The sequence below is a fragment of the Crinia signifera genome, chromosome 9, assembly GCF_055691185.1.
Source record: "Crinia signifera chromosome 9, ASM5569118v1, whole genome shotgun sequence".
Taxonomy (NCBI): domain Eukaryota; kingdom Metazoa; phylum Chordata; class Amphibia; order Anura; family Myobatrachidae; genus Crinia; species Crinia signifera.
In genome coordinates, this window is record NC_139225.1 from 109,867,462 (window position 1) to 109,939,550 (window position 72,089).

Consider the following 72,089-nt stretch of genomic DNA (forward strand, 5'->3'; position numbering starts at 1 on the left):
CAGCACTGACAGTTATATATATGAAAAATAACCCCTGCACCCCCAAAAAGTTGCTGGGGGTGCACAAAAGGGGGGCAGCAGACACAAAATATAGCAGTCTCTATCACTCTCTGTCACTATCTCTCTATCTCTCTATCTCTCACTATCTATCACTCTATGACACTGCAGCAGCAGCAGCACTGACAGGTATATATATATATATAAAAAAAACCCTGCGCCCCCAAAAAGTTGCTGATCAGTTAATTTATACTGATCAGCACAAAAGGGGGGGCAGCAGTCAGTTATATAAAAAATATATAGCACAATCTGTCACTATCTCTCTATCTCTCTCTATCTCTCTCTCTCTATCTCTCTCTATCTCTCTCTATCTCTCTATCTATAACTCTATTACACTGCAGCAGCACAAAATATAGCACTCTCTGCCACTAGGCCTCTCTATCTCTCTCTATCTCTCTCTCTCTATCTCTCTATCTAATAACTCGCAGCAGCACAACACAGCACAACACAGCACAGGATGTCACAAGAAGAAGCAAGATCCAGGCAGTGATCAGGTAAGTATATAGCAAGGTTCTGGTCAGTATATGGCGGCAGCTGGGCACGGTGACCGCACTGCACGCAATTCCAGACCGGAATGGCGTCTGCAGTGCAGTCACCGTTAGTTTAAACCCCCCTCCATGGCTGTGATTGGTCCGTCGGTCCGACGAACCAATCACGGCCTTTGGGGGCGGGCGGGGTGAGGTGGGGTGACACCAGTGTCACCCTTACACCCCGCGGTGATTGGTGCTGTACTTTACAGCACCAATCACCTCCGATCCCGTGTCACCGGCGAACGTTATTCGCCGGTGACACAGAAAACGCTGTGAATGGCTGTTCACACTGAACAGCCAATCACAGCGATCGCTGACGGGGGGGGCGGCATCGCAGCCCCCCCTGGGCATTCAGGGACATGTCTGCTGTCAGGGACAGCAGACATCGTCCCTCTGTCACTGCGTCTCTAGACGCAGTGACAGTTTGAAGTCATGACGTACATTTACGCCATGTGTCGGGAAGTACTTCCCGACCATGACGTAAATGTACGTCAAATGTCGGGAAGGGGTTAATGACAGGAACCAACTATCAGCTGTGAGTAGGTCCCCGCTACTGATACTCTGACCTATTTAAAGCTTGCATCATTATTATATTTTGTTAAACTGTTCTCTTTTTACTTTGTGTAGAATTGTTGTTATCCGTATACATTTTTTTCAGTTGTGATCTTCCCTCTCTTGAATAGAACAGAAGCTGTAGAACACAATGACAAAAAGTATTTCCGTTGTTTGCAAAATCTTTACTTTCTCTCCTTTGATCTTTAAATCAAGCTGGTGCTGCTTTTTCTTAGCAGGTTACAATGTTATAGTTATACATTCTACAGGCAAATGACATTGCCGCACGTCCTTTCCGAAACTATCTGTGGGTTGTACAAAGCTGAATATTAGATCTGATCTGAAATAAAATCAGCCACTGAGTGTAAAGTCTGCATTTGTTCTAACATAAATAGCAATGAATTTAATTAAATAAGGCAACTTTGAGAGTTTATATTAATTTGGCCTATGTATGTGAATGTATGTATATGTATGTATGTATGTGAATGTATGTATATGTATGTATGTATGTATGTGAATGTATGTATGTATATGTATGCATGTATGCAGTGGTCGAAGTGGGGCGGTATACGGGGGTATGGCATACCCCCACTTTAATCTGAAGATAAAAGAAAAAAGTTTTTTTTCCCCCTCAGGATGCTCTCTGATCACTCAACAGCACATATTGTGCTTTTGTAATACCCCTGTACAATAGGGCAGTCTGGCAGGGGACGTTGATGGACAGGGGGGTGTCCGAAGGTGCGCACTATATTCACTCTTTACTTTTCCATACCCCCACTTCAAAATTTCCATACCCCCACTTCAAAATTTCCACTTCGACCACTGCATGTATGTATGTATGTATGTATGTATGTATATGTATGTATATATGTGAATGTATGTATGTATGTATGTATGTATGTATGTATGTATGGGATTTAGGTATTGTGCAGTAAATGTTTGTTCCCCCCAGAAATTATACTAAGATAAAGAGAATAACTGTTAAATTGGGTACGCCCTGGCTGATAAATCAGCTGTATAAAGCTAATATATTGTGACCCCCATCAGCGGTTGTTTACCCCATATATGTCGATGAAAGAAATTGTTTACAGGCATATTGCATCCACTGTGCAGCAACACCAGTGGCTGATATAACTGTAGATATACTTGGCCTTCTGACTGAGGTTAGTCAGACCTGTGCAAAATTGCAGTGGCCTGTGATCAGTTATCTGCCGCCCGGCCAGAGTGAAATCCCGCCCCATGCAAGTCTGCCAATGGCTTGGGAAAATCTCGCTAATAGTCATCCAGCTGCAAATCCATTTGCACATCTCTCACCATCAAATGATTTTCCCGGTCTGTGTAAGAGTGCATAACGCTGACCCTTCCACAACTCTCGTACAGAGACAAGCTGATGTGACATATCCTCCCTGAAGGGGATGCAGTTATAATCCCGGCGGTCGGAATCCCGGCGTTCAAAATCCTGACACCGGAATCCCAACACTTTCTCCCTCCGTGGGTGTCCACGACACCCATAGAGGGAGAATAAATTAGTGTGCCGAGCGTAGCGAGGCACCGGGCCTGCTGCGTGGCGGGTGCAGCGAGCCCTCAAGGGGAGGCGTTCAACGTCCCCCCTTGTCGGGATTTCATATGTATTCCCCCTGAAGACACTTAGGCACTCTTGCGGTTTTCCAGACACTCCCTAAATGGCAGGTATGACACATGGGATGGATAATTAGTGTGTATACGTTTTTCCAATCATCAGATGGGTTGGCGGATGATGATCAGCCATGAACCAGGTGTGTACCTAGCATTAGCGATACATTTTTGTGCAGTTACATTTGCTGACTGTATTGTATACCACTGAACCACATATGCAATTGTTCTTTGCTACAGTGTATGTCCAAGGAATATATTAACATTATAATTCAACAAATTATATTACTTGGATATACACTGCTTCTAATGGAAACTCCACGTGTGGTTACTATACACAGAAATAATAGTCATCTCCCCATACAAAGATTCTCTGCATATCTGCTAGTAAAAGTCTTTGCCAATATGATATATTCTTTTATGCTTATGAAAATTGATGTTCACAGGGAGTTGTGTTATTTTATAACCTTATATATTAAATATACCATATATTGAATGTGAACAGTGGTTTATTTTATTTTTGGCCGATTTGCAGCCCTGATGATTATCGGACAACCGTGCATGCTCATGTTATGCTGTGCGCATGTGCAAGCCATCTGTATGAATAGAACTAATGAAGCCTAGTCTCCGTTGTCCGTACACAAATTGATTGACACCCTGCGACCATTTGAGGGCGGCATACCTACGTTTTCTGGGAGTGACGGGCCATTGGGAGGGAGGGCCGCTGATGACTAGATGTTCACTGCGCTTACGAACGGGGGAGGGGGGGGGGTAATCCATTTGATGGGGAGTTCCAAATGGAATTTCCACTGTGTGCACGGCTGTGAATACATTCCCAGCCATGCACATGGGCTGGATTTCACTCATGCGGGGCAGCGTAGGGTGGTGTTTACCAAGCAGGGCTGAATCGTCATACCAGACATTGTCCATCATACCAGACTTTGTATATGACGAATTACAAAACCGCAAAATTCTAACTGCAAAGATTTTACCACATCTGCCATAACTTGCCAGAGGAAATCTCAGTAGGTTTAAGTAGAGGTGTGCAAAGACTTCCATGATTTGTTTTTGGGTCTAATTAATCCCTGTGCTTTGGTAAAACCACCCTCACTTGTTTTGGTTTGGATTGAGTTTTTGGTTCGGTTTTGGATTTCTTTCAAAATAATTAAAAAAATATAATTGATAAACATTGAAAAAAATAATCAAGGTTGTGGCAACAGACCTGAGCATGGATCAGTTCTACTCGGAACCCCAAACAGGAACTGGGACTCAATTCAACTTGGAACCCCTAAATTCAGGTTTGTTCAGATTTCAGGAAAACAAACTACATATCTCTACTTTTAGGTCAAGATGCTTAAAGTACATTCAAAACAGCACCTACGATCTGGTCAATCTATTATTAACACCATACATAGATATTGAGTTAAGGGAATGGTTTGTATTTACATGGAGGGAGAACGCTATGTCAGCTAAAAACACACAATGGAACATTTATTATTGATTTCTGCACTGGATTTTGTGGAGTCAAATTAAAATGACCTCTTAATTTATTTCATGAAACCAGTGAATGAGTGAAAAAATGCTGTCATCTGTCCCAACTATTACAGTCATATAGTGTTGTAGGATAGCTATCAATACTATATGCTTAGAGCTACGAGAAGGGGGCATGTGAACTCTGACACGCTTTCCAAAACTGTAGTATCAGTCTGACAAGAATAACAACAATGGATGTTCTTATATCAATAAACAGAATGATGTCACTATGATATAGAATTGAGCTAAAACATAGCTGCAGCAAATCCATACTTATTAAACTTCTATGAGCAACATAAAGAATGCATTTGTCATTTTGTAAAAATTAACACGCGTTTCATTATTTTTACTTTCTGTTTATAGCTTCTGTTTCCTGCTACCCTGGGCTTTCTGGCTCGTGGGCTTTCTGGCTGATTTTTTGGGTTGCCGCGCCCTTTACCTAGATATAGTGCTAGGGACCCCCAATACACAGAGAATCCTTGACGAGTGCTTGGGGGCTTATTCATACATTTGTGCAAACATATGTAACTGATATCTCTGAATTTTATTATCATGTATTGGTACTAATGCCATTCGGTGTGCTGAAAGTAAACCATGTATTATTTTTTCTTACCCAGGATCACCTCTTTCATGCTTTTGAGTGCTATTACTAAACTAATTGAGCATCTGCCAGTATATATGTACGCACAGGGCAGTGTCATGCCAGAGTATGATGCTGCTGCGCCTGCTCCCAAGAATATGGACACACCCATTGCCTGTTCCACCGATGGAACACGGGTTCAACCCGGGTAACTCTGCAGTGTAAAGAGGTAACCCAGGTTACTTCCGGTCGGGGCCGGGGATGGTCGCACACATGCAAGCTCCCATCCACCGGAGCTTACATCCCCGGCCCCCAGAGAAACGGCACCCCATGGAGACGCAGATGGGGGAGGACGGAGGGGGAGATGGAAGGGAGGACCTGGCGGCAGCTACCGGCAGCTACCGGCTTCTGACGGCACGGTGACCACCCACCCGGCCGGGACGAGCGCACCACCATGGCCCGGCATGAGGACCACCTCCGTGCAGGAGGGCGCCTGGAGGAGCCGGAGGGGAATGAGGCACTGGACCCGGCCGCCGACGAAGACACCCGCGGTACGGAGCTCGGCCCCCGGGACGACACCGGAGCCTCAGGAGGGAGGACCTGGCGGCATGACCTCTGAGACGGCTGCAACCCCCCTCATCGGCACCCGGCTGACCCACCAAGGAGAAGTGACCAGGTCGCAGGCCCCAGCTGCTGATCCCCAGCACCAGAAGTTGCAGGAGCTTTTTATGTCTCTGGCGTCACCCCCCCACCCCACCAGGGAGGAGGTATGACCAGACCATTGAGACTCAGGCCAGGGAGGGCCCAACTCCAGCCCTAGGCCCCATTGACTCCCTCAGGCCTCAGTGACTCTTTCTCCCCCTCTCCCCCCCCCCATGCTGGCTCTTCACGCTGGTTCTTCTACAGGAAGCTGGCGCCGCAAATGGCTGCCTAGGATCTGTGCACTCAGCCATATGTAACCCCCTGTGTCCCCTGTGTTTCCCCAGTGTGATAACTGTACTGTCTCTGCTATAACTGCAGTATCTTTGCTCATACTGTTACCACCCGCCTGCTGCAGCGACCAGTGGCGCCGCTGATGGCTGCCTAGGCGCTGTGCAGCTTGGCGGGCATAGGTGTGCGCACATTGAGTGTTAGGGGTGCACAGGCACCCCCTAATGCTGTGCCCCACCCTTATGAACAACTCTGCCGCTAACAATACCAGCAATACCCTTAACAAAAGACTTGCTTTTTAGAACTGTATTCCATTTAATGAAGCGCCCATCAATCAATAATGTGTGTTTGCATTGTTAATTGTACTAGACCATTGTCATATCACTACATACCTGCATCATCCATATATGTTTATGACTGTATTTGCATGTACTGTTACACAGAGTAATTAGAAGATTAAAACTGAAATAGGCAGGAGATTTTGGTGTGGCTGAGAGACTTTATATTGTAGTGAGTGCCAATAGATGATGGAAGACACGCCTGATTGGTGGTGTTAGACACGCCCAATAGGTGGAGCTATGCACACTCCTTTGACGGTGCACCCAGGGCCGGATTTGTCACTAGGCCCGTGAGGCACGGGCCTAGGGGCGGCACCTACTATGGGGCGGCAGCTGCTGGACCCGGCTGTACACCCCACTTTGCTGAATCTTGCAGCGCCATGGACCGATGCGGGGTTCAGGATTCAGGCAGCTGTGTGCGCTTCAGTAGCGGGCATCGACGGTAGTGGGCAATGGCAGCAGCTCCTGTTCCTGGTGATAGGCCTGCCCCTCCCACCTTCAATCGGTGCTGCTCCGTGCGCATCTGGTCTGGTCCCCCCCCCCCCCCCCCCCCAATCTGCAGGCACTGTTCGTACCCGACTATGCTAGCCGCCGGCGCCAGGGATGGATACAGGGGGTGGGGGCGAGCGAGGGCTATCAAAAAGTACCTTTGCGGCGTGTCAGTAGAGCAGCCTGGGACTGTGCTTCCCATACTCTTCGCCAGACACCCAGGGCCAGGGATCAAAGCAGAATCAGAGGAGACCCAGGGTCTGGCTTCCTCACTGCTCCCTCCCCGGCCAACGCGGTGCGCACAGTCTCACTCACTCACAGCAGCCGCTGTAGTATGGCCTGAGCGGCTCCGGCTCCCAGCACGGGGAGGACTTGCGTGCCGTTCGCAGGGCACCTGTGATGCATGTGTGGCATCAGAACAGGGGGGCAGCACAGTCGGGCACCCTGAGTTCTTTACTGGGAAGATGCAGCGCGGCTGTCCCTGTCTGGTCATCGGCAGCGTGTCCTCCGGTTCCTGGCTCCTGCATTTCTCTACTGACAGTCTGTCTCTGTGACAGCAACAAAAGTAAGAGCCTTAATTAGGCTTACTTTCTTTAAAACAAGTACATGTAAAGTGTGTGTGTACACACACACACACCCCCAAGCAGAAGTTTGGCAAAACAAGTACATGTAAAATGTATATGTATGTGTGTGTGTGTGTGTGTGTGTGTGTGTGTTATTGGAGGTATATTGTTCCAATACACACCCATCTGAAAACGACTCTGGCGTGGCATTATGTGCTTTATATTTATATTATATAATGTGTCCATGTGTGGCCAGCACTCCATTTAATGCAGAAGTCCTGGGTGCCCTCCCGGGAATGGCAATGAAGCATCCTGATGTAGAGAGGATGGATGGTGGGATTACCAATAATAGAATAATGACACATACCAAGCACTTGTAAACCAATATTTTCAAATGTATTTCACATTAGTACAGGTACACCCTTGTGAAAATTTTTAAATACATTTGAAAAGTTGGTTTACAAGCGCTTGGTACGTGTCATTATTCTATTATTGGGAGTTCTGCCATCCATCCTCTCTCTCTCTCTCTCTCTCTCTCTCTCATGGAGGTGCAGCACTCAAAACTTACTAAATATACTACAAAAATTACCATATATGGGGGGCGGCCAAAAATGTCGTGCCTAGGGGCGGCCTGACCCGTAAATCCGCCCCTGGGTGCACCCCCTAATAAAATGTGCTGGGCACGCCTATGTTGGCGGGTATATGTTCTCTGTGTGATACTGTACTGTCCCTGCTTATATTGTCACCTACCTGGCTGCTGCAGCGACCAGTGGCGCCGCTGATGGCTGCCTAGGCACTGTGCAGCTTGGCGGGTATATGTTCTCTGTGTGATACTGTATTGTCCCTGCTTATACAGCTGTGCTACTCGGCGAGCATGTGTTGCCAGCATGAAATGTGTCAATGTAACCTATGTAATGCCTCCCCCCTTCATCCCTGCTTGATGCTGCACTGTATATCCACAACAAATTCTGAGTGTGTGCAAGCACACCTGGCCAATAAAGTTGATTCTATTCTATTCCGACCCGGGTCCCATTCACTGCAATACAAAAGCCGGCACTGCTAGATGCTCTCATCTCCCAGAACCACCTCAGCCTCACCTCCTGATGCCGCCGCCTGCTAGGTACAAAATCCCAGGTGCAACCGGGATCGTAAATGGAAAAGGGGTATTTGTAAATTTACTTGATGTGTCTATTCTGCGTAGAACATGATCTGAAAGTAATTATGGAGATTGATGATTTTGCTGAAACATGTTATAGTGTTATGACATTCATTGTAGAGCTTTAATGTGTATAAGAACTGACCAGATAATTGATGGAGTATATTATAAGGTGGTGTTCCTTATATAAATAAGTAGAGTGACACCAAGCTGAAATTGTAGATGGCAAAGGTTACACAACTGGGCGATGTAATTGTAAGAGATTTAATTATCGTGCTATCGATTGGTGACTGGGACATCTAGATGAAAGTTTTCTAGCTTCTTTTAAGACAACTTCATTGATCAGTTAGTAGAAGCTCCAGTGAGGAAAGGTACGTAGCTGCATCTTGTAAACTTAAATAAATGATAGTTTATAACAAGTGTTTAAATAAATAATGAGAACCGGGGGGAATAAAGCTTATAGTGTAGTCCTTTGATTTAAGCTGGGAGAAAGACTAGCCTGTTGGCTTGACAAAAACACTTAACTTTAAGGAGTTTAATTCCCTAGTCCCGAGGTCATCTATCCATCTCAGACTTAGATGAGGTTTTGTAAAGAAGAAACTCATGACAGTAATAGATGTCTTTCCAAATGAGTTTAGATTAAAACATTTACCAATTTATTCCTGTGAAGTAAAGGAACAAAAGAAATAAAATGAAAACCAGTGTTTTCTTCAAATGTTAAAAAATAATGAGGCCATTTAAAATATACTATACAGTAAATGAAAAAAAAAAACTTTATTCATGACCTAGCAGGAGAGGTTAATCCGCACAGTCCCTAAATCCACTCGCTAGTTCTTACCTTTGTCAAGGATATATTCAAAATTCAAGGGAGGTGCTTATGTTTTTAATATTTCGCTTCTTTTTCATTTGATAAATAAAAATTAAGTTTTATTCAAAACATTTTTTGGGAGGCACTCAATGATCAATATACATTGGCAGAAGCCATTGCCATGCCATTTTTTCGCTAGTCCTGTGTGCCCCATACAGGAATTCCTTTTCTTCTCCTCTCTCCAGTTCTAGTGTGCTTCACACCGTTCTGGCCGTGGGTAATTAGTTACCCCTTTATTTACAGTGGCACGAACCTTTGCTATACACACTGTCACACAACAATGCCTGACAGCGTGGCCTCACTGACTGTGTATACTGGCTCCCGCAGTGTGTCCTGCTCCTCTGCTTCATTAAAAACCGGCCTCTGGCACTTCCCCCTGAAGGCATGTGTGCACAGCAAAAGCGTCATTACATCACCTGCGGTGCTTGACAGGGCCAGGGGATCCCAAGGACATCCGGCACTGTGACCCAACCAGGTCCACCGGAAAGGAGGAGGGCAGCGTCACTCAGAAGGACTGGGTGGGAGCTTCCATCCGGCTGCTGTGGGGAGTTTCTGTCCAGGCTGCTTGTCTGTCCAGGCTGCTTTGCAAGCTGTGCTGAGCGGGTAGCGCCGGCCCTGTACACATAAGCACACATTTGAGTAGAATCCAGAAATTGTGTTTTGCAATGCTATCATAGATAAGTGATTAAGTCCACACATGTACAGAAAAGAAGGTACACCCACTGGCGGGATGCAATATAACTTACACAGGTAAACTAGCTGTACAAGTCCAGATATTGAACACATTGATCTGAAAAGACTCAAGCACAGAATAACAAGACCATGGTGCAATATTGGGAAGTACTTCAGGTTGTTTTAATACATTCAGTACACTCACATAGATAGATCATAAATGTGCATGTCACAAGATCTTCCTCCCGGGTTCACTTGAACGTATAGGGCTTGTAAAAAACTGGATAGTGCAATAATGTATGGTATAAAAATATAACAATTTTATAAGTGCACTCACAATTGGTTAAAAGATAAAAGCATATCACCCGTTTTTGGGGTAAAATCCCGGAGTCCGGCTGGTCCAACCAACGGTGCAGGATAGGGTCTTCTAATGTCCCCACTGTGGCTAACACACGTCCGGTCCGTTCGATGTTGACAGAAAGCTTGAGCGCACTTTCGGGCTGATAGAGCCCTTCCTCAGAAGCATAATACCACCATCGAACAGGGCGGCTCTTAAATCCCCCGTTCGCAATCAACATTCATGCAGGGTAGCCGTTGTTTCCGGCCGCTCAATCCGGATGTGACGTCTCGCGATGTCAAAGACACAGAAGTTGTTATATTCAGTTCACCGCTCCTTTGCGCTTCACATCTACTTCCTCATTTGCGTTCCAGCAGCTATTAGCCACGATTTCTTCTTCCTCTTTCTTGGAACGCACAGACATTTTAGAATAATGTCCATGTTTTTAAGAGTCCATATACCCAAAAAACAATGTGAAATAAGAAGCGTATCAAAAAATAAATAATTAAAATGACATGATAAAAATTATTACATGTAAAAATATATATATAGCACTACCGCTTGTTTTTAACTATAATTTCAATAAAGGGACAAAGTGACAAGAATATAAAGAAAAAAGTCAAAGGAACCATTTTAATTCAAAGTCACCATTCAGACCCGCCGGGACTATGGTTTTAAGTTTATAAATCCATTGCATTTCTGTTTTTGCAAGGCGTACTTCAATGTCATTACAACGCCATTTGGAATTTACTTGTTGTATACCCCAAAATGATTTTATTTGGCAAGGGTCCGAATGATGACTTTTCTTAAAATGGGCAGATAAAGTGTGGCTATCTAGCCCTTTCTTTTTATTGTAAACTTGTTCGGAGAGTCTGGTTTTTAGACTTCTTGTAGTTTTGCCTACATACAGTATACCAGACCACATTTACACTCTACAGCATAAACTACATTTCGTGTATTACACGTAATAAAATCCTTTATTGGATAATTTATACCCTTGACCTGAAATTCCTTAATTTTACTTGCACCTTTAGTGGACTTGCACATCTGGCAGAGGCCACAGTGGTAGAAACCCTGACTGCGAATGCTGCTCCTTTTGGGAACATCCATAGTGCTTCTGACTACAGTATCTTTGATAGTCTTAGAGTGTCTATATATAAAACAAGGGCCAGGGGGGAGTTGTGGACCTATAACAGGGTCCTTCAAGAGGATTTTCCAATTTTTCCTGAAGATGTTCTCCACTTTCCTGTGCTGGCAATGGTACTGACTAATAAATGACCATTGTGCATCCTCTTCTATATATTTTACTTTTTTCTCTTGATAGACCAGGGATTCCCTTGTAGTTTTGTCAACTCTCTCTTTCGCCTTATCTAAGATGTTCCGTGGGTATTCCTTTTCTAGGAATCGTGCCCCCATTTTTTCAGATTGTTCCCGATATACATCTAATTCCGTACAATTCCTTTTCACTCTGAGGAATTGGCCATAGGGGATTCCATCAAGCCAGTTTTCATGATGTTGGCTTGTTTTTTTCTATAAGGCTATTAGAATCGGTGGCTTTACGAAAAACCTTAGTGTTTAAGGTCCCCCCTTTTATGTAAAGACATAAATCGAGAAAGTGGAGTTCTTCCTCGCTCCTGGAGAAGGTCAGTTTTATATTCCGATCATTTGAATTCAATGAATTACAAAAGGATTCCAGAGGTTCAGGGCCCTTATCCCAGATAAACAAGACATTGTCGATATAATGACGCCAGAGCACCAGGCCTGCCCCCAGCTCCCCCCCATGCCATACGGTTTCTGACTCCCAGTATGACATGAAGAGGTTAGCATAGCTAGGGTCAAACCTGGTGCCCATAGCTGTACTGACCTTTTGTATATAATAATGGCCATTCAAAAATAAATAATTGTTTGTGGAGGATGAACCTAATTCCATCAACAATAAAATTCTTGAAGTCCTCGGAATAATCAGTCTTCTCCAGGTAAAATTTGACAGCCTCAATCCCCTTATCTTCCTGTATGATTGTGTACAGGGTTGACACATCTGCACTTGCCATAATGTAGCCCTCTCTCCACTGGACATCATTAAGTATATTTAAAATGTAATTTCAATCCTTTAAATAGGCTTTAGTTTGTTTAACCAGAGGCTGTGGGTCTCCCTGGGGGGGGGGGGGGTTTGAGGGGGTCCTTATGTATTTTCGAGAGGACATAAATTGTAGGTGTGGAAGGATGTTTTAAATTCAGATATTCAAATTCAGATTTTGTTATTACACCTTTCTCCAAGGCCTGTGTGGTAAACAGTGTTTTTGATATTTTCGGTAATAGATCGTTTTTCAACTTAGCATATGTATTACCTTTGTGTAATTGTTTATCAATTTCTTTATGTAATCCTCCACATCCATAAGAACAACCTCCCCCCCCCCTTATCCGCCGGTTTTATTATTACATCTTTCTGTTTTTATAGAGATTGTAAAGCATCCCACTCTCTTTTTGTTAGGTTACATTTTTTGTGTTTCTTTTTAAAGACTTCCTCTACTTCTTCCAAGACTAATTTATTAAAGCAGTCTATAAAAAAGGCTCCTCTTTGATAAGTAGGATAAAATGTGGACTTAGGACGGAACTGTGGACCAGATGGACATCTGGTTTCCTCAGTTTCTATGTCCTCTTTATTCAAAAATATTTTTTTGACTGTGAGTTTTCTTATATACCTTTGTAAATCCACAAAGAAATCAAAATCCTCTATTTTACTTGTGGGGCAATATTTTAAACCTCTTTTAAGTACATTTTCCTCATCCTTAGTTAAGATTTTTTTACTTAAGTTGAAGATTTTTGTACCATTATCTTTCGGGATTTCGGGCTGTGTCGAAATATTTTTATTTTTATTTCTAGTACGGTTTTTATTCCTGATGTTTTTTCCACCTCTTTTCCCACGCCTTTTTTTATTAATATTTTGTTGCGGTTCTATTGGAAACCTTTTAGTTTGGGACTTTTTATGGACTACCTTATCCATCTGGTCCTTGGGGTGAAGTCCAAAAAAGGAGACCTAATAGGTGTCCTTTGTTGTAGTGGTTCAAATCTATTTTTAGTATCCACTAATCCCCAATACTCCACTTGTTGTCTCTTACCCCACCAAGGTCTAGTATTACTATTCCATCTGGTTCTTTTTGAGGTATATGGTGTTACATTTTTGGCTGGTAATTGATTGTTTTTATTATTATTACTATTACGCCAATTTTTTGAATTGGTCCTATTTTGTTTGATCCAAGTTTTTTTTATAGATTTACTACAGTTGGATTTGTATTGGGATTTACTACTAGTGGCACAATTCCTTTAGTAGTGACAACACTTGGGGGTTGTGGGGTAGGATCTTTTGACACATTCAGGTCACGCACGTATTTCTTCCTTTTCTTTTCTTTCAGGTCCCTAGTTTATTTAGCCAATTTAGATATTATATCCTTCTCTACTGCCTTAAAGTCTTCAAGGTCTTTGAAGGGGTCTAATCGTTTTTGTAACTGACTAAGCTCCTCATTCATGGAAGAAAGGTGTTTCTTACGTTCCCGAATAATAAGTCCCATCAGTTTTGTAGAGCATTGGTTAAGAACCAGGTCCCAATCTTTTTTGAAGTCTTCACTAGCGTCCGCTAGAGAAGCAATTTTTTTTACTTTTAGTCCTTTCGGGACTAAGTCTTCGGATAAATACCGTTCTAAAGTGTTCACCTCCCACCAACAACGATTTTCTTTAAGGGTCAAAGACTCCAATTTCCTCATTGTTGATATTAAATCCCCCTCACAATTTTCAAAGGAAATTACATCTTTGGAAAAATGCCATTTATGAGCTCATTTCTGTTTTCTCTAAATGTCAACATTTCTATTGCTGCTAGGAAATAAAATGAAATTATTTGTTCTAATAAACCCATATATTTTACCTATCTACTCTGCAATCCTCTATTTTCTTCACAACACCATTCATATTATCAACACAAGCAGGATAGCGCTTTCCCACTCCAAACTTGTTGTACTAATTCTAAAAAAGGGACTGGGATACCCTTAAGGCAGTGGTTCCCAAACTTTTTTGAATCACGGCACCCTAGAGCATCAAAACCTTTTCAAGGCACCCCTAGGCCAAATGCTTTTTGTTGATAAATTCAGAAAAAAATATTAAATTAAGTGCATTGAATTTATATGTCACAGTTATCTGGTGAGGGACAGGATTTGCTTCTAATTGTGCACATATGTTATGATTGGCAGCCACCAGCACTGGTTTTGCCTGTTACATTGACCATTCATAATATAAATTGATCCTGGTCCACCAACCCAAGGCACCCTTCAAGTGTACTGAGGCACCTCAGGGTGCCTAGGCACACAGTTTGGGAACCACTGCCTTAAGGGATAAGCAGCATTTGTGATTAGTTCAGGAACACACACAGGCTGAGCGCAGTGTTTAAATCCTCACCTAGGAAGATAAGGGGATTGAGGCTGTCAAATTCTACCTGGAAACGACTGATTATTCCGAGGACTAATTCCATCAATTTTATTGTTGATGGAATTAGGTTCATGCAACAATTATTTCTTTTTTAATGGCTATTATTATATACAAAAGTTCGGTACAGCTATGGGCACCAGGTTTGACCCTAGCTATGCTAACCTCTTCATGTCATACTGGGAGTCAAAAACCGTATGGCATGGGGGGAGCTGGGGGCAGGCCTGGTGCTCTGGCTTCATTATATCAACGACATCTTGTTTATCTGGGATAAGGGCCCTGAACCTCTGGAATCCTTTTGTAATTCATTGAATTCAAATGATTGGAATATAAAACTGACCTTCTCCAGGAGCGAGGAAGAACTCCACTTAAATACTAAGGTTTTTCGTAAAGCCACAGATTGTAATAGCCTTATAGAAAAAAAAGCCAACATCATGAAAACTGGCTTGATGGAATCCCCTATGGACAATTCCTCAGAGTGAATAGGAATTATACGGAATTAGATGTATATCAGGAACAATCTGAAGAAATGGGGGCAGGATTCCTAGAGAAGGGATACCCACGGAACATCTTAGATAAGGCGAAAGAGAGAGTCGACAAAACTACAAGGGAATCCCTGATCTATCAAGAGAAAAAAGTAAAAGATAAAGAAGAGGACGCACAAAGGTCATTTATTAGTCAGTACCATTGCCAGCACAGGGAAGTAGAGAACATCTTCAGCAAAAATTGGAAAATCCTCTTGAAGGACCCTGTTATAGGTCCACAACTCCCCCCTGGCCCTCGTTTTATATATAGACACTCTAAGACTATCAAAGATACTGTAGTCAGAAGCGCTATGGATGTTCCCAAAAAGAGCAGCTTTCACAGTCAGGGTTTCTACCGCTGTGGCCTCTGCCAGATGTGTAAGTTCACTAAAGGTGCAAGTAAAATTAAGGAATTTCAGGTCAAGGGTATAAATTATCCAATAAAGGATTTTATTACGTGTAATACACGAAATGTAGTTTATGCTGTAGAGTGTAGATGTGGTCTGGTATATGTAGGCAAAACTACAAGAAGTCTAAAAACCAGACTATCCGAACAAGTTTACAATATAAAGAAAGGGCTAGATAGCCACACTTTATCTGCCCATTTTAAGAAAAGTCATCATTCGGACCCTTGCCAAATAAAATCATTTTGGTGTATACAACAGGTAAATTCCAACTGCCGTTGTAATGACATTGAAGTACGCCTTGCAAAAACAGAAATGCAATGGATTTATAAACTTAAAACCTTAGTCCCGGCGGGTCTGAATGGTGACTTTGAATTAAAATGGTTCCTTTGACTTTTTTCTTTATATTCTTGTCACTTTGTCACTTTATTGAAATTATACTTAAAAACAAGCGGTAATTTTATATATATTTTTACATGTAATAATTTTTATCATGTCGTTTTAATTATTTTTTTTGATACGCTTCTTATTTCACATTGTTTTTTGGGTATATTGACTCTTAAAAACATGGACATTATTCTAAAATGTCCGTGCGTTCCAAGAAAGAGGAAGAAGAAATCGTGGCTGGAACGCAAATGACGAAGTAGATGTGAAGCGCAAAGGAGCGGTGAACTGAATATAACAACTTCCGGGTCTTTGACATCGCGAGACGTCACATCTGGATTGAGCGGCCGGAAACAATGGCTGCCCTGCATGAATGTTGATTGCGAACGGGGGATTTAAGAGCCGCCCTGTTCGATGGTGGTATTATGCTTCTGAGGAAGGGCTCTATCAGCCTGAGAGCGCGCTCAAGCTTTCTGTCATCATCGAACGGACCGGACGTATGTTAGCCACAGTGGGGACATTAGGAGATCCTATCCTGCACCGTTGGTTGGACAAGCCGGACTCCGGGATTTTACCCCAAAAATGGGTGATATGCTTTTATCTTTTAACCAATTGTGAGTGCACTAATAAAATTGTTATACTTTTATACCATACATTATTGCACTATCCAGTTTTTTTACCAGCCCTATAGGTTCAAGTGAACCCGGGAGGAAGATCTTTAAAGACTTGTGACATGTGCATTTATGATCTATCTATGTGAGTGTGCTGATTGAATTAAAACAACCTGAAGTACTTCCCAATATTGCACCATGGTCTTGTTTTTCTGTGCTTGTCTTTTCAGATCAATGTGTTGAATATCTGGACTTGTACAGCTAGTTTACCTGTGTAAGTTATATTGCATCTCACCAGTGGATGTACCTTCTTTTCTGTATTTGTCTATTTTTTAAAGCTTTTGGTGGAAGCTTTTTGGTGTCACCATGGGCAGAAGTGCGTATTGCACTGTGGAAATCAGTTCTATTTTTTATCTAAGTCCACACACGTACTGGGCCACATATGTATGCAAATATAGTATATGGAAGTGACAGCATTGCATGGCACAATATTTGAAAACTCAAAAATGGCATTTAATTATTATGTGTAATGTTTATGAGAAATATTAGATGTATATGACAGATGACATAATGGGTACACAACTGTGGCAGTTATACAGATTGAAGGGGTGTTGATTAAACATTATATTGTAGTGGTGTCAATGCAGTATGTAGAATTCTGGGACACATGTACGCAGGTAGTTTGGAAAATGCCACATTCAAAAGAATACATAGAAATATCGCAAGTGTTAATGTAAAGTGCAATATGGTTGTAAAAGCATTTAATTGAAAGTAATAAAAACCATAGAGTTTGGATAATTGTTTAATTGGTTAGAAGCATGACTACCGTGCGGATTCGTGCTGTGCTGTGAAAATCTCCAACAGAGGGCGTTTGGTTGGCTGTCCGACCGCTTGGATGCTGAAATAGCTTGTGAACTTTGTGATTTCCGTCCGTACACGGTGGTCTTCATGCAGAACCATGCCACTCCCTCTTATGTGGTAATCCATCCGAGCGGATGTGGTGGCCTTGTAGGCGTGTCTGTGCTCACCGTGTGGTTGTGCGGTGAGTTCGGTCCTATACGACCGAACGCACATCCGACCGAGTGAACCAGAATAAGGCTGACTGTCAGGATACTCAGTGCGGGACTACAATCTACAAAACAAAAATAGATGCTTTGGTTATAAGTGACCACATAGTAGAAAGAGACTGATAATAGTTTACAGCTGCAGCAGGTACCGTATATTATTGCACAATAATAAAGTAGTATTTTAGCATATAATACTGATAATATTGTCATTTTTTATGTCATGTGAAAACGGTAACAGTATTGAATTATGTGATTGTTATGCAAATAAATTGTTAAACTTTTATATTGAAGAACTGAATTCTATGTGTCATATACCCACTGTAAGGACAGAAAAGTATCTGTAAAGACAGTATACTTACCTACTGATCCTAGTGATTATCACATCAGTACATGACCATGTTCATGTCACTGCACCGGAAACTGAATCATACAGCAGGTACCATAAGTGCCACTATGTCACCACTTCCCCCTCTGTGCCACTCCTACCCCTAAATGTATATAGATGTGTGTTGCTACCTGCATTGAGCCCATAAGCTCTTGGCTGCATCTGTTTGTACCAGTTACCAAGCTGACATCTATGAGCACTGTCGGTTCTGTCAATGGATCCTGGCAGTGGGATCACAGCCGCCTGAATGCCGGCAGCAGGGGAGTGCAAGGAGGCCCTTTCGGGCTCGCTATGCTGCTGGCACAGTGGCTCAGTTCGCTTGCCAAAAGGTTCTATTTTCTGTCTATGGGGATTGTGGACCTCCACAAAGGAGAATAGACCCTGTGCACTGAGATTCCTGGCTGGCGGTAATGTGGGCAGTCGGGATCTTCACATAGTCATCCTGAATGCTGTGTCTCAACTGTCGTCATATTAACTGCATCCCCAGCCAACATGCTATGCGCCCAGGCACTGGTGAAGGAATAAGGACACCTGAATATAACACTTGCAACAACATGACCTGTGTGAGTAACCAAAAGTTCTTTACTCCCACTAAGGGTGAAAATGTAGTGCCAGGGCTAGTATGGGCTTTGTCATAGTAAGGGTCTCAGAAAACGGAGCAACATGAAAATATACCATGCAGATGCAGATCCTAGTCCAGACAGAAAGTGTGCTGAGTCTCCCGCCTTCCAGCAGCTGCCGGTGGGCACTCTGACTGTTGCATTAGATGTATTCATGTCAGGCAAGTGGATACATATACCCTTTGGGTGATCCACAGAGAGCAGACAGAGGTGGGAGGTAGCTGGTAATGGGCTGGTACAGTGGATGTATTGAGGAGAGAGATGGGTAAAAAAGATGAGTTGTACTCTTAGGTGCAAGAGTTCAGCTACCCCCCCCCCCCCCCCCCCCCAACATTTGAGAGGGTCATTGAGCACACTGCGTTAACCATTTAGGCTTACCACAAAAGGGCATGGCCTCACAGGAATTCCCCCACTGATGTCACTATGGGGCATGGCCTCATGAGAAGCCCCCGATTACCTCATCCCCGTCGACTTGCCATCACCAGAGATGATGCACAAGACACAGAAACCACAAAAGGGATATTGTGACTGAAGGAGGGGGTATTCCATTTGGCCAATATTTCCAACAGGTGGAAATATCGGTCATCAGTATTCAATCTTGGACGGTTTTCGGGTGGCACTCCCATTATGCTGATTCAACTACTATAGCGTACAAATGAGTTAGTGGTGTTTATACAGAAAGGAAATAATCCTGCCTGGAATATAGCCTCCCCTTCTATTTGCAAAGTTATATGTATATGTTTTGTGAGTCCTCGTGAATGGTTTGTGAATGGGGTTTCCAGATTTTTTCTGACTGAAAACCTTGGAATGCCGCTTGTTTCAATCCACTGCATTTGTGGTGTGTTATCTCCGTGGAGATTACCCAAGCAAGGTGTAATCTGGGATATGTTTTGGTGGAGAGCATTTAAAGCAGATTTGATGTATGAAGGGGTGGCGTAGGGAGTCATTTAAATTGGTTTATGGAGAATAAGAGAGGCCAGTGTTGGCATATGCAGAGTGGTACAGTAGATGTGAACAGAATAGGAGACCGAATAGCACAGACTGACATGGGGGGAAGCCAATGAAATGTACAGGAGAATGCTGCAGTAATAAAGGTGGGAAACTTTCTGTTGACAGTTTCGAGTTGACAGGATTGGGAAGAAAGCTATAGGATTTCCCTCTGAGGGGAACATGCGGGGTACTTACTGTACACACCAAATTTTTTATATGAATTCACAGGAACTTGAATAAGTAAATCTTCAAAAGAGAACCTGTCATTGTGTTTAAGATTCCTGTTTAATTTTTTAACACCGTAGTGCCTTTTATATTTATCATTGATAAATAATGAGAAGGCATGACTAAATAATAAGGCATGAAGTATTTTGGATGCATGTGGGCTGTATTTAATTTCTTTAACAAGGCCTGGGACAACCATAAACAAAGAAAGGGTCAGAGGTGGTTCCTATACCTCCAGCCTAACATGCCCATCTCATGAGACTATCAATATATAAAGTCTTACTTACTTTTATTAACAAAATTGCTTTTAGCTTCATTTCCCTTCCTGACTCATGCCATAATGATATTAGAAGTACCTAGGGACTGACCATTTGCATTATCTTTAATATTGCATCAGCATTTTCATCACAATGATGTTGACATAATATAGAGGAGACGGTTAATTGGAAATGCTTGTAAAAACACAAATTGGCTGATGCAAAAGGAGAACTACCTTAGTTTGCATTTATTTCTCCTGCACATTAAAAAAATTAAAAACCTATGCTTATGCAGAATTGTGCCATATGGAGGAGAGGTGGGATCAGGAAGTCAAGTGTTTTTCAGGGACATTCCGAGGTTGGCCCCTTTTACACCAGCCTAGTCCCTGCATTTTCTGTTGTGAGCAGGGAGAGATGGGAGGTGCGGGCAGTGGGAGGTTTGGTGGGGGGGGGGGCTCCGTGTCCCCATAGCGACAGGAAGGGGCAATCAGCAGCTCCGTGTACCAGCGGCGGGTGGGGCTGCATGCCCCCAGGCGAGCGGGCAGGGTCAAGTACCCTTCACACCGGTCTGTATTCCAGGCTGGTTGCTAGCTAGCAGCAGTAGCATCACTAGGGTTGGTGTCACCCAGTGTAGTAACTCATGGTGTCAACCACTCCCCAATTTTCTGGAAGCTGGAGATGGAAATGGGAGGCGTGGTCTATCAGAAGGGGGCGTGGCCTGTACGTGCGACACTGGTGACATGGAAACATACCTACACATCCTATGCTTTTGCTACTGCAAAGCCAGACTGCTTAGTGTGCAATAATCTGCAACTTAAAGTCCCCCCCAGTGTCTGGCAGCCAGAAATTTCCAGCCAATCCTGGGCCTAGCCGCCACCTGAAGCCCAGCCCTTCCAAAGGTGCAGCTCCTCCTTTGCATCGTGGGCAACCTACTGTACCTGGCTCCGTGGTGGCTGGTGCCCGGACCCCAATGGCCACTGTCCTGCTGCACCTGCCTCTGCTCCCAGTTGTCGTCATGTGCATAGACATCATGGGACATACGCAGCAAGCGCCTGGCCGCACTGTGTGTCTCCTGTGCTCCCTGAGTGACAGGGCAGGCCCAAGGTTTGCGACGCGTACACAGGTGGAGTGCCGCGGTGGGCGAGTGCGGTGTGTGAGTGCGGCTGATTTTGGTGTCACCCCACTGAGCGATGACACCCGGTGCGGACCACACACCCCGCACCCATCTAGTGACGCCACTGGCTAGCAGGGTGGGATTTTGGCCCGGGAACCTTTCATACCAGCGCTAGACGCCCAACCTGGGAAATGAGCGTGAAAGGGGTATTAGGCAAAATTTGTTTGTATATGCCCATTCCGAGCATGGATACACAGTGTGGTCAATGGCGGCGGAGACAACTCCCCCCCCCCCCCCCCATTAAAAAAAATTGTGTGGGGCTCCTTATTTAACAAAAACCAGCACCAGCCAGACTGGGAGATAGTGCAATAGCAGGGGGGCACTCAGTGTGGGGTGCCCTGCCATCCCATTAACCACCCCAAAACTGGTCAGCCCAGGGATGAAATTCCATGGAAGGTGGGGAACCCAAAAAATAACAACCAGCATTGGGCTAAAAGCCCAGGGATATGCTCCGCACCCCATTAACCAACCCCAGAATTTCATCCCAGGGATGAAATTCCATGGAAGGTTGGGAACCCAAAAAATAAAAACCAGCATTGGGCTAAAAGCCCAGGGATATGCTCCGCACCCCTGGCTGCAGTGGGATCTGGGACCTATTGTTAGTGTAGGACTTGCAGTGAAATGGGGTCCGTTGGCGATGGGCTGCAAGCTTAAATGCATTGATCAATTCATGAACTAAAACCCCATTATTTATTTAATTGATTATTTGAATGTTAAGGTGAGTTAGTTTGTTGTAGTGAGTGCTGGGCCCCCTGTGTTTGTATTTACTAGAGTGTGTGGTCACAGGCCACTGCACCCCAAACCTGGGAAGTGGGTGCTGTTTGCACCCCATTCGTAGGAATGGCGAGTGTGTTGGTGTTTCTGTATCTATATAATATAGTGTAGGTATCTATAAGGCCCCAGACACAGACAGACCTCTGGCACTGCAGCGGTTAATCATAGAAGACAGTATTTAGTCAGGTATAGTGTTTAGAGACTGTCAGTACTCACATTGGCTGCAATCACAAACTGGAGCACGGTCACCACACACCTGGGATTTATCTGCACATTAATGAATAACCCCAAATTGATTCATTTAGGGAACATTCCTTTGATAGATTATATTTCACAGTTCTCACAGTTTAATTCAGTGGTGGGCAACAGGCGGCCCGCGAGACGCTTTGGTCTGGCCCGCTGAACTGACATATTTTACTATGACAAGCGGCCCGACTATAGCCACTTGTCATTGCCAGATTACTGTGTTTTCGCTGCCGTCGCCGTTAATGTCCATCTGTGCATGCCGCGCACAGCATTACTGGGAGCGTAGGAGGGGACGCGATGACCCGGCAGCCGCCTCCCCGCCATTGGTTGGCGCTGCCGCGTCACCGCATCATGCACAGACAGAGACGGGCATTAACGGCGGCGACGGCAGCAGTACTTTAGCAGTTTATATACATATGTGTGTACATACATATATATATATATATACATATATACTGTATTGTATATACAAGATATGTGTGCGGCCCTCAAGTATTTTCTAGTTTTGGTAAGCGGCCCCCCAGCAAAAATAGTTGCCCACCCCTGGTTTAATTGGTTTGTGGAATGCTAATAACAGTTGCTCCTAAAAATAGTGCCCAAATTGTAAATAAACTGTCATTTTTATTTTGGAACGCAAATTTGCGTTCCAGTTATTCTTATTATATGCATTCCGGCATATCAATAATATAGGGACACTTCCGCCTTCCTCCTGGAAGGCAAGTTGCATTCCACATACTTTTTGTGTCTGAAACACAGCGCTATTTCCCTCTTTATCTGTGGAACGCAAGTAGCGCACCACAGACAGCCCTCAAATACTGCGATATTTAGTGACGCTACGTCACTCCCCCACATAGTTTTGTTAAATACCGGTCATCTACTGACCATTGAAGAAATTGCATTATCAGGCTCCGGCACATCACAAAGTGCAATGCACTCTAAAACAGATCATTTGGGAGATATGATTTTCATGATCGGAGGTGAGCGCATTTGCGTTCCACCTGCCGATCAAAATGGCTGCTATTTGGAAAGCACGGCGGGTCTGTCTTGCGTTCCACTGTTCTAATTAAGTCTTAGTTGAGACTTTCCTTTTCAATTTTACTGTTCATCTGGGCCATCTTTACTCATTGTTCTGGCTCTGTATTAAGTATCACTCCCATTTAGATGAAAGTTTGTTTAGAACTATAATTGAGAACTTAATGAAAGGGTTTTCTTACACAGTAAGTGAGGTAATTACCAAAGCCCTATATAAAGCCCCTTTAGCTCCTAGGGGTTCATTCTGGTTTTGGATCACTAGAGAGCACATCCGGGCCTATTGAGCTTATGTAAGTACTTACCTCTCATTGCTCCTTCTCTTTGATCACTGCCACATAAGGTCTGTAAGGTAATTGTTATTATAAAATGTTGTTTCTTTAGATTGTCTAGAACCCCATTGCTGATTGCCTATGTTATTGGGGGGCCAACATTCTAATACCAATTGTGAATTGCAAATTGTTCATAAATGTACTGAATGTTTTTTATTAAATATCATTATTTTATCAATTTTGTGTATCTGTTGCTAGCGCACTCTGAAACTCTATTTTTCTAATATATATATATATATATATAAAGAAAAAAGGGGAGGATCAGAGTGCGCTAAAAGACAATATACGTCACTTAAAAGGTAGTATATTTAATATAATATATAAAAAGTACACATATACATTATGTACAATAAAACACCCTTCTTGGGAGTATTGCAAATAAACACAGTACAACAATTGATAAACTCCAGTAGGATTCGCTGGTTTCAGAGAACTCGCGGATACAAGGCCCAACGCGTTTCGTCAAATAATGACTTCATCAGGGGCAAGATATTGCAGTAGTCACTGTAATTTACAATGATACAAAACATCAATCACAAAATTTACATATCCATACAAAGAAAAAGAACAGGAGGAGGAGATGGAGAGAGAAAGGGGAGCAATGACCAAGATGGAAGGACCACAATTGGTAACATAGAGTGAATAACTGAAAATAGCCCATAGTCACCACGTGGTGGATTGATAATAAAACACATACCTATAGAAATTCAATGTAATAAATACCATAGGAATCAAGTGTCTCAGAAACAGTCCGGTATGCTTCCAGCAATCTATATAGAGTTTTTTTGAAAAAACTATTTATAAAGTGTCACACTTCATACAATTTGACTTTCAAAGAACCCAAAAATTTTACATACCAGAAAAAACAAAGATTATTCCTAGTTTGGTTTAACCAATTCAGGAAAAATAGCGAATGCAATGGAATCCTCCAAACAAATCTAATAATAGAAACAGTAATTTTACAATCCAGAGCAAATATGCAAGCTCAATTTACCAGAATAGGCATCCATATAAAAAATACTTACAGGTAAATGCAGGAGCAGTCACACACAGCATGGGTTCACCAATGTGAATGATAGCTCAGTGCTTCTGTAGGGTATAAATAGCCCAGGGAGTGTGACATCACTTCCGGGTTTAAGAATGACAAAAAAAGTGCTTAAAATAGGTTTAAAGGTGATATTTAAACTAAGGGACAAGTTATATACTAAATCGCCCTGTAGACTACTAAATAGTGAGAAAAAGAGATCAGTCCGGACTGTTAAAACGAATATTCAGGCCGGTGGAACGCATAATTAGCGGCGTGCGTTCCAACCGGCGGCCATTTTGGAAGGGAATGAAACGGAAATGTGTATACGGAATATGCGCCCTAAGTGTAAAGCACCAGCGGATACAACGGTCCGCTCAGGCGACTAACAGGGTACTGGCTTTTAATGATGTAACACGCCGTTGGAACGCACAAGGTCTCAAGTGCGCTCCAAACGGCGGCCATTTTTAGGGAAATGATCTCTCAGCGTCTAACTATATTTAAGAGGACAGTGCTTAGGTGCTATTAATTCAGTGTCTCTAAATCCCTATCAATTAATATGGACAGTGCTTACTAAACTCTAAGGGGACAGTGCTTTAGTTAGGGGCTATAATAGCCTAAAAATGAAAATTCACTGTGCATTCTAGTTAACAGCCTTTAAAGACATATTAAAATAAAATATAATATATATAGAGTTGATGATTAACTAGTGATTAATTAAGTGTATCTCTTATAAACTATAATATGGATATAAGAATGGGTGTACTAATTTACCTTATATAAACCCCCCATAAAAGGGGTAGAGAAATTAAATATATAAAAAATATCAAAAAATACATAAAGAAAAAAAGGTACTTGTGAGTTATCCGGGCGCCCGATTTCAAAATCGGGTCGGATCGGGACATCGCATCGCATCGCATGCGACCATCGGATGCGATGCGATGCGATGACCCGATTTTTCCATAGGAATCAATGTTAAAATGGACTGAGTCCATTTTAACATGGAATTCAGTGGGAAAAAGGGGTCCTTTTCATACCCCTACTATCCAAGTGGGCATGGAGTTGGATATAAACCTGTGGCGAGCGTAGCGAGCCACCGAGCCCGAAGCGTGGCGAGCGTAGTGAGCCCCGCGAGGGGACACGGAATACCGTCCCCTCGCGGGGCTCGCTTCGCTCGCCACGCTTCGGGCTCGGTGGCTCGCTACGCTCGCCACAGGTTTATATCCAACTCCATGCCCACTTGGATAGTAGGGGTATGAAAAGGACCCCTTTTTCCATAGGAATCATTTTAACATTGATTCCTATGGAAAAATCGGGTCATCGCATCCGATGGTCGCATGCGATGCGATGCGATGCGATATCGCATCGCATCGCATCTGATTGTATGCCTTAACTTAAGGCATACAATCAAAAAATCGGGCGCCCGGATAACTCACAAGTACCGAAAAAAATGTTTAATAAAAATAAAAATAATTATAAAAATAAAAATAAATATAAAAATAAAAATAAAATTGAAATAAAAATAAAAATTAAATTAAAATAAAATTAAAAAAATAAAAATATTTTTTTCTTTATGTATTTTTTGATATTTTTTATATATTTAATTTCTCTACCCCTTTTATGGGGGGTTTATATAAGGTAAATTAGTACACCCATTCTTATATCCATATTATAGTTTATAAGAGATACACTTAATTAATCACTAGTTAATCATCAACTCTATATATATTATATTTTATTTTAATATGTCTTTAAAGGCTGTTAACTAGAATGCACAGTGAATTTTCATTTTTAGGCTATTATAGCCCCTAACTAAAGCACTGTCCCCTTAGAGTTTAGTAAGCACTGTCCATATTAATTGATAGGGATTTAGAGACACTGAATTAATAGCACCTAAGCACTGTCCTCTTAAATATAGTTAGACGCTGAGAGATCATTTCCCTAAAAATGGCCGCCGTTTGGAGCGCACTTGAGACCTTGTGCGTTCCAACGGCGTGTTACATCATTAAAAGCCAGTACCCTGTTAGTCGCCTGAGCGGACCGTTGTATCCGCTGGTGCTTTACACTTAGGGCGCATATTCCGTATACACATTTCCGTTTCATTCCCTTCCAAAATGGCCGCCGGTTGGAACGCACGCCGCTAATTATGCGTTCCACCGGCCTGAATATTCGTTTTAACGGTCCGGACTGATCTCTTTTTCTCACTATTTAGTAGTCTACAGGGCGATTTAGTATATAACTTGTCCCTTAGTTTAAATATCACCTTTAAACCTATTTTAAGCACTTTTTTTGTCATTCTTAAACCCGGAAGTGATGTCACACTCCCTGGGCTATTTATACCCTACAGAAGCACTGAGCTATCATTCACATTGGTGAACCCATGCTGTGTGTGACTGCTCCTGCATTTACCTGTAAGTATTTTTTATATGGATGCCTATTCTGGTAAATTGAGCTTGCATATTTGCTCTGGATTGTAAAATTACTGTTTCTATTATTAGATTTGTTTGGAGGATTCCATTGCATTTGCTATTTTTCCTGAATTGGTTAAACCAAACTAGGAATAATCTTTGTTTTTTCTGGTATGTAAAATTTTTGGGTTCTTTGAAAGTCAAATTGTATGAAGTGTGACACTTTATAAATAGTTTTTTCAAAAAAACTCTATATAGATTGCTGGAAGCATACCGGACTGTTTCTGAGACACTTGATTCCTATGGTATTTATTACATTGAATTTCCATAGGTATGTGTTTTATTATCAATCCACCACGTGGTGACTATGGGCTATTTTCAGTTATTCACTCTATGTTACCAATTGTGGTCCTTCCATCTTGGTCATTGCTCCCCTTTCTCTCTCCATCTCCTCCTCCTGTTCTTTTTCTTTGTATGGATATGTAAATTTTGTGATTGATGTTTTGTATCATTGTAAATTACAGTGACTACTGCAATATCTTGCCCCTGATGAAGTCATTATTTGACGAAACGCGTTGGGCCTTGTATCCGCGAGTTCTCTGAAACCAGCGAATCCTACTGGAGTTTATCAATTGTTGTACTGTGTTTATTTGCAATACTCCCAAGAAGGGTGTTTTATTGTACATAATGTATATGTGTTCTTTTTATATATTATATTAAATATACTACCTTTTAAGTGACGTATATTGTCTTTTAGCGCACTCTGATCCTCCCTTTTTTCTTTATGTCTATTCGATTGGGTCTTGTCTAGCAGAAGACCCTTCAGAGTTGCTGCTTTCATTCTATTAGCGCAGGAAAGGGCCTCTCCTTTGTGTATATATATATATATATATATACATATATATAGTTCGTGTAAATTAATTTCAGTGGTTAAATATTTTGTGTCATTATATAAAAATACAATCAATTTCAGGAATGGAATGAAAGTTACCATACAATGTTTCCGAAAAAGTCTGTGACAATACCCTGAAATGCTCAAGGTTTTTTGTCCATAGCTACCTGGGTGATAATTACATACAGTATCACAGGTAATAGAGTTTATAACGTTTCTATAAATGAAATGCAGATGAGAGCCAATCAAATTCCAAATATCATGATGGACATAAACTGATTGGTTGGGCACTTGTCCAATAATAAACCAACTCCTAGGAGGGAGTTTATGCTTTGAAATATCCTAATAAGTTAAGGTAACACCACATTTGCATCAGAAAGCAAAAGAAAAGAGTGGTAAATGAGTTTTGTCTGCAACACTGTTCTGCAAATATGTCTCCTGGCTTCTTCCTTTTCAGGAGAACAGAGGAAGTGCAGAGAGCAAAGTAAATATGTGCTCCCCAAACACACAAATCCACAGATCTTAAGTTCCATTACCAGAGACGTTCACACCTGGAAATACAGTTTACATATAGAAACTTGTGCTGAAGAGTATTTAGCAATGCATCTTCTACATTTTAAAGATGGTAAACATGTCACTTTTGCAAAGTTTGATAGCATTAATAACCATCTTTGTAACCATGTGGCGACAATTGAAATACACATCAAACTGCTGCCATTCAGTAATGATAATGGTCCCACTCTGATGTGTCGAGGGCTCAAATTTTCTTTCCCAACTCCGTTGGATCCTTTTTTCTTGTATTTCTTTTGATTAGCTAGCTGAAGCATTCATATTAAAGTTCCTCTGTAATCTATGTAATGAACCACAAGTGTCAACTTCTTTTCCTTCTCAGAAGACACTGGGCCTTTTCCCGGTAGTGCTTGGTGAAAGCTGCTTGGGGTATTGCCATCTTCCTTATCCTGTAGCTCTTTACTTTGTCGGGAATTACATGTTACGTCAATGTCACGTGGCTCTGACTCACATTTCAGGAGGGCAATGAAACACCTGTAAAACTAATACAAGAAAAACAAGCGTATAAGTATGAGGATAGCTAACAATACTTTTTCCTTATATTTTCGCTAATTATAATTAACAGACTGATATGGAGGAAAGAGCCAGGCAGTGCTGAAGCTGAGATCAGCTCGGCAGAGCTGCCCGGCGATAAGCAGCGGCAATCCCAAGAATTCTCCGGGTTTGCCAGTCTGGACACTGAATGCCAGGGAAGGGGTTAATTATTATGCGGCTGGACAAAAAAAAGGTACTTGTGTATTATCACGGCACGCCCGATATTAAGTTGCACGACTTTTAATCGCATCGCATGCCATACACCCCATGCACACCGATACAATTTAAAATTGTATAAGCCCCCTATACGATTTTAAATTGTATAAGCACCCTAATGGGTGCTTACAATGTTAAATGCACCCCCACGCCACCCCCCAGTATGAACGCCAACCCGGAGCGTGGCGAGCGCAGCGAGCCCGCGAGGGGCGGCAGTACGCGTCCTCCGACCTTTTCACACCCCCACTATCCACGTCGGCGTGGAGTCGATTTTATATAGTGTGGCAAGCGCAGCGAGCCACCGAGCCTGAAGCGTGGCGAGCGCAGCTAACCCCGGGAGGGGACGCTTATTACGTTACATGTATTCCGCATGCGCTCGCCACGCTTCGGGCTCGGTGGCTCGCTGCGCTCGCCACACTATATAAAGTCAACTCCATGCCGACGTGGATAGTGGGGGTATGAAAAGGTCGGAGGGCACCGTGATACTACACAAGAACAAAAAAAACATTAGAATTAAGTGAAGTATAAGTAACACCTGCTGTAGTGCCCCCTTCATATATGTGTGTGGGGGGGTGTACTTAATATTTGAGGCTAATCCCCGTAAACCAGTATAGCCCCAAATATACTGAATGGGCTGCTTAGATAGATAAGTTTGATAAATCTCTCCCTACGACCCCTTTTACTCTCCCTTTCCATCAAGTGGTGGTAAGCTAAATGTGTTCCTTTAAGGTGTGGTGGAGTGGAACGATCTTTATGAGGAGAACCGGGACCCATGATTAACATGACTGCTACCTTGTGGCATAAGCATTTGACTTGCACAGTGCCAGGGATAACTGTAGAACCATGATACTTTACACAAGAAAAAAGATGACTCTCTTTGTTGGGGCACTGCTTTGAAATATTATATTTTCAAATATGTTGTGTTATTTGAAAAACTAAATTACCATGCACAGCAGTAGTTCTTAATTGCTCCCTGATCAATGTATATGATTATAGGTGAATTGGTACACGTTAGTAACATATAGTGTGAAAAAAAAATATATCAATGTGATGTGAAATACAGAAAAAAAAATTGGTATAATTTTTGTTTCAGCTAAAGTTTACCAATGTCCTCATTAGAGGGGTTTTATCGCTCCCTCGGGACATGGATGTTTTTTAGCTGAGTTTTTTTGTATAATGCTAGTGATTAAATAATATGTAAATAAAATTAGACGGTGATGTGTTAATTAAATATAAAATATAAACGGCGATAATATTTTTCTCTGTCTGGGTGACTGTCGTCCTATGGACAGCCTCAACGCTATCCCAAGTGGGTGGTAATGCTGCAGCTAATTGCACTGTGTTCCCACTTATAAAGGATATTAGGGCGGAAAAAATTATCACTAGGAGAATGAGGGATATAAATTGATTTTACAATGAAAAGGTACAATATAATAAAAGATGAAAATAAAAATATCCCTTACACCTCCAATTGTTCCTACTGTCACGCTGTGTGTCTCTTGGACAGTAAGCAGTCAGTAGGAGGGTGCAATTAAGATGGAGGCTTGTTAGGAGCAGTGGAACGAAGACATGGGGATCTGCTGTTACAATCCGCTGCCTGGTTTTGCCCCTGTTAGAAATAAATCCAGTGCAGGGGTTCAAGAAGGCATTGGCCGCAATGAGAGTCCCCTAAAAAGGCAAGGTCAGGACAGTGCACCTTTAAGGATTATTCTGTCTGTTATATTGTATACAGATGTGACTTCCTATTGCCTCAATTGAATTTTAACATAACTGCAGATCATCATTCTAAAAGCCCCTATGTCCCATTAAATCAGTTTTGATCATGTAATAGTCAGAAATACAGAGACAAATTACATATGTGGAGCTGATAGAGGTGATGATAAAATACTTAGCTTCCTATAAGGTTCCCTTCATCCAATAAATAGTGTGATATCTGTTTGAGACAGTCACCCAGAGCCTGGACGCGCGTTTCGCCGGTACAAAGGCTTGTTCACCAGTGTGAGAGGAGAGCTCTCCATCTCCTCTATTTCTACTAGTTGTAATTAGCGGGGACAAAGTGTTTCCGACTTCAGCGGCAGCTCCTGCTGTTTGATATGTCACTCCGTGTGTCCATCAGCTGCTTGCGCAAATCAGGATCGTGGGAGAACCTCCACTCTCTACACGCCTCTTATGTGAATCATTACAGCATTTCTGGTCATGGCAGCCACTCCCCATTGTTGTGACATCATGATTTCCTAGGTGGGATATACCACACATTGCTTCCACTATGAGATACATCCCACCACCATTTGGGTACATACTAGCAAAAATGCACCGTTATGTACCTTTATATGCAAACTCTCTCTATAAGAGCTTTTCTTTGTGATCAGTTGACAACTGGGTTTAGGGGCACAGGAGTTTAGGACCCAGTGTAACGGCTGTGTGGTGTAGGGGGGGGGGTGGAGCCCTGGGAGGGATTTAAATACATCCCTATCAAAAGAAAATACAAAAAGACCATCAAAAGATGATTCCATTTTCTCTTCTCTACCTCTATCAGTTGGGGTATCGCAAGGCTCGGTTCTAGGTCCTCTGCTTTTCTCAATCTATACTTCATCTCTTGGCAAACTAATCAGCTCTTTTGGATTTCAGTATCATTTGTACGCAGATGATAGTCAAATCTACCTATCCTCCCCAGACCTATCACCATCTGTATTGGACCGTGTCACTGAATGCCTTTCTGCTGTTTTATCATGGATGTCATCTCGCCACCTCAAACTGAATATTTCAAAAGCAGAATTAATTATATTTCCACCAACCAATAGTAATTACCAACCTGATATCTTTATCACTGTTGTAAACATGACAATCAACTTTACACCACAAGCTCACTGCCTAGGTGATTTTGAACTTTCCTTTGTTCCCCACTTTCAATCTGTCTGGAAATCATGTTACATACATCTAAAAACATAGTCAAAATACGCTCTTACCTTACACTAGACACCGGTAAAACTCGAATCCATGTTGTTATCATCTCCGGCATTGATTATTGCAATAGTCTCCTTACTGGTCTTCCCCAATACATACTCTCACCACTACAATCCATCATGAATGCAGCTGCGAGGCTAATCTTCCACACCAGAGGTTCATCATCTGCAGAGCTGCTCTGTCAGTCCTTCCATTGGCTACCTGTATTACATGTCGTCTTTTATCTCAAAATATCTCCCTACTCAACCTCTTCGCTCCTCACAAGGTCTACACTACCGTTCAAAAGTTTGGGGTCACTATTTCCTTGTTTTTGAAAGAAAAGCACTGTTTTTGTTCAATGAAAATAACATTAAATTAATAAGAAATACACTCTATACACTGTTAATGTAGTGAATGAATATACTAGCTGCAAACATTTGGGGTTAAATGCAGGGCCGCGCCACCACTAGGCAGCTCTAGGCATTTGCCTAGGGCGCCGGCACCTGGAGGGCGGCAGTTTGCCCCTCACCCCCAGAGAACTGTGTAAAAAAAATTGCTGCCCCGGCGTCCCTGCAGTGCTGGGGCGGTCAGGGGTGTCCGTGCCGTAGGGGTACCTGCGGCGCCGTCATGTGTATAAAGCTGGCTGCGGCCGGCGGGGTCCCTGTAGTGAATAGCAAATAACTAGCGCTATGCGTGCGGCGGCGCAGGAAGCGCTAGTTATTTGCTATTCACTACAGGGACCCCGCCGGCCGCAGCCAGCTTTATACACATGACGGCGCCGCAGGTACCCCTACGGCACGGACACCCCTGACCGCCCCAGCACTGCAGGGACGCCGGGGCAGCAATTTTTTTACACAGGTACCACCCTCCCCCAGGTACCGGGGCGCCTCCACCCCAACTCGCCTGGGGCGCACCGGTGCCTTGCACCGGCCCTGGTTAAATGTAATAGGTTGAGAGAATCAGAAAGTGAGCGATTTGGTAAGAAATCTCCAGGTATTTTTCAAGTGGCAATCATTTACCCGGCAAAACCAGTTTGATTTTTGCAGTGTAAATGATTGCCATTTAAAAAAAACTGGAGATTTCTTACCAAATCTCTCCCTTTCTGAATCTCTCATCCTATTACATTTCACCCCTGGTTTTTAATATCTACATAGGTGTATAGAGGCCCATTTCCAGTAACCATCACTCTAGTGTTCTAATGGTACATTGTGTTTGCTAATTGTGTTAGAAGACTAAAGGATGATTAGAAAAGCCTTGTGCAATTATGCTAGCACAACTGAAAACAGGTTGGCTCATTACAGAAGATCTAAAACTGGTCTTTTTTTAGCTAGTTGAGTGGGTTCAATTATACTCCGAAAATGTCCAGAAAAAGAGAACTTTCATTTGAAACTCAACATTCTATTCTTAGAAATGAAGGCTATTCCATAGTTTAGTTTGCCAAGAAACTAAACATTTCCTACAATGATGTGTACTACTCCCTTTAGAGAGGGTGCCGGATGGGATCCCGACAGTCGGGATCCCGACAGTCATTTAGCCGACGTTGGGAATCCAACAGTCAAAACCCAGACACACGGGGGCCCGACGGCCACCGGCTATTCTCCCTCGTGGGGGTCCACGGCCCCCTATGGAGGGAGAATAGAATAGCGTGGCGAGCGCAGCGAGCCCACAAGGGGCATTGTTGCACTCACCATGCTGTCTGGGTCCGGCCAGTTGGGATCCTGACGTTGGGATATTGACTGTCAGAACCCTATACCACACCCTTTAGAGATGTCTCTAATCATAGTAGAAAGAGATAAGCAAACACAAAGTACCATTAGAACACTGGAGTGATGTAAATGGGCCTCATTACACCTATGTTGATATTCCTTTAAAAAACAGACGTTTGCAGATAGTATAGTCACTGACCACATTTACAAGGTATATAGTTTATTTCTGAATAATTCAATGTTATCTTCATTGGAAAAAAAAACAGTGCTTTTCTTTTAAAAATAAGGACATTTCTAAGTGACCCAAAACTTTTGAATGGTAGTGAACGTTTCTCATCCACACGCATTACTAGCTCATATTCACAATTGCAGGACTTTCGTCGGGCTGCACCCACCCTCCCATGCACAATAAGACTCTCACCCAGTCTCCAATCCTTCAAGCGTTCCCTGAAAACTCCCCTCTTCAGGCAGCTTATCAAATTCCAGAACCAGCCACATAACCTTCATAGACCTCTCCTATCCAATCACATCCCCAATATACAGGCCACAATTATCCTTTCTTTATTTTTCACACTTTTCTTCCTCCTGACCCCTGGCCAAACTGCTGGGTCACTGTATCATACCAAGAACCTTTGCATTCTGGCATACTTCAGGCAATAAATAACACCTATCCTTGTGTAGCAATGATTGTAAGCTTGCGAGCACGGTTCTCCTACCTTTCTGACTATCTGTAAATACCCAGTTTGTTGTATCCCTGAGTGAGATTTAATAGGGTGAGATTTAATAGGATGACAGATTCAGAAAGTGAGATATTTGGGAAGAAATCTCCAGGTTTTTTTAAAGCGGCAATCATTTACACTTCAAAATCAAACTGGCTTTGCTGTGTAAATGATTGCCGCTTTAAAAAAGATTTCTTTAAAGATTTCTTGCCAAATCTCTCACTTTCTGAAACTCTCATCCTATTAAATCTCACTATCTGTCTCCAATTGTAAATCGCAACGGAATATGCTGTGCTATAGAAGAAACTGTTAATAAATAAATATGTGAATAATGGGGAAGCCACAGAAAATCCAGTTTGACCTCTCCACCTCCAGGAGCTTGAGGCAACGCGTTCCAGAATAATTACTAAGATTGGGAGCCCTGACCGACAGTAGAAATATAGCAACCACAGTGGTAAATGATCTCATCCATTATAACTTACCTGAAAATAAAAATAGATGCATACAACATTCTCATGTCAAGTTTAATGAAACAAAATAATCTTCTATCTCAATCTGTCTATAAGGCTAGAAGTTAATTTTAGTGGTTCTGTCGCACCATAAATTTATTAGATTATTATGTAAACTAGAAATCATAAATCAATTTGTTATATTGTGCATTGTAATCGAATGCACTGCCATACTCAATGTAACTGATGCACACAGGTCAAGGCTGTGTCTGGAATATTGGGATATTGCCTGAGTTCCTGGGAGTCACACAACAGACTGGAGGTTATTCCTAGTGTTAGAGGTGGGTTTACATTGTGTCAGAACTAAAGATAATTAAAAATGTTTTCTCAACTCTGACAATTCTACAACTAGTGACAGTTTCTGTGTGTGTGTGTCCCTCTGTGATTCTGCCAGGGAACACTGAATGTGCCATAAAATAATTGCCTCGGATGTAAGCAACTCACTGAAATCCAAAGAAAAAAGAAAATATTCTCTTATATACTTTCGTCTTTCTTGAGTCATGTTTGCATACTGTACCTCCCAACATGACCCTCTCCAGGAGGGACACATTGCTCTGCTCCTGCACATACTTCCTAATGTATGATTGCCATCACCCATGTTAAACAGGTTGATTGATAAGAAAGGTGTTTCACCAAAGGTGATGGCAATCATACATTAAGAGGGAAGAGCAGGAATTGAACATTGTGCCCCTCTAGCAGAGGGACATGTTGGGAGGTATGCTATACCCAGAGTATAACAGTTATATCTGCCCTGCACTAAAAGATAAAGGGGAACTTTCCAACCTACTGCGCTGTGGGTGCTAGGGTAATAATAACAATTGGAAACATCACAGTGCCATACCTCCCAACATGACGCTCTCCAGGAGTGACACAATGCTCTGTTTCTGGACTTTCCTCTCAATTTAGGATTGCTGTCATCTGTGGTGAAACATCTTTCGGTACTTGTTTCCTAGCAGGGCGCCCGTCGAGTGCCATCGCATACCTTAACTTAAGGTATGCGATGGGATCCGACCAACCCGATTTCTGGCTTTTTTACAGCTTTCCCAACAGCGAGCCCCGCGAGGGGACGCATAATACGTTTGAAGTAGAGATGTGCGGTGGCCACTTTTTCGGGTTTTGGTTTTCGTTAATGATCTGGATCTCCCTTCGTGTTTTGGATCTGGATTGGTTTTGGCAAAACCACCCTTGTGGGTTTTGGTTTTGGATCTGGATTTTTATGAAAAATGCTAAAAATGGCTAAAATAACAGAATTTGGGCCTGTTTTTGCCCCTAAAGTATTATTAACCTCAATAACATTAGTTTCCACTCATTTCTAGTCAATTTTGATCACTTCACAGCTCACAAAATTGTTTTCATTTACTATAGTTGGGCCAAAAGGGTATACCGAGGTAGCTGGATGACTAAGCTAAGCGACAGCAGTCGGCATCACATACATGTGGACCTTACACTTCCAACCTGGTAGAGCGGCACTGCAGGGGCAGACAGGGTGGCAGTTTAATAAACTATCCCAAAAAAAGAGAAATGCTCCAAAGAGCAAATACAAAGAGGTATCGGCCTTGTCATGACTGGTGGTAGAAGCTTCAGCACTTCTATCAGGTTGCTGATCTCCCAAAATTTCCTCCTCCGTCATCCTCCAAAAATGTGTTTTTATTTTATTTATTACTTTTATTTATTTTTCTTACTTTACACTGGACACAGCCCCTTGGACACTGGACACTGCCCCTGGACACAGCCCCTGGACACTGGACACAGCCCGTCACCCTGGACACAGCCCCTGGACAATGGACACAGCCTCTGGATACAGCTCTTGTACACTGGACACAGCCCGTCACCCTGGACACAGCCCCTGGACAATGGACACAGCCTCTGGACACAGCTCTTGTACCAGGACACAGCCCGTCACCCTGGACACAGCCCCTGGACAATGGACACAGCCGTCACACTGGACACAGCCTCTGGACACAGCTCCTGTACACTGGACATAGCCTTCACACTGGACACTGCCCCTGGACACTGGACACAGCCCGTCACCCTGGACACAGCCCCTGGACAATGGACACAGCCCGTTACCCTGGACACAGCCCCTGGACAATGGACACAGCCCGTTACCCTGGACACAGCCCCAGGACACGGCCCCTGAACAATGGACACAGCCTCTGGACACCGCCCCGGGACATAGCTCCTGTACACTGGACACAGCCGTCACACTGGACACTGCCCCTGGACACAGCCCCTGTACACTGGACACAGCTCCTGTACACAGCTCCTGTATACTGGACACAACCCCTGTACACTGGACACAACCCCTGTACACAGCCCCTGTACACTGGACACAGCCCCTGTACACTGGACACAGCCCCTGTCACACTGGACAATGGATATATGTCACACTGGACACTGGATATATGTCGTCACACTGGACACAGGATATATGTCGTCACACTGGACACAGGATATATGTCGTCACACTGGACACTGGATATATGTCGTCACACTGGACACTGGATATATGTCGTCCCACTGGACACAGAATATATGTCGTCACACTGGACACAGGATATATGTCGTCACACTGGACACAGGATATATTGTCGTCACACTGGACACTGGATAGATGTCGTCACACTGGACACAGGATATATGTCGTCACACTGGACACAGGATATGTCGGCAGTCGTCACACAGGACAGGACACAGGATATATGTTGTGAGTGACTCGTGACACTGGACAATGGATAAGATATAGGCCACAGCCCCTTGTATTACTGCAGCCCCTGTACACGGTGTACTACTCAGCAGCACTGCAGCCCCTGCGTGTGAGCACTGCAGCACTGAGTTAGTTAGTTAAATCACAAAAAACACAGGGTTCAGGGCTAAATAAATCACAACACAGGGCTTAGGGCTAAATAAATCACACAGGACAGCCCCTGGACAGTGGACACTGCAGCCCCTGCGTGTGAGCACTGCAGCACCTAGTTAGTTAAATTACACTACAGGGCTCAGGCCGATAAACAGTCACTGACTCTCAAGTCTACAACACAGGGCAGTGAGGGCACAGGGCAGGTCACGGAGCACAGCACAGGGCAGTGAGGGCACAGAGCAGGTCACGGAGCACAGCACAGCACGTAGCACATGGCATGGAGCACAGCACAGGGCAGTGAGGGCACAGGGCAGGTCACGGAGCACAGCACAGCATGGAGCACAGGGCAGTGAGGGCACAGGGCAGGTCACGGAGCACAGCACGGAGCACATGACACAGAGCACAGCACGGAGCACACGGAGCTTCCCAACCACCCTCTTCCCTCTCCAAGATTGGAGTGAAGATGGCGGGGCGCGCGTGTGTCTTTTATAAGATCCCGCTCCCGCGAGAATCCGACAGCGCGATGATGACGTTCGGCCTCGTTATTGGTCCGGAATTCAGGCGGGAACTCCCGAGCCGGCTCGGATCTGACCCGGATCCCCGATATTCGGATCTGACGGATCTCGGGGATCCGGACCCACTCATCTCTAGTTTGAAGTAATGCGCGGGGCTCGCTACGCTCGCCACGCTTCGGGCGCGCCACACTATATAAAATCAACTCCATGCCGACGTGGATAGTGGGGGTATGAAAAGGTCGGAGGACGCGTACTGCCGCCCCACGCGGGCTCCCTGCGCTCGCAACACTTCGGGTTCACATTGATCGTGGCGTTAACATTGGGGGGGGGGCATACAATGAAAAATGGGGTCTGGGGGGCATTTAACATTGGGACCAATGTAAAATCCGGTCTCAGGGACCATCTAACATTGGTTCCAATGTAAAAAATCAGGTCGGTCAGGTCGATTGACCCGATTTTTGCAACCTGATTGCATACAAATAAAATCGGTGGCGCCGTGCTAGGAAACAAGTACCCATCTTTCTTATCAATTAACCTGTTTAAAACAGGTGATGGTAATCATACATTAAGGGGGAAGCCCAGAAACAGAGCATAGTGTCCCTCCTGGAGACGGTCATGTTGGGAAATATGGGTATAGGGATAGAGGTGGGTGTGGGGGTCATGATATCCAAGGTACAGTAGAGATTGTTTTACAAATCTGTTAAAACCTTACCTGTCTGTTCATAAATATGTAAATGAGTGGATTAATAAAAGTGCTGCTCTTGGCAAGAATTGATGGTATGATGCTGATTGTGGGAGAGATTATTCCAGGTTTTCCAAATGTTGTAATCAAAGAGACTAATCCATAAGGCATCCAGCAGAATAGATAGCAAGTGATCATGCATAGAATCATCAATAATAAGTGGTGTTCTCTCCTTTGGGCTGTTGTTAGGTTAATCCTGCACATCTGTGAATAAAAGTAGAAATAATATTAACAAGAATCATCCTAGAAGCTGGGAACCATTCACCCTAATACACAGGTTCTCAAAGACGGTCCTCAGGAACCCACACAGTGCATGTTTTGCAGGTCTCCTCACAGAATCAAGTGAAATAATTAGCTCCACCTGTGGATATTTTAAAATATGTCAGTAACTAATGAGTGCACCTGTCGGGTGACCTGGAAAACGTGAACTGTGTGTGTGTGTGTGGGGGGGGGGGGGGGGGGGGAAACCACTGCCCTAATACATAGCTCCCAACATGACCCTCTCCAGAAGGGGCAGAATGCTCTGTGCCTGGACTTACATCTTAATTTATGATTGCCATCACCTGTGTTGAAACATCTTTCTTATCAATTAACCTGTTCTAAACAGGGGATAACAATAAAAAATTAAGAGGGAAATTGAGGAACAGAGAATTGTGTCCCTCCTGGAGAGGGTCATGTTGGGAAATATGCTAATAGCTCAAGAACCTAGTGGACTGGCCCAGAGATGCCAATATTAATTTGGCTCCACAGCAAAGTTCAGGGGAAGTATTCTCTAACCGTTTCTGAACAACTTCACCACTGGGCTATCCATCTATTGGAAGGAATGGACAATGGACCTAATTCTAGTTGACTCGCAAAGCTGCGAAATATCAAAAAATGGCACCTGCATGGCCGCCCGCTCCTCCCTCCCTCGCATGCTGCGATCCGACGCAGGCATGCGAATGGGTGTTTTGCATAAACCGGCATTCGGCGGGCAGCATCTGGTTGACTCGCAAGGCTTTGTATAACCAGAATAACCCCCATAGTGTAGTAGGAGGAATCAGTAGCGGGATAGAAAAAACAGCAATGCCACTGTATAGATCATTGGTAGAGCCTCATCTGGAATAGTACTCGGATGGCTGACAGACAGTCAATAGGTCAGCACCAAAAGGTTGACATGCACATGGTTGATATTGATAAAAGCCAGACACAAACAAAAGGTCGACATGGAAAGGGTCAACAGATGAGGAGGTCAGCATTAATTTTTCACAATTTTTATTTTATTTTTTTACACTTTACCGTCCACATGGACACTGAAGAAATGGGTTCTGCAGGCCACTCAATTTCATGTTATTTAGCCCCACCCTTTCCTTACGGATCCACAAATTGCAGGCATTTTTCATCTGGGAGGCGGGGCCTATTGATGTGACACTGTCCCTGCATCCTTACCCTGAAAGTGGCCTGCGGCATCTCCTTTCTGGGCTTTTCCCCAAGAGAAGATTTTAGAAGTAGGCAAGGTGGTAACCTGGGACTCAATGGGTAATAATTATGCACTAAGGTCCTGATTGTAATCTGCTCGGGAAGCTATGAAGCTTGCAGCTCATGGAGCACCTGTGACGCCGCCCCGCCAAGTATTTGCGTCTTTTATTTTCATGCACCGGGACTAAGACAGGGCGGGCTGGGTCCTGTGATGTCAGCAGCCCGCCCCTGGCACACATCAACCCGCCCACATAGCCATGGGAACACCCAGAATTTTCATGGGAACCCCAATAAAACGCTGGGTGTTCCCATGGCCGACTCCTGTCCGGCCGCTGTACGGCCCGCCCCGATCCCTGCAAACGGCTTGCCAACTATGCAAGCCACCGTAGCCATTTGCAAAGGGGATCTGCACCTACGCATAAAAGACCATGCGCATGAGCAGAACCACAGCCATTGGGACGGGTCCGAACATGCTATATAGCGAGCATATTAGAACGACCCCCTGTCCCAGGTCGCCACCTTGTAGCTCGCCGTTGGAGAAACACTAGATTTTGTGGTCCATGCTACATGTAGACTCAGTCACTACTATTTATCTAGCCACATGCAGTGTGTGTGCTACATCTCCCCTTGTGTATAACAGGTTGAGTATCCCGTATCCGAATATCCGTTATCCGAACTATTCCGAAAACCATATATTTCAGAAAGTGAACAAAAATATATTTTTTTTTTTTGCTAAAAACTTACTGGGGACATCTGTAACAGCACTACTGGGGACATCTGTAACAGCACTACTGGGGACATCTGTAACAGCACTACTGGGGACATCTGTAACAGCACTACTGGGGACATGATATGTAACAGCATTACTGAGGACATGATATGTAACAGCACTACTGAGGACATGATATGTAACAGCACTACTGAGGACATGATATGTAACAGCACTACTGAGGACATGATATGTAAAAGCACTACTGAGGACATGATATGTAACTGGCACTACTGGGGACATCTGTAACAGCACTACTGGGGACATGATATGTAACTGGCACTACTGAGGACATGATATGTAACTGGCACTACTGAGGACATGATATGTAACAGCACTACTGAGGACATGATATGTAACAGCACTACTGAGGACATGATATGTAACTGGCACTACTCTAAGGACATGATATGTAACTGGCACTACTGGGGACATGATATGTAACTGGCACTACTGAGGACATGATATGTAACAGCACTACTGGGGACATGATATGTAACTGGCACTACTGGGGACATGATATGTAACAGCACTACTGAGGACATGATATGTAACAGCACTACTGGGGACATGATATGTAACTGGCACTACTGAGGACATGATATGTAACTGCCACTACTGAGGACATGATATGTAACTGGCACTACTGAGGACATGATATGTAACAGCACTACTGAGGACATGATATGTAACTGCCACTACTGAGGACATGATATGTAACTGGCACTACTGAGGACATGATATGTAACTGACACTACTGGGGACATGATATGTAACTGGTACTACTGGGGACATGATATGTAACTGGCACTACTGGGGACATGATATGTGACTGGCACTACTGAGGACATGATATGTAACTGGCACTACTGAGGACATGATATGTAACTGGCACTACTGAGGAAATGATATGTAACAGCACTACTGAGGACATGATATGTAACAGCACGACTGAGGACATGATATGTAACTGGCACTACTGAGGACATGATATGTAACTGACACTACTGGGGACATGATATGTAACTGGTACTACTGGGGACATGATATGTAACTGGCACTACTGAGGACATGATATGTAACTGGCACTACTGAGGACATGATATGTAACTGACACTACTGAGGACATGATATGTAACTGGCACTACTGAGGACATGATATGTAACTGGCACTATATATGTGCAGGAGAATGATTGCTTGGCATTTAAATTCAGTGCCTGAGATTGTACAGAAACTTTGTTTCATGTTTTGAAACCTTGTTTTATGCACAAATAAAATATATTTGTGTTTATTTCATGCGTTTGATGTATATGTACAACATAAATGCCAGATAACTCAAGATACATCATTGAAATAGAATAATAATCTGATATACAAAATAATCCGTTAACCAAAATTCTCCTGGTCCCGAGCATTTTGGATAAGGGATACTCAACCTGTACTGGATATGGGCAAATTACTGTCTAAATAACCTCTTTATTGGGATGGAAAAATTCAGTGATCTAGGGAGAAACCTTGCCGCAGGTCTCATTAACCCCTGATGCTCACTTCTAGATGACAGAAAATGTGTATCAGTAGCATTATGCAATGGCTAAACTTTTTTTAATGCCTTAAGAATGAATGGACTGTAGAAAAGGAACATTTTAGCATGTCTCATTCCCAAGGTTGCTGCAGAAAACGGTGTGACCATCGGGTATTTTGTTCACTGACCTCTCCTGAAATATCAGAGACAGGAACTTTCAGAGTTCTCTATTTTTAGCCTTTTTCCCATCTTTCCAGCAGGAAACGAAGGACGTCTGAGACAACTGATGCTTGCAAGGACACTGTCTATGAAGCTGCCCGCTCTTACACACTCCAGGATAACTGATGGAAGTAGATAATAATTTGGCTTACAGCAAAGCTTCCACAATGGCAACATACAGACCATAGGGCCTGATTCAGTCCATCTGGCCCCATTCAGATGGTGGGGGTCTGCACATGCGCAGACCCCCACCTGAACAAACGCCTTTGGCGAGTATCACACATGCAGATGCATTTGCCCTGACAAGGGGTTGGGCATTCCCCTGGGAACACAGGTGTGGCATTGCCTTCATGGGGCGGGTGGCTGACATCACATGTCAGTGCCCGCCCCGTATTCAGTTATCTGCGGCGGAAATTAAAGTCAGTTCAGCGTTGTTTAAGTTAAGTGAAAACCACATTTTATATAAAACCACTGGAATTGTCAGGTAGGTGCCCAGTATTATGTATAGCAGGGTAGCCAATCAAGAGTAGTCATCCATTGTGAATTCTGAGACCACTCTGGGAACACACTACTTTTGTTTTTCCAGGACTTTATGCCGGGGCTCTTCTTGATATGTCAGTCTGGCCTCCTCTTCCGAAGATACCTCTAAAGTAACACTTGCCACTTTCCATAATTTTGTCAAGCACCAAAGTAGCTTAGAACCCCATCTGGAAGCAGAATTGCCAAGAGTGAAAGTGCAGGCAGGGCATAAAATGTCTTGGCCTTTTTTATTGTATGCACTTTTATTGTATGGCCCCCAGCATGATAAACATTAGATTTGGGGCTCATAAGTATCTCGTATCCTGTGAGGCCACCTTCTTTTTCCAAGAGATGAAGGTCCCTAGCACTGCTTTTACCCCCATCACACCCCTACCCCTCTTATGGAGCTGTCCCCCACTCAGTTGCTGCTGTGACCTCCCCTGGGGAGTCACACAAAGTCAACAACAATACCAATGTGGATTTATCCAGCAGTGTAGCAAGATTCCGAGGTGTCCAGTGCTGTCACAGTCCCCATACAGGATGACATCGTATAACAAGTCCATAGGGAGCAGGGAAATGGCGCTGGGCACATACTGAGGCATTCTGCAAGTTGTAAACCAATGTCGTATTGTTCCTTGGGCTCTGGATGCACCCTCTTGCTACCACCATGGGTTTCTACCAGTTATGGAACAGCTAGATTTGTATCCTGTTCTGCTTTTTTCTCTCTCTTGTTGCAGCAAACAGGGTAATAATAAGTTAGTATAAAAAACACAGAAACAGCTACAGTATTATAAAACTATGAAAATGACATATCAGCAAAAGTAAAAGAAGAGGATTAACTATCTAACCTGAGGGTGAGTCACCAACTCCCATCATTATTGTCAACTGACTGCATTATTCATATCAACATGACACCTTATCCGCAACAGCACAAGCTGGAGCACCATAGAGCTTAACCGTAAATGCATCTGACAGCACAACAGTACCACAGTATGGAGGCATACCAGTATAGCAGTATAACCATACAGCACACTGACAGTTCACTAAAACACCATCAACTGCTATTATACATAAAATAAACTTTTAATACTTATCACAGCAATGGAGTGTGTCCTACAACGCTGAACCAGAGTATGATAAATGATTGCGCATGTTAGGCTCAGCCCTATGTTAATTCTAATGCGTTAACATTTTTCCCAGCATGCAGCGATATGCCCAGCCAGACCTGATGACTAGTAAAAGCTTCCACTTACAGGCGTCTTAAGAAAGGCCTATGTGTAGTCTCCATATGGGCTCCTTCCTCTCTACCTGGCAGCGCAGTGTGACTCTGAGAATTACGGTCAATAAGAGACCCTAGCACAGTGCCAGTGTCGAGTGTCCCTACGCAGGTCTCCAGGAAAATGGCGTGGCATTTTCCCAGTGATTTTTGCAGACCTAACAGAGGCTATTGCCATCTGGCTGAAGTGCATAGCACTGACTCTCTGGAACAGACCCTTTGAAAAGTGAATATGTCCAGGTATAATGAAACATGGTATAAATATTTAAGCCTATCTGTTGCAACTTAGATAAAACAGAACAAACAGAAATGGGGTAAGGGGAGCCTTTTATTGAACTCACCAAAGAGCAACAAGGAAGCATGTGCTGCAATGGTTTTGCACAGTGGTCAGAGATGATTATTTTGCAAAGTGATTGACAGTCAGGGATTGTTTGGGGGAGGTGACAGAGTGGCCTGCATCTGCGATTCCGTACACATTAAAGATGGCTCCATTGTCTCACTTTTGCGAAAGCCAATCTGCCTGACCATAGAGTTCCTCAGAAGGCTAATTATAAAAGAATTTGAAATTGCGCTGTGTATTTGTATGAGTTTGCTGTTATTAGCAATGCCACATTTGTATATTTTTGCACAATATCTACGTATGAGGTTGCAGCTGTGAATACAATTAGACCTTATAAGGGAGACATCTAGGTCAGTGATTTGTACTCAAATATCCTTTGCTATGTAAAACAAATCTAATAAAACCATAGATGTAACTGCTGGTAGGGCCATTGTTAAAATATTTTTGTGTGTGTTGTAGGATACTCCCATAGGTTCTCTTTCGACCAGGGATAGGGAACCTTTGGCTTACCAGCTGCTGTTGAACTAAACATCCCAGCATGCCCATCTACAGTTTTGACATTTAGCCATTCTAAAACTGTCCAGGGCATGCTGGGATGTGTAGTTCAATGGCTAGAAGGCCAAAAGTTGCTGATCCCTGCTTTAACTGACATGCGCAGATAATTTTTTGGCTTAAATCGGTTCTCATAACGGGTGTGGATCGTTTGGTCTAGGTCGACAAGTATTGAGTCTACACCACTAGGTCGACATGGGTTAAGGTCGACAGGGGTTAATGTCGACATGGGTCTAAGTCGACATGGGTCTAGGTCGACATGGCATTAGGTTGACACAAGCATTAGGTTGACATGGGTTAGGTCGACAGTCAAAAAGTCGACATGGGGGGTTTCACTGTTTTTTGGCCCGAATGTCGACACAGTCGACATGGACACAGTTTAAAGTGCACCACAAGTGCACTTTCGGGCACACTATTTTATTCTCCTACCAAGCCCTAGTGACTGACTCAGTCCAGGATGAAGGCTGGAGTAGCCGAAACGGGATCGTCGACTGTCATTCCTACATATCTCCCTGGATGGGTGAATATATGAGTGTCCCACCATGGTTTTTTTCTACAGTTTGAAGTGCACCGCATCCGCCCTCACATCGCTTCGCTCGGAATGCTTTGGGCATGGTGCCTTGCTACGCTCCCACCACGCCCTAGTGGATGGTGGGGCATGAAATACCACCTGTCGGCACATGTCGGCTCAAAAAACAGTGAAAAACCCCATGTCGACCTAATGCTTGTGTCAACCTAATGCCATGTCAAACTAGACCCATGTCGACCTTAACCCATGTCGACCTTGCTGCATGTCGACCTAGTGGTGTCGACCCAATGCTTGTCGACCTAGTTGTTGTAGACCTAATGACCGTATCCACTCATAACAAATATGTGGTCTTGAGAGCAGGTAAACAAATGGATTTAATATGTTTTTATTTAGTTTTAATCATAAATGTAAGGTCAATTGTTAAAATGAAACAAACAAAAGTAAACTTACCCCTCGGATTACTCGGACGATGTGTCCATAGCTAAATATCATTATTAGCAGAGGTAGGATGAGACAGAACAGGAAGAGGCACAAAATGTACGAGACATTGTTGTGTGATCTGGAGTGCCAAACCACGGAACAGGTGATTCCAGAGCTTTCAAGCCCATAACTGCTCCAGCCAAAAAGAGGTGGCATTGTCCAAAACAGAGAGTAGATCCATGATCCAACAATACACGTACAGGCATTTCTGTAGTTAGAGGCATCAACCTTTGTGCATTTCAGCACTGTCAGGTAGCGTTCGTATGATAACATGGATAGAGAAACCAGGGACACAATGCCTAGAATGAAACACATAACACAAATCTTGTATCAATCGTACATACATTTCACAAAAAAGCTACAGGGACATTAGAAAATGCACAGTAGCGTAAATAAAACTAAAACTAGAACCATGGTGGAAATCGAACCCATGACCTCAGCGCTTTGAGGCGGTAATGCTAACCATTATTTTACTGAATGTCAAAAGTTAAAAAAAAAAGATAAATAACATCCATATTATACTATGGGGCATATTTATCACAAATAAATGAGATGCAGATGGGATGTGCTCAAGTACTCCCAACAGTTCACGTTTTCAAGGTCTTCAAAGTGAGGTAATTAGCTCCACCTTTAGATTTTTTTAAATGTGTCAGTAAATAATGAGTACACCTGTGCACCTGCAGGGTGACCTGGAAAACATGAACTGTTGGGGGTACTTAAGAACCGAGGCTGAGAAACACTGATTTAATACATTACAGGGATGTATCAGGTAACACACACAGGGAGTGCTTACACTGCCCCTGCAAATCCACTTTCTGCAAATCTCAGTGTATTTTTTTACATGAAAAATATGAAGAGATTGCGCCAATGCATGTGCTCTCACCATTGTTGGCTACCCCCCGCAGGTCGCTAAGGCTATGCAGGAGTCAGAGAAACAAAGGGAAAACTGGATAACGCTATCGCGAAATAGTGTTATTATCACAAGGCTCCCTCTGGTGTTTTTCAATTTTTTGTGTTAGTAAATTCAGGTAAATTTCATTTCCCAGTACAATTGTGGGAAAGGCATTTAAGGGCTTAGAAGAGAATTTTGCTAATTCTCCAATTTCTCTTTAGTATATTCTGCTGATACTAATAAAAACACCTTTATTTACATTATTTCAGTAAAAATAATTTTGCTAAATATGCCTGTATGTTGTTTTGATAAAATATTGCAATTGAGAGCATTAATAATTAGTCTCAGTACTAGATTAAAGGAAGAAGGACAATCCCTAATTAGGCTGAGTCCTCCGAGGTATGGTAGTTGACATACATTAAGATGAAAGGTACAAGCTGCAAACAGCCCATTTCTGTTACACAGCAGCTATTAAGGTGAGCTATAGATGACTCTTTCAGGTTACTTAAAGGGCAGGTTAATGAGATATCAGTTTAATTCATGAAGCCGATTGATGTTTCTAAATAGAAGACTAGCAACAATATAATGACTACGCATGTCAGCACGTGTCCCAATCAATAAAAGTGTCCTTGTGTCTAATAAAAGGAAAAACACACAATCTATAATCTCTATACAGCAACATAACTAGAATATAGCAGATTAATAAGGCAGACATAGGCAACGAAAATAGGTCGACATGCCTAAGGTCAATATGGTTGGAAGCTTGACACAAGATTAGGTCGACAATGGCATGGTCGAAAAGTGAAAATGTTGACATGGGGTTTTGGCTCTAAAACTTTGTGTTTCCTGGAGACTTTTTAATATGTTCATTTACACATATATTCAGGTGCTAGTTTTAGAGTTGCCAGGAATTCAGTCACATCTTCAGCCACATCAGAGGCAGAACTCTGGGAGGCAATGGAGTCATCTGCCGCCGGGCTCCTGCTCTCAAGGGGGCACCTCTCCTCCCCTGCAATTGTAAATCCATTTATTGAAGGCCATTGATATTACTTCTGGAGTTCTAAAATATGTGCTCTCTCTCTCTAGATATAGATATTCTGTATACATACTGTATATATGCCTGTTATATTTAATAACAGACATACAGTATAAACTTTATATAAGGTTTTGTGTGTGTATGGGGGGGGGGGAGCAATACACATCTTGCCTCCGGGCAACTGGGACGAACTTACGCTACTGAGCCACATGGTGTGTGCATCCCCATCTATTTAAAGTTGTCTGCATCTATACAGCTGCAACATCTCATGAAGCTACTGATAGCAGCTGTCATTGCTATCAGAATGAATATGCACCAGCCTTAAGGTGCCCATACACGTTACAATTATTGTATACAATATTGTATACAATATCGCATCTCATCGCATCTCGGTTTTGCAATGAGATAAGTTGAGATGCGATCTAGTACAAAAAGTATGTGCATCACAAAACCGAGATGCGATGACATGAGATATTGTATACAATATTGTATGCAATAATTGTAACATGTATGGGCACCTTTATACCTGGTTACATAGTTACATAGTAGGTGAGGCTGAATAAAGACTTGGGTCCTTCAACCTATGGCCCTCCAGATGTTGTGAAACTACATGTTCCAACATGCATTGCCACATTTTTTCCTATAAGAGCATGCCAAAACTGTCAGGGCATGCTGGGAAATGTAGTTCCACAACATCTGGAGGGCCACAGGTTGAAGACCTGTGATCTAGTTCAACCTAGGTTTATAATAGCTTATTCCTTGTTGTATAGTATGTTCTGATATTTTAAAGACAGATTGGGTGACATTTAATGGAATGAGAAAATGTGACTTTTGCGATATTTTTGCCAAAAACGGCCCGAAATCACACTTTTTCCTGAATTCACATATTTAACGAGATGCAAAATGCGTTTTTTGACGCAAAATCGCATTTTCTGAAAGTGCCATTTTTATTCGCGCCGGAACTCGCATCCAGATGTTTTCCCGTTGAAAAGTATACAATTCGCATATTTAATGAGATGCGAATTCGGGAAAATGTGTCTAAAAATCGCCAAAAAATCAGACCAGGTTCTGATATGCGAATTGGCCAGAACCCTGCACAGATCATTGAGATCTGTGCATGGTCCAGTGTAAAAAAAATGTGTAAATTTTTTTTTTTACAAAAACGGCATGGGGTCCCCCCCGCCTGAACATAACCAGCCCTGGGCTCATTGAGCCGGACCTGGTTCCAAAAATACGGGGGACAAAAAGCATAGGGGTCCTCCGTATTTCTGCAACCAGCCCGGGACTCTTGGACCGGTCCTGGTCCAAAAATACGGGGGACAAAAAATCTGGGGGTCCCCCGTATTTTGAAATCAGCACTGGGCTCCAACAGCCCGCGGTGTCATGCCACAGCCGGGGGACACTTTTTATATAAGGTCCCCCGGCCGAAACATGAGCACCGTGGCTGGTCAGCCTTGGACGGGGTACTTGGAGGAGTGGGGACATCTCCAATAAAGGGGTCCCCCTCCCAGGCTTCACCCGTCCAGGGCTGAAGCCCGGGGCTGTCACCGGCGTCCGTGGCTAGTGGACGCCGGCCTGATAGGGTTTAATCTGACATACCTAACATTGCTTTATACAGGACAGCGCAGGGACAGCACGACAGAGGCTGTTAGCTTCGGCGGAGAAAACCGGGTCACCCCGCTGTCAGTGCGGGCTGAACCGGCTATGCAGGAGGGTGGACAGCGCTGGATCCTGGATTAATGAGTATGTTGGTGTAAAAGTGAGGTGTGTGTATGTGCATGTAATAAAGTTATACTTCTCTGTGTGTGTGTTTTCTTTTAACATTCTTTTTACAGGTGGACTACAAGTCCCAGCAGGCCCATTAATGCCCCGCATGCTGGGACTTGTGGTTCTCCAAGGCAAGTATTCAGTTAGGAGCTGCATTATCATATATATATTTATTTACAGTTTCTTATATAGCACAGCAGATTCCATTGCGCTTTACAATTTTAGATAGTGATAAAACAAACTGGGTAACAACAGACAGACTTGGAGGTAGGAGGGCGATGCTGCAAGATTACAATCACTGTGTGTATGTATATATATATATATATATATATATATATATATACCCACAATAGTGTTAGGCGCCCTATGTTATAATGATAATTTCTGCCTTTCCTTATTTGTAGATTTTTCCAAAAGAACCATACATGTATATCCACATAAAAAACTGTTTATTAAAGCATTGATTTCTTAAAAACAGGTTCTTCTTGTCATAGTAGTACAATCTTTGTTTTCATAGATGAAACCAGAAACCCAACGCGTTTCGTCTTTTAGCAAGACTTCATCAGGGGTAAAGACATTTACACAGTAATTTACAAAAATAGAATACAGTAATAAGTACTTTACATAGGAAAGACATTCAATTTAATCATTTACAAATGAACAGTTTCTCTAATTTTATCTTTATATATTGCACTATAGAGCGCTCTTGTTTATTCCTATAGATTTGCATACACCTGTGGAATCCAGGTGACTTGGAGTTGCCGGGTGAAAAACAGACCCTAAGTGCACTGAAGTTTCTGGACCGGTCGATTAACCCCTTCATCTGTGGTTTACTCCACCTTATCGTTCTTGAGGTTTTTTTGCTGCGCACCTATTTTCCTGTGTGTGTGTATATATATATATATATATATATATAGAATGATGTGTCACAGGATGGCACTCAATGCAGGTAATTGTTAATAGTCCGGTGCCAGGTACATATGAGAAACATGAAAGCACTTACCCCCTCTTACAGGAAAGGATTGGAACCAGCACACGGATATGAAGTGAAAGAAAAAACCTTAAAATCTTATACACCTTTTATAGGTGTATAAGATACACCTATAAAAGCACTAATTATTCGACTGTGGAGTGCCGATGTTTGATTTCAAGCTATATATATATTTATATATCCACCTATTTATATATATTTATGTAGTATCTGGGCGCCCGATTTTGTGATCGGGTCGGCATGCGATGCGATTTTCCATAGGATTCAATGTTAACAAGGTCCTGTTCATTTCCCCACTATCCAAGTGGGCATAGAGTTGATTTTATATAGCGTGGCGAGCGCAGCGAGCCACCGAGCCCGAAGCGCGGCGAGCGGCCGCGGATTACTTAAAATGTTTTCCGCGTCCCCTCGCGGGGCTTGCTGGGCTCGCCACGCTATATAAAATCAACTCTATGCCCACTTGGATAGTGGGGAAATGAACAGGACCTTGTTAACATTGAATCCTATGCAAAATCGCATCGAATCGCATGCGATTTTGCCGAAAATCGCGTTGAATCGCATCTGATTGTATGCCTTAAGGTAAGGCATACAATCACAAAATTGGGCGCCCAGATACTACATAAGTACCTATATATATATATATATATACAGATGGGTCTTGTCCCATCCTTGCTGGCGGGTCGCCAGAACGTCCGCGCTGGCGACCCGCCAGCAGCCACGCCAGCGAGGAGACTGAGACGCGCGACGGAAACCCTGTCCGTCTCCGCCTCAGGGAGACGGACAGGGTTAGGGGGGGTTAGGGGGGGGTGCGGGCAGGCGGCGGGGACCCCGGGTTACCGCCGGCAAGCCGGCGGGGACCCGGGGGAACGGATGGAAGCGCCGTTGGAAGGGGATGCGCGCGCCTCTCGTGCGCGCGCGTCCCCTTCTCACCATCGCCATGGCGCTGGCGGGGGATGGCGGCTGGCGACGCCAGCGCCATCCCCTGCCAAGATGGGACAAGACCCATCTGTATATATATATATATATATACTGTGCAGGGGTCCGGCACTGTGAGTCACCTCTTAGCGTACTGGATAAGCTTGGCCCGGGTGCTCGTTCATCCAGAGTGGAGCTCTGGTACATGCATATCTTGAGTAAAGAAAAACGTCACTCCAGGCACTTTGAAAGTGTAAAAGACTTTATGCGTCTGTGTTGCCAACGGCGTTTCGAGCCTGTGGCTCGTCTTCAGGACAATAACCTGAAGACGAGCCACAGGCTCGAAACGCCGTTGGCAACACAGACGCATAAAGTCTTTTACACTTTCAAAGTGCCTGGAGTGACGTTTTTCTTTACTCAAGATATATATATATATATATATATATATATATATATATATATATATATATATATATATATATATTTACATACCTCCCAACATGACCCTCTCCAGGAGGGACACAATGCTCTGTTTTTGGACTTCCCTCTGAATGAAAAATTGCCATCACCTGTGTTGAAAAACACCATTCTTATCAATTACCCTGTTCAGCACAGGAGATGGCAATGATACATTCAGAGGAAAGTCCAGAAACAGAGCATTGTGTCCCTCCTGGAGAGGAGTATGTTGGGAGGTATGTATTCATTGTTTTTACACTGTGCCATGTTTCTGTGACTCTAATTGTCCATAAAGGTTTAAGGCAATACAGAATGATTTCTACTTGTAATCCTTTTTCTTGTAAGCAGCCTCTTATTATCTGTAGCTGTGTTATATCATTTGTGTTCAAATACTCTCCACCACTGGACTGACTGTGTAATGATGTACATAGTGCACAACTGCAGCACCAAAGGAATTAAATCCCAGCACTGGGCACAGTACACTGCGTACTGTATATAATATGTAACTTTAATACCATGTATACTTAATGGAAGACACTGCTGTGAGGAATAAGGTATTTGTGGCCCAATTCAGTAAAGCAAATAAATTTAATAATTGTGAGTCTGCAACAAACTATGTTACTATGCAAGGGGAGCAAATACACACCCCACCGAAATCCAAAACCCCATACACACTAGATGAGAATTTAAAAGATTGTTTAGAAGGGCCTTCTCAATATCGTTAAGGATGTGTGCTCTTGCCCATTGTTAATGACACCCCCAACATGCAGATCAATTTTTGCTATAAAGCATTCGTTTGCCTGGGAGGTCAGGGAGAAACAACGCTGATATTACTAATAGAGAAATAGGGCTAGTGTGTGTGTATAGGGCTTACATCTGGGTATGGATCATTGGATGGACAGCAACTTGGTTGACATGCATGAAGGTTGACATGACTGAAGGTTAACATGGGGTTAGGTCAGCAGGGTCATTGGGTCGACTTGAGGAAGGTCGACAGTCAAAAGGTCAATATGGGGTTTTTACTTTTTTTGTCCCGAATGTCAACACAGTCGACATCGACACTAAAAAGTGCAACATGGTTTTGAGAATTTGTGTCCCCTTAGTACCATCGCAGTATGCACTACTCAGTAGGAAAAGGGTATTTAGTGGTCTATGTACTAAGCCTTGGAGAGACATAATGCGGACAGAGATAAAATACCAGCAAATCAGCTCCTGTCATTTTTCAAACGCAGCCTACAACAGGAGCTGAATGGTCTTACTTTATCTCAGTACACGTTTTCTTTCTCCAAGGCTAAGCAAATAGACCCCAAAGCCCAGAGGAGGTGGGCGATGTGCAGCCTCCTCTGATCGGGCCCCTTCAACCCGCCGGGATGCTGCGGCAGCACCACAGTGGTGCACAACGCAGTAGAATCTGAGCACTAGAGGGCTCCTGCTCTACTGCACATGCACAGAACTTGGGAAAAATGGCACCAGTGCCATGTTTTCTGCAATTACCGTAGTGCTGCTGCCTTCGTCACGGGACTCACCCATTAAATTATGGGTGCGGTGTGGGCCCCCTGGGACTCAAGGACCCGTGTGCACCATGCACATTACACCCATTATAAATGTGCCACTGCCAAACTCCCATCGTTCAGCACACTGCAAAAAAATTTTAATGATTTTTTAGTGTCACCCAGGCTCTATTGACACGTTTATGTAAACCTTTGATATACCATCCGCTCTAGAGTCAGTGGCGCCTTTGTATTTTGATATTTCTATATTGTTTCCTAGAGATGTGTTCTTTAAAGAAGTATACAGTAATTATTTATTTATTAACAATAATTTATATTTATGTTAAATATGATTGTGTTTAAATCAAAATAATTTCCTTTGCTTTCTAAAGTCTAAATATTCTCTGTTATAATTGATACATTTGATTGTTTCTAAGTTCTAATTTTAAAGGCAAGAAATGTTTACCCCTTGCCAACATGTTTGAAGAAAATTTGCTGTGGTCCAGAAATATATCATCTTCAACATTTTCAATGTTGTCCAGATTTCTCAGCTAGCCAAAATATTCAGACATCCCTATGCAATGCGGCTGTTTTCGGATGGAAGTCGAATCTGCGTCTGTGGAAAATAGCCAAAAAGTGCAGCATTTTTGGTACTTGTGTAATATCTGGGCGCCCGATTTTTTTCATTGTATTGCATCGCATCGCATGCAATATAGTGGCATCCAACTCATGCGATGCGATTTTTCATTGTAAAGACCCTATTTTTAATTGTATAGTCACCCATGGATGATTTCATAACCCCACTATCCAACTACGCATAGAGTAGATTATATATAGTGTGCCGAGCGCAGCGAGCCACCGAGCCCGAAGCATGGCGAGCGCAGCAGGATACATGTAAAGTAATCCGCGTCCCCTCGCGGGTCTCGCTGCGCTCACCATGCTTCGGGCTCGGTGGCTCGCTGCGCTCGCCACACTATATGAAATCGACTCCATGCGTAGTTGGATAGTGGGGGTATGAAATCACCCTTGGGTGACTATACAATTAAAAATAGGGTCTTTACAATGAAAAATCGCATCGCATGCCTTAAGTAGTGGCATGCGATGAAAAAATCGGGCGCCAAGATAATACACAAGTACCGCATTTTTTACTAAAACACGTGGATTGGTGAGTAATTTGCCGATCCACGTGTCTTCTGAGCATGCTGATTTTTCTGACAGTTGAGATATTGGCACTTTAATTGAATAGGTTGAATTTAAATTCAGCCGAAAATTTATGATTTTCCGACTGTCGCAAAATTCAGCACGGATTGAATGCCCCCTTAATGTGCATACCAGCCAACATACAAAAACCCTGCTACGGAACTTCTTACATGTATGAAGGGGGGGTGGCTAGACCAGGGGTGAATGACATTTTGGGGGTGTGACTGCATGCTACACCCTCATCTCTCCCATAATACTAAAAGGACACCACATCCAAGTCCCCAGCCAAATGCCCTCTCACCTCTGCACCCCTCTAGGGACACTGTGGCATAGTTGGGATGATGGGTCTGTGCTCAAAAAGCAGGACGGTTGGAGAGTATGTAGTATGTAGTATGTGTGTGCACACTGAACATCTAGATGTTTGTGACATCAGTGTACTGTGATATCCATAAGCACGTTCAGCTAAGGGATTTTCATTTAAAAGACGTATACAGTTCTGCATCTCCCTTCTATGATTACCAGAGTGGGAAGACCAATCACAATGTGAAGTCTTCTCCTAATCTCTGGTCCCCATTTAGCAGCTTTGGTGATAATTACAGCTGTGTATCTATTGGTCTATCTATCTGGTCTAAATCATTAGCTTGGGAAATAGGGTCCTATAGAGCCGGAAATCCTGGAACTGAAAATCTAAGCTGTTCTTATGTAGGGTACACACTAGAACTATTAGGGCTCAATCCCATCAATCTGGATCCAATTCCAACCATTTGTATGTAGATTGTGCATGTTTTTGCATCTTTAGATCCAATTCCGATCCGATTTCAATCCGATGCGCATCCCCGCTGTCGTTTGGTCATTTTACAGATCCTACCTGCTGCAGGTAGGATCTGTAAAATATCAATTCAACTGGATACAGACTAAAATCGGATTGGGATCGGATCGGATGCAGATCGTTAGCAGATCGTGTGCTCCAACAGATCGTGCGACCAATCTGCTAATGATCTACTAACTATCAGGATCATTCTGGTGTGTACCAGGCATTAGAGTTCCAGTGCGCATGCAGGATCCGATAAGCTGCCATATACATGGGCTTCTAGACATCATCTAGCAAGTGGCAAGATGATTCTTACCACTGGCGGTCACTGCCCACAGGAGGCTGAGCATAGTGTCTTTGTAAGTTGTTCTTTATATATATATATATATATATATATATATATATATATATATATAAATACAGTATATAGCTGAAATGATTTTCAATCACTGCATCTAAATTGTAAGTGAGTCTTTAATTCACTGACAGTAGCATTTTCACCAAGTGTCCAAAGTGCTCAGTAACAAGGCTCTCCCATGCAATCCCATTACATTTCAGCAGTCCCTGTCACACAAGCTGCTTTACACCTTCATTATGAGCAGGGAGATAGAAAGACGCTTTATTGACTATAATAAAAATGCTATAAAAAATAAGCGCGTACGCTTCAGAAGCTGGAATAGTGCCAGTGTGATGCTACCATTAAAAGAGAAACATAAAAACATAGAATTATAGTAGGAGGTGAAAATTACAGAGCTGAGAATCAATACAGAGCTGAATAACAGGTAGAAATGTGTGTGGGGAATAGAAATACACAAAAATACAGTTACACCCCTTTCACGGTTACAGACCCGGGATCTCGATCCCGGGTCCAGTGATTTCACGTTAAACCCAGATTGCCCATAATACAGAGGGTTTAACCCTTCTTATGACCCGGGTGGAATTGCTGAGTTGGTTGACCCGGGTTAAAAGCTTTGGTGCCTTCACACCATACCTCAACTCGGGTCGACACATCAGCAACCCATTAATTACCCGGGTCAAAGACAGTATATATACAGTAGTTGTAGAAATAAGATGCTGCATAGTAGGGAAGGCAAAAAGGAATTAGAATAAGTGTAAGGGATATGGGGTCATTATATTATATTGGCAATGACCATATTGACATTCATAATGCTGACACAGTAATCATGTTGACTAATCAGCATGTCAACAGTGATGAATTAGATATTAACATCATCACGTACTTTCTAAGGTATCCCTAACACTCACACCAACCTTAACCCCCTAAGCATTTTCACTGTTCACTGTTAACGTGTCATTTATCGACATTTTGTACACAAGAATGTCAACGTGTTGACTGCATATTATGGGATATATTTACCAATAACAAATGAATGATAGATGGCCTGCTGTAACTAGACTTTTTGGTGCGGCAGACTTTCTTGAGCCTGAAAGAAATTGGCACCTTGCCACCACTCTCATGCACTTAACTTTGGAGCTCTTTGTTAGTCACTTACAATGCCCTTTATTAAATAGCATATGCCAATATACTGCTATACCCATGATTTGCACCCATAACCATTCTAGTTAAACACCCTACTCACTGAGCTACTCAAAACTTTGTAAAAAAAATGTTGAATTGAGCAGATCTATATAGTATGCAGCCACACCTCCAATCCCTTGCAGCCACATACACTACATAGATCTGCTCAGCTGCAATGCTGATATCCTTTCATAAGGTACAAGGTGAGCTTCCAATAGTTAGAATTATCTTGCTTTCTATGCAGGGTTAGATAGCTCATGAATAGACTGCAATGTCACAGGCAATGGGTTTGAATCATGGGTATGTCAGCAAGTACGGTGTCACTAAATAACAAAAGGCTTTCAAGTTCATGAATGTTGTATATTTATTAGAGATGGAATAGCTGGAATGACACAGGGGCAGGCGGGAGATGTCAGGCTTGCAAGATGATTAATGAAATTAATTAAAACAGATCGTTAACAAGTACCGACAACGGTGCCCCGTACTCTGCAGCCCGGTGTGTCATGGCACCCTCCGCCTTACCCTAGTGTCAGCCCTTGAAGGACATATACTGTATACTGGATAACATAGTAAATAAAAGGCAAGAGCAAGCTGCAGAGACAGCGCACTCACTGTATTATATAGAAGAGTTCTGTAGTATACAGTAAAGTTAATGCTATAAAAGTTTCTATTGTTTTTTAATAATGCGGATTACATGTGTATTGTCCATGCAGGCGATCTAACACATGTAGCAGCCCATTGTAGAATGAAACCCCAGTGGGTGCATGAAAAGATCGGGGGTACTCACCGAACAGGGAGTTGCAGAAGCCGTACCACTTGCAGCCCTGCTCCCCGATCACCCACTCCCCGGTCACACTGGCGGCGAAGCTGAATGGGGTGCCGAAGACACAGACCAGCAGGTCGCTGACGCTGATGTTCAGCAGGATCATGTTGATGGGGGTCCGCACAGCTGCGAACTTGGCAAAGATGAGCAGCACCAGCGCATTGTAGCCGGATCCCAGCAGCAGGATGCAGCCCAGGCACACAGCCACCACGGTGTGAGCTGTCCTGCTCAGCCCAGCCATGGGCGAGGAGCCCCCGCTGCTGTCCTCCAGGCTGACATTAATGCTGGCATTGTACATGTCCAGGACGTGCAGCATCTCCGCTGGTGCTGGAACAGACCCCACTGCCACCCATGGCAGGGGCTACTGCACACACATACACATTACATTATACAACCATTAGGGTTAGTACTGGTAGTGTACTCCCCCCTTCTGGAGGATTTGCTTATAGATCCACATGACTCTGGAGGGTGGGAGGTGTACTGTATATACAGGAATACAGGACGGGGGATGTATGTAATGGGACTATCACTATAGCATAGAGTGCTGGGTTCATTATTAATGACTTCTTAGAATTAATCATGAAACCAATCAGAAGCTGAAATGACTTGTGCAGCCTGTGTTCCGGAGATAAATGCTGTAGTGTGTGTCTGCCTTATCTTCAGGCACTATAGAACTAAGCTCAGTGATTTCAGGCTGATAGTGGCTGCACATGATCTATTCTAGGAGAAGGCAAGATCAGGCCGCGTTCTGCTACATCTCTTCACTCCTGTCCTCTGATAGATCAAGAACAAGTCAGCGCCTCCCAAACTTTCTTCAATCCCGGCACCAGACTTTCAGCATTTTCTACATCAACACCTGGAATAGGTCGACGTGGCTAAGGTCGACATGGACACCATTAAAGTGTAACACATCCGCTCACCATGCTTCAGGGGGACTATGTAAAAACCGGACCGGACTAAACCTCAGACCGCCGGACCGGACATCAAAATCTGCAGTCCGGGGCTTGTAGTGTCCGGTCCGGGGGGTGTCCCGACCGGGGGTCTCTTGTCCGGGGGGTCCCTGTGATAGCTATCATCAGGGACATGGGGAAGTGGAGATTGCAGCCTCCCCGTGTGGTCCGGACCATCCGGTTTTTGCTACATGCCCGGACCATACAGGGAGGCTATATTCTCCACCTCCACCTCCCCCCCCCCCCCGGACAGGACACCCCCGGACCGGACGCTACAAGCTGCAGACTGCAGATTTTGGTGTCTGGTCCGGCGGTCCGGGGGTCTTGTCCTGGTCCGGTTTTTACCCATACCCTACTTCAGGTATCGATCTAAGCCCTTTCGACCTTCAGTGGTCAATCCAATGTATGTCACCCTAAATAGGGTCGACCTAGTTACCATTTCCTATTCACAGCACCCCTAGGATAATATAGGATATAGGATGATATATCTGGAGAATATATTAGATAAGGTGAATTGTGCGTACAGTTCCTCTCAGCCTTAGGGCCCGTTATGTGGTGCTGAACAGTTGTGCTTCTGGGGCCCATTTATTATGGATCGTATACTCAGTGTAATCTGGGATCTGGGATCTCACCGCTCAGGACTGCATCGCAATATACGTTACTGGTGGAAGGCATTAATTAGCAGATGCTAGAACAAGGTCCCTGCGATCTGCTCCAATGGGCTACAGCTTTTTTCAGATGGAGGCAGCTGCAGGGGCCAATATCCAGACTGCGATATAGTAGCGGAGCCATCTGAGGATTGCATTTCTTACAATCAGTCATTGGCTGTCACTCCTAAGGGGTGTACACAGGAGAAGATTTTAGATAGTCAAAAACTCCTAGAAGGTTAGAAAAAATCTTCCAGTTTTTCTCCTGCTTAAGGTCCATACATACTTGGACCTTAAAAGAAGATTTCCTTCAGTTAGAAAATCTCCTCAAAACCGAAATAAAACCCTGGCTAGACAGTACCAACTTACAACGATATATAGACAAAAAAATTATCCCCAGAGGTCTGAGGATCTTCAAACCTTCCATTTTTCAACCTGAAAGTACACCCCAAAAAGAATGGGAAGAAACCCTAGACAAGTGCTCCCTGGAACTTATACAAATTGTCATTAAATATAGAAATACCCAGGCAAAAAACACAGAATTAGAAATCTCAGCCCTAAAACAAAAAATGGAACCCCTGAAACACACTAAAGAATTTAAAGAGAATGGCGAGATTTTAAATACAAAAATCTCCAAATTCGAACAAAGCATTATTGACACTAAATGTAAGAAATACCAACGTGACACAGATGACTATTGCTTCAATAAAGTACGGTCCTATAAAATTAAAACATATACTCATTTTAATAAAAATAGAGACACGCAGTATAGGAACAGAAAACAATCAAATAATAACTCCTATCCCCCTAGAAGACCTGGGAGGAGTGGGTCAAGAGGTGACATGGGTACTCATAGAGGGAGACTGAGGGTCCACTCTGGTCCCTCCACACCCAGATACCCTCGAGGACGCACACCCCCCGGTCATGCCAACAAATATAGAGAGAACCCCTCTGAAAACATCAACCACTCCAAAAAAACACTAGGAGCCCGTCCAAAAGACAAAAATCCCTATTTAGTGTCCAAAGAGTATTCAACACAAGAAAATATTTTTTTAGAGAAACGGTCCCTAATAGAAGGGGAATATCAACATCTAAAACCCCGAGAGACAAACACAGCAAAAAGAGACAGAAGCCCACAGTCAGAGGAAGAAGAGGAGGCAAAAAGGTGCAACAAAAGAAACTAAGAAACAAACAAAAAACTTCCCAACCCAAAACATCCATTTTTAACCTTTCAACTAAAAAGCTATCAAATGCCGATCTATCCCTTTTACAGAAAGGATTAAAATACTCACCTACTGCTTCACCAAATATATTTGAATTGTTTATTGAGTTGAATAGATTCATTAGAGGGCTGTGTCGGAAAAGTTTTTTTGCGAGACAACTACTTCACAAAAACAAGGATGAAGCAGCGGCCATAATTTTGGACCAAGGAGATATCCCAGCGCTAAATGCCCTTACGGAATTATTAGATGAAATTGATCTAGAGTCACCCAGGGAAACGAAAATCTTTGATGTTTCCAGAGAAAAATTCCACCTAAAATCGGAGTTCTACCCATTAAAATCAAAGGGCTCTAACATAGAGTCCTTTTATAAGGTAACCCTGGATGACCTTAAATCAATGTGTAAATCGATTGAACCTTCTAACAAAAATACAAAAAAATCCAACTTAACAAAAAATGAATTGCGAGCTTTTAAAAAACTTACCAAAGATAGTTCAATAATCATACGAGAGGCTGACAAGGGGGGAGGGATTGTAATACAGGACAAAATGGATTATTTAAGCGAAGCCAACAGACAATTGTTGGACGCTACATTCTATACCATTTTGGATCAAAACCCCACTCAAAAATTCAAAACAGAACTTTTGAATCTCTTAAGGGAAGCTGAACGAGATGGGGTTATATCCAGGGAGGAACTGCGGTTCCTATACTGTGAGGACCCTTTAGTCCCAATTTACTATCACCTCCCCAAAATTCACAAATCCCTCACTGCACCCCCTGGACGTCCCATTATTTCGGGTATTAATTCTCTTTCCTCCAACCTTTCCTTCTATGTCGATTCTTACCTACAGCCTCGGGTGTCTACCCTCAGGTCTCACATCAAGGATACCACCCATTTTCTCCAACTCATACAGGATATCCAATGGAAGGACACTTATTCCTTCCTAACATTGGATATTACCAGTCTGTACTCCAACATTCCCCACCAACTGGGAACACAAGTCATCTCCAGACGTCTGGACAAGGATGGAGACCTGGGGGATAGACACAAGAGATTTCTTTCTGATTCCATTCTTTACATCCTTCAACACAATTATTTTTTATTTCAGAACACTTTCTTCTTACAGGTGATGGGGACGGCCATGGGGACCAGGTTCGCACCCAGTTATGCGAATTTATACATGGGCGAGGTCCAACAAGAACTTATTTGGAACAGCAACTTCGCAGCGAACTTGGTCCTCTATGGCCGTTATATAGACGATCTGTTTATTATTTGGGATGGGGATACACAAACTGCACTCAATTTTGTTGATCACCTTAATAACAACTCTTATAACCTCTACTTCACTCACACCCTTCACCCGAACCGCATTTCCTACCTGGATATAGCCCTAGAGGCCCATGGTGAAACCATCATTACATCTAACTACACCAAAGAGGTTGGTTCAGCAGCATACCTACATTTTTCAAGTGCCCATCACAATCCCTGGAAAAAAGGGATTCCAAAGGGCCAATTTCTCCGCCTGTTTAGGAATTGTTCACATATCAGCATTTTTGATAAACAGGCGGAGGAGATGATGGATTCTTTCATATCCCGAGGATACCCTAAAGCCTTACTGGAAAAAGAACTTAAAGAAGTCAAATAATTAGATAGAAAGAAAATCCTTGAGAAAAAATCGTTACAACTCCCCCCTTGTCAGCCACAAAAATCGGTTAGTATTAATCAACAAAACAAATACCAAATGGCCTTTGTATCCACATACAATAACCATTCCTCCAAAATTCAAAAAATAATAAGAAAAAATTACAATATACTTAAGCAAGATCCTCTCCTTTCAGGTCTATTACCAGAAAAACCTGTCTTTGTTTTCAAAAGAAACAAAACTTTGAAAAGCTCCCTAGCTCCCAGCTTCATCATTAAAACTGAGGAAATAACTACAACAAAAAAGGAAACCCCTGATATGTGGCTTAACCCCTCCCCTAAGGGATTCTTTAGATGCGGGAACACCAGATGCATAACCTGTACATACATCCCTCATAAACCGATTACACAAATAGTAGACAATGATGGAACCATACACCAAATAAAAAACTACATAAACTGTAATTCCGATTTTATTATATACATGTTAACATGCCCTTGTGGCTTAAAATATATTGGCCGCACGACAAGAAAATTAAAAATTAGATTCTGTGAACACAGACGTAACATTTTGAAGCAAATTCCCTCACACAGTGTCCCTCGACATTTCTCTGAGAAACATCAGGGAAACCCAAAGGAAATCAGTTTGATAGGCATAGAACGCATACCACACACCATCAGGGGAGGAGATCGTTTTAAGAGGCTTTGCAAGCAGGAGGTATATTGGATGTTCAAAATGCAGTCAGTCCATCCAGACGGCCTTAATGAGGCCATCGAACTGAATGCAATCATCTGAACCTCCTGCTTGCAAAGCCCCAAAACAAATAAAACGAATAACAATCATTTCTTAGTACCTAAATTCAATACAATAAAAATAATAAAAATCTCTGTGGTTCCCTCCTGTGATATCAGGCTCCCCTTCTTCTGAACACATCCCCCCTCCCCCACCCCCATCCCTCGTCCCCCCCCCCTCTTTTCTCCCTCCCCCCACCCCCCCCCCCCCCTTGCCCCTCCTTGGTTCTCCCTATAAAGTCGATTATTTCCCAATTTTTGAGAAAAATAAAAAATATAAAAAAATAAAAATTAAAAACAACAAAAAATAATAAAAATATTATAATAAATAAAAAATATAAAGGAAAATTATACATGTATATCTATGTAGAATAATTGAATTATAACCTCTCACTAATAATATACTATAGATAGATAGAATGTATAGATATATCCATATATTCATATGTATTGCACGAATGTTATTTCTATAAACTGTCACCCCTTTTGTATTCTGTGTATACAAAGAAACTCTCTACACATATTCTGTGTTCTTTTTGAAATCTATTGTATCCAATATAAATATAATTCTTCTTGTCTTTTGTAAATGTATATATCCTCTGTGTTACCATGTAAACCACAAAATGTACAATTAACACTTATCTTTGAGATTTACTAGTTACTGTAAAAATTTACATAATAGATATGTGTCTTGGACGCACTTGTTTATGTAAAGTGAATCCAATACGAGGATCGTTATAAATATAAACAGAAAAAATAGCCGGAATATGCGTTCCATGTGGGACATACACTTCCGTATAGCGTGCGTTCCATTAGAATCCTCTTCCGCCCCGGACATTGTCAGGGTCTCAACTAGAAACACGTGGCTCCGACGCACCCCACTGACACTGAAACAAGCGCCAAACTACTTCCGGCAGCTTGCGTGTCAAACACCGGAAGTACGGGCAACTCCGTACTTCCGTTCCTCGCGATCCCCGTTTTGGAGATACTTCCCTTATTTTCTTCGATTTCTAAAGGTAATTTTTGATAATCTTAATATCCGCATAGCTACTAATAATAGGTCTGTCTCCTGCAATTGAATATATATATGTTTTATTAAGTGGAAATGATTTTTTCTAAACGATCAAGGTCAGGTGTGTGTGATTATGTTCATTATACAGGGTATTTAAACCCAGGCAATATACCATACAAGTCACCTTGAAAAAGCTGCTGAGAGCGGCGAAACGCGTAGGTATAACTCAGATGACCTGCTCACCCCTCAGATCTGACATCCACGATCTTTGTCTTTTCCAATTGGATCCTGCACCTTTTCCATCAGGAGAATCTCACTTTCAGTGAATTCCATCTATCATCACCACACCTTCAGTGGGTGCAACACTTGGGATACCCATACTTCCATCCGAGGCTTCGGTTCATCTGGAGGCACGCCACCCCCTTAAACAAGCCCGGCTGGGATCATAGAGGTCCAGTGTTCCCCCAAGTACCTTATCACCACCTATTGGTACCATACCCACTGCGGTTATCAATCATCTATTACAAAGTCAACTGGCCCCTCACTTTGTCACCATTCTACAGGAGAATCCAATATCTCCAGGTGTGGACCCACCCATCCAATTCCATCAATAGGATTTGAAATCCAAGACCGACCAATTGGATTGGACTGTTCATATTCATCTGAGGGTGATCAGCGTCATTTTTTAACAATTTTATTGTTGTTTTATTTTGTCTTTTATTCATGCCAATAGAGGAGTTATAATAAATTGTTCCAACTTTTTTCACTACACACCTGACCATTTTTTATTGATTTTTTTTTTTTATTGATATATTTATTATACTAGATACTTTGTTTACACTATTCAGCGCAGTCAACCACCCTCTTTTCTGTTTACACTTGGCGGCTATGCCCAGCGTGTATGGACAGCGATGATGCCAATCACCGCTGCGGGGAAAGCCGATCAGTGCATACACACTGAGCGACTTTCTCCCTGCAGTGACTCTGTCATAAATATTACTTGTACAAGTTTCATGTGCACAAAACTCCAATTGTGGATTCTTATATAAAGCTACATAGTATCTATAGTTTAAACCTAATTGAACATGAACTGCTTCAAATAGAGTTTAACAGACTTCACATACAGTATGAAAAGTATTTCATTATTATACAAGTAAGGAAGGATACATTGCTTGATGACCATTAACCTCTAAGGTTGTAACCTAAAATTCCCCAGGATTACAAATATACAAGACAGGAGGATCTGAGTATCTTTGTTCTGCAAAATTAAACCATTAGTCACCCAAAAGTGACCCATTTAGGAAAAAAGCAGAACAGTCAGCAGCAACAACAGCTCTTGCATCTCATTACTGGAGATTAGTAAAGAGCTATCACAAGGACTCATAATTTAAGCTATTGCATTAAAGGAGTAGTATATTTATATTGCAAACACATTTAGAAAATAAGCGTGAACTTTGTTTATTTTTGTAATGATATTGGTGTTACTGAAATGTATTTTAGTAATTTGCTTGTATTATTATTTTGAGACGTACAGTGTGATTGCTTATTGTGGTCTAACCATTATTACCAACTCGGAATGAGGCCTATCCAGTTGCAGTATATTAAAGCATTTCAATAATACTTACCTGAAAAGAAAAGAACTGACAATCTTTTTCCTGGTTATTACACACACACATATTCCACAGCACTTTACAGCTTTGAACACTCACATCAGTCCCTGACCCACTTGAGCTTACAATGTACACGCACACACAGACATTCTAGGGTTAGTTGGGAGCCAATTAACCTACCAATATATTTTTGGAATGTGGGAGGAAACCAGAGCACCCGGAGGAAACACACGCAAGTATGGGGAGAATATACAAACTCCACACAGTTAGGGCCATGGTGGGTATCGAACCCATGACCTCAGTACAATATACATGATTATCTGTGATGCCTATGCAAAAAATTAAAAAAGCAAAAAATTTAAAAAGCAATGGTATGAATTAATCCCTGAGCATATACAGTGAGTATGTTTTTCAATGTATTAGAAGTTAATTATTGTGAACACTGTCTAGATGTGCTGTTTTCCATACCATTAACCAAATCTTTATAGACACCAAATACTTTATTTAAATGAGTTTAACTAAAGAAAGATTACTAATACCCCATTCACACCACAAAACTAATTACCAGGTTAAAGCTTTTCAACCCGGTAATTTGCCGGGAAACCCGGGTTTTTTGGTGGTGTGAAAGGGTCAACACGGGTTTTAAATCCCGGCACTCCAACCCTCCTCTTAACCAGGGTTGGAGTGCTGGTATTTAAGATCCATGTTGACCCTTTCACACCACCAAAAAACCCGGGTTTCCCGTCAAATTACCGGGTTGAAAAGCTTTAACCAGATAATTTACGGGTGGTGTGAACAGGGTCCGGCTGCACTCGGCAAAATTACCCGGTACTTAAAAATGCTGGGTAATTGCCAGGTGGCTGGTGTGAAAGGGGTATTACAAGAGAGCCCTCCTTCCTGCTTATATTTACTAGCCCTTTCCATATGCAGACCTACATCACTTGAGGTGCATACACACACACTAAATGATTATCACCGGTCCAAGCTATTTTCACAGGGGTTGGACGAATTTCCCTAACAGGACACCATGGAAAGCCATACACTTGGCTGTAATACCAGCAGATGAGCGGTGGTTGGCAATGATGCAGGAGCATGCATCAGCGTTCAATGCTCATCGCCTGGCCATAAACACTGGGCGATTTTTGAGCTGAGTATGCTAAACCAGAAAAGTGAGCTGCTTTCAGCCCAAAATCACCTTTACTGTTTATAATAATTGATGCCATCACGGAGTAAGGTTTACAACAGATGGGTCATTATGCACAAGGAGGCAATGAATTACAAATTGTTTTGACACTTCTGGCAAAGATTCCACAGTAGAACTTCATACCTCTCCACGAAAGCACAGCTGAAAATAGGCCTCAAGGCCGGGGGTATGACCTCCCTTCCCAGTACTCTGGCAAGGCCACACCCTATTTCCCCACTATGGGGGTCATGGTTAGCACTCTGAGAGCTTCTGGCCATGCCACTGCCCCTCTCTCTCACTGAATAGACTCCCAAGTGCCCCCCCCCCCCCTGCCGCCTACCTGTCTCTACTTGTGCTGGTGGTCTATCCCAGCTTTGTGTGTGTGGCCATGGGCTGCTGGGGCTGGCTGGTGTGACTTTGGCTGTCTCTCAATGCCTGCCGTGTCTGCGCAGGCAGTTCTCTGAGTGGGGGCAGGTTCGCAGAGCTGCATGACATCATGGTGCGACACACATCAGACCCGCAATGTACCTTTGGGAATGCGGCCTCCTTGTGTGAGGGCTGGGGACGGATTTTCTGCGGCCTCTCCACGGGCCCCTTGATACCTGCTTGAACCTGCCTGTGGCTGCTCATCATTTTCCAAGGGTGCTCGGGCCCGGGAGCACCCACAGAATTGGCTCCTATGCCCCATGGGGCACTGTCAGCCCTTGGTGGTATGCAGGACAGTCCCCAAAAAACTGGACTGTCCCGCAAAAATTGGAAGTTGGGAGGTATGGAACTTTTCCCCTAGGTCTCTAGCAGTAAAGATTACATACAGTAATCATTGGGGATGAACATAGCAATAGTTAGACTGACCATACTATGCCTTTAAACTGGGATACTCACAAATTACACAGGTTCTGTGGTAGGCTGACTTCAACCCTGCATTTCACCTTATTTTTATCAGCCATTGAACCTGTGTAATCATGAGTGTCCTGGTTTAAAGGGCAGAGGCCCTTCTAGAGAGGAGAAGGCCCATGTGCAGACTCCATCTGGGCCAGAGGCGGAACTACCACTGGTGCTGCAGGTGCATTGCACCAGGGCCCCTGAGGACTACTGAGCCCACTGCTGTGTGGTATATTGTGAACTTGGGTTGGAGTGGAGGAGGGGGCCCAAGTAATATTTTTTCACCTGGGCCAACCTCTCCCAAGTTCCGCCACTGATCTGGGCTCCCTCCTCTCTAGCTGGCAGCGCTGTAGACTTGGGTCAATAGGGGACCTAGTGCTATCCCACAGTCCATTGCAAATGCACAGGTCTCTGGGGAAATGGGGTAGTGGGCATTTTCCCGGTGATGATATTACTGCGCATGCGCAAAACCCTGGGTAAATGGGTGCTGCTCCATTTTCCTGGTGATTTCTGCATTGCTGCTCCTGCAACACAGGTCTCTTCAGGGTAAGTGTTGAAAATATGGGTGCAGGGTGTGCAGTGTGGGCCCCCATGGACCCCGAGGACCAGTGTATACCCTGCAAACTCTACAACCAGAATAAATACAACAGTGATAGTATAGGAAACCTAACAATTGTGTCATAGTCCAAGATAGAACTTGGATTACTTCTATAAGGGCTGTCACTAGCTGGGTGGAAGTGCTGCTGCTGCTCAGGGGCCTGCAGGTGGGGCTATTTCTGCCCATAGCTGGAACAGGAGATCTGCTGCAGTGTTGTCCCTTGCATGCATCCTGCAGCCTGAAGATTCTACATGGAGCTTTTTTCATTATGGTGCTGGCGGTCCTTTGTACTCTGCATGGCATCAGTTACAATGTCCCATATTCAGAGGGCGGGGCCAGTGTAGGGTGCAAATTTGCTTCAGTCTTGAAGTCTGTTGTGAAATGTGGTTGGCCTAGACCAGTGATAGACTTCAGGGGCCATTGTGGGCAGCAAAAGGGCCAAACATTGCTTTTAGTCTCAGACACCTTCAGCAGGCTATCTAAACAAGTGTTAAAAGCTATAACACAAACACAAAAACAAGAAGAAGCTGGGAGTTTCATCTGAAGGTTCACTATGCCACCAGTTTGTGGTGTCCACAGTCCAAGGCTTGTGAAGGATGTGCAACCAGACCTCCAAGATGGCACACCCCCTCCTCCCCCCTTTCCCACAGCTTTGTGGCATCCCAGATTTATTAGCGGCACTGGAATTTGCACTTATGGTTATATGGAAATGATCTGCTATATAGGCTGTGTCTGGGGTTGGATGAACATTTCGTATAATCATTATAAACATGCATAACTCTCATTGTGGAGCCTTTAGGTTACACATTTGTACACTGAATCTAGGCTATGTGCTGATCATTACGATAAAGAGAATAAAATGACCATAATAGCTAAACACATGTCCGTCTTTTGGATTGTAGCTGTGATACAGTTCTGTAGAATTCCCATCACCAGTAGATCGAAGACTTATCGGAGATTCTAGGTAAAATCCCGTTGAGCTGTCTATATAATCAGGACTGAACTGCGCCATTACCATAAGCGTTGCTAAATCAATATAAAGTCATTCATATCCAATTTGAAGTTTGATATTATGGGAGAAGTTTACTAATATGGATACGTAAAAAATAGGTGTATTCGTAGGCAGAAATACACCTATTTTTTATACATTTGTATTTTCGGGATTTACTATCCCAAAAATACAGCAATTCGTATTCCTAATGATGGGACATTCGTATTTGTATTTACAAATACAAATGTCTACACCATCGATAGGATACGACAGGAATCACCATTCAAAAGAATGGTGGTTCCTGATTTACTAAGCAGCCGTACTGATAATACGGCTGCTAAGTGGTGTGAAACAGGCACGAAAATACGACAGGAAAATACACCTTGATGTTCCTGTCGTATTTGGCTTTAGCCTGCACGGATCAGTCAGATCCGTGCAGGCTTTAGTGTAAAAAAAAAATAGAAAAATAAATAAATAATAAAAAAAAAACAGCGTGGGGTCCCCCCGACAGCTGTAATCAGCACCACGCTGAAAGAGCCGGGGCCGGTAATTAAAAATCAGGGAACCCGACAAATAGGGGTTCCCTGATTTTTAACAACCAGCCCCAGGCTCCAGGTCCGGGGCTGGTTCCCAAAATACGGGGGACAAAATGAGTAGGGGTCCCCCGTATTTTAAGAACCAGCCCCAGGCCAAACCAGCCAGCAGGGTAATGTCACAGCCGTGGGACACTTATTATATAAGGTCCCGCGGCCAAAACATTAACCCTACCGACCAGTCAGCCTGGCTAGGGGCCCTGGGGGAGTGGGGACCCCTCCCCCCTCCAGGACTTACCTGACCAGGCTGAAGCCTGTCAGGAGCCGTCCAATCAGGAGCCGACTTTCTTGGCTCCTGATTGGCCGCTAGGCGGCCAATGGAATCATTCTGAGGAGAGGCGTCGAGTATGAAATATCTCTGCATCTCTCCTCAGTGCGATGCGGACAGTGCGGGGACCGGCGACAGCTTGAAGATTACCTGGACTACGTCGGACCAAGACAAGACAAGACAAGACATCTTCAGCACAGGACCAGGTGAGTAGGATTTCCTTCCACAGCTCCAACATGGATTTCTTGTGGACACCGCCATGGACCTGGAGGACGACACGGACCGCCGACATGGACCTGGAGGACGACACAGGACACCGGACACCAGGACAGAGGGCTACCTACGGGATCAAGATAGGTAAGTATCAGTATGTGTGTAATGGATGTATTAAACTTTTATTTTCATTGTGTCAGTGTGTGTTTATTGTACTATTTTTATTACTGTGGAACTACAAGTGCCAGTGTGCCCTTTAATGCCCCGCAGGCTGGGACTTGTGGTTCTCCAAGTCCCTGCTTGCGGGGGAGGCTTGCTGGGACTCATAGTTCCACAGTTTTAAACAATAGGTTTTCATCTATTCTTTTACACAGAATCAGCCCGGTGGCCACTGCACAGGGCCACCGGGGACAGCACCAGGCTTCAGCCTGGTCAGTTAAGTCCTGGAGGGGGGGGACCCCTTTATTGGGGGGTCCCCACTCCCTCTGGGCCCCTGGCCAGGCTGACTGGTCGGTAGGGTTAATGTTTTGGC

The 72,089-nt window shown here is 43.3% G+C and overlaps 1 protein-coding gene across 1 annotated transcript; it reads right to left on the reverse strand.

Moving 5' to 3' along the window:
* Window positions 1–28,037: 28,037 nt before the first annotated feature.
* LOC146036677 (opsin-3-like) lies at window positions 28,038–59,336 on the reverse strand. Its single transcript, XM_083160591.1, has 4 exons — window positions 58,921–59,336; window positions 47,006–47,334; window positions 39,341–39,574; window positions 28,038–29,108 (listed from the first exon to the last, which is right to left on the reverse strand). Exons 1-4 carry the CDS (start codon window positions 59,270–59,272, stop codon window positions 28,884–28,886), a joined length of 1,140 nt encoding a protein of 379 aa, XP_083016717.1. The 5' UTR covers window positions 59,273–59,336; the 3' UTR covers window positions 28,038–28,883.
* Window positions 59,337–72,089: the final 12,753 nt, after the last annotated feature.

What these genes read in the sequence shown, in the direction of transcription:
- LOC146036677 (XM_083160591.1), bottom strand. Translation starts at nt 59,272, where the DNA reads ATGCTGCACGTCCTGGACATGTACAATGCCAGCATTAATGTCAGCCTG. An exon ending in CTTCTGCAACTCCCTGTTCG is followed by an intron (nt 47,335 to 58,920) that starts GTGAGTACCCCC and finishes GTTTCATTCTAG; the next exon opens with GCATTGTGTCCCTGGTTTCT. An exon ending in TCGTCCGAGTAATCCGAGGG is followed by an intron (nt 39,575 to 47,005) that starts GTAAGTTTACTT and finishes TTTTATTCACAG; the next exon opens with ATGTGCAGGATTAACCTAAC.